The following is a 70416-nucleotide window of genomic DNA, read 5'->3' on the forward strand; positions in this document are numbered from 1 at the left end:
GAGCGGTGTCAGTGGATGGAGGAGCAAAAAACACCCAAAGAGTTTGACACCAGCTAACAAAGCCAGGGAGAGTGAGAGTGGAGCTCCAGCACAGGGGTCTGTGTCAGTGTCAAGCTCCCAGGCCAGGCAGAGCCTGAGGTGGGAGGGAGAACTGCGGGACCCCCGGGCTGAGGAGGAGAGGCTGGAGGTGTACAGGGCTGACAGACGGCAGCGATACATCACACACAGAGCGGCTCAGTTTAAAGACAGACATGATGCACTGATACAGACTGAGCGTAAAGAGCAAAGAATATGACTGTATTTGTTAAAGGTCCAGTGTGTGAGATCACCCACTTTTTTAAATAGCTGTGGATGTTTTATCACTGAATGGATACGTTTTATAGTTCACGTTTTATTATTCTGTGTTTTATGTTACTTCTGGATATTCTATGAATGTTCTATGTTATGTTTTATTTTTAATCTGATAGTATCTACTAGATACTAGATACCTCAGTATTTTGACTAAGTATCTCAATATATTGACTTAGTATCTCAAAATAATGACTTAGTATCTCAATATAATGACTTAGTATCTCAATATAATTAGATGGGATCATTATTTTGAGATACTAAGTCAATATATTGAGATACTATCTCATTATTTTGAGATAGTGGGATCTTTTTCTTATTATTATTATTTACACTGGCGGAAATGGTCTTCGTATCGCTTTTTTTTAGAATAGTAAAAGAGACTTAAATCATTAAATGAAGCTCATAAACAAATGAATACACAATAAACCTGGTTGTGCTTTGATTCGAGCTGCTGAACAAGAGGGCTGATGTTTCCAGGTTGTTCTCAAACAATTTCCATGACTTGAAATCTTTAATACAACAAAAATATATTTTTTTTTCTACCGGCGTTATTATCAGGGCAATGTTTCCTTCTGGAAAATGTTCCACAAGTTTCACCCCATAATCTTAGCCTCTGTGTTTCACAACATTGATTTTACACTACTACAACTACTACACAACATTCTAAAAATAATTACTTTGTGCATCTATTTGAGACTGGTGTATATGATAATTGTGATGAAATTATGAAATATACTGATTATTATTATCTAAGAATTTTCAAATTTACTGTTTTACAAAAAAAACCCAGAAAAAAATAGTAAAGCATGTCAAATTATAGTTTTTTACTATTGGTTGAATGTTATGCTTGATTAATTTCTGTCTTTTCTGTATGCTTTTATCACAGGTGGTCAAATACATTTGTTAAGCGTCGTATAATATGACACCAAATGTGCCCCTTGCAAAGAATAACAGAAGAAAACAGCAACGTTTCACCATGACCTAGCATTTAATTAAAAAAGAAAAACCAAATAATTTACATAAAACAATACAAAATATAAGCCAATGGCACTTTAAGCCCTAAACCTGCTCCAGTTGTTAAAAAAGTCTTCATGAGTTGAACTGTGAACCTGAGATTTTCACCCGAGAGTGAGGATCAGCGTAAAAACACTGATTTAGACCAGGAAGTAAAGAAATAAAGTGTGTGTGAGTCTTTTTTTGTTCCCTGCCGGTGTGTTTTGTCGCTGTTTGCCTTTACAGTCGTGAACGAGGCATCATAAATGTGACTGTGAAGTGAAAGACCTGTGAAGACATGTGAGATGTGGAAACAGAATTAAGATAAAAATCAGATTAAATAATACAAAATAGTAAAAGCCCCCCCAAAAAGCTGCATCCATCTGAGGTATATGTGGTGTTTGTGTGATTCAGTCCTGCTTTTCATTCTAACACTGGACAGTTGTGAGGAGGAGAAGAGTAGATCAGGAAAGCTGCATCCAGCTCAGATCATCTGATCTGTCAGAGAGGGGGGGAAAACAGAACAGGTGACACACTGTAGGATATATGATTTCTGGCCACTTGGGGGCAGTAGAAACAAGTTGTTTATCGTGTAATAAAGGAGTTTTTACATACAGTAATGGCTGCTGTGAAAATTATTCTAAGTACCAAAAATCAAAGTATTTATTCTCTAAAGATTCCATAACTTTCTTATGTAATCCAATATTATATGATACATACATGTGTGTAAGTGGTGAGAGGTTCCAAACACAAGGCAATAACAAAAATGGCTCTGACTCTGGTGCTACATTATTCTCTGTCTAACACAACTAAACGTATACCAGGCACGGCGTTATGTGTTGCATCTTAAGATGTCGAGAGGTCAAGTCAGAGAAATAATACAGGTTTCTTTGTTTCCGACCAGATTTTCTTTCATACTCGGCCTCTTTCTTTGTGATGGCTCTTCCTGTCGCCAACCTCTCAGCCACCGTGGACGCCGCTGGGTCGTAGTTCAGACTCGCCACTGCTATGACTTCATCATTCCTGGGTAAGGTAAATAAAAACTTTCAATTAAATGAAAACATACTGGATATATTTTGTCACTTTATCTTACTAAGATGACTTACTTGATGTAGAGCGCTACAAACTTCCTGTCCTCAAACTTTCCTTTCATCACAATCTCAGTGTATCCTTCTCCATAACCTGCACACGTCCAACATACAGACATGACATATGTTAAGCAGTGCTTTGTGTTTGCTCTTTATTTTCTGTTTTTAATGGTATACTTAGGTGTGATAACTTTGTATGCATGTTGTTAAGGTGACTGTGTGGACTTTCTTGCAGTTATTTACAGTTTACTGCATGTTGATATAGCGTATTAACAACTTAAAATGAAGAAAAACACAAGGTTTTATTGAGAAAAACACGGTAGTTGTACATGAACACCAGATTTTGTGTTAAATTTGAAATTTGAACAGTATAATAAATAATAATTTGTTAGAATTTTTGTCTCAATGTGCAAAAACGGGAAAAATAGCATAATTACGGTAATGCAGAGTCCAATTTGTGCATAAGAACTTTGATTTAAGACATCAATGTGTGTGTGTGTGTGTGTGTGTGTGTGTGTGTGTGTGTGTGTGTGTGTGTGTGTGTGTTCTTGTACTTGCGGCAAACTGAGGACCAGTGAGGGTTTTTAACCAACAAAGTGAGGTAATTTTTACAAAGTGAGGACATTTTGTCCGGTCCTCTAATCAATAAAGGTATTGAAATCACTTACTTAGGTTGCTATAACATGCTATACTCTGTTTTTAACAGAGGTCCTCAATTTGGGACAAAAACCCTGCTGTTCCACACACGTTTTGCTCTGGGGTGCCACCTGCAGACATTTTATGGTACCGCACCCAGTAGTTCTTTATAGATGTCATTCATGAAGTAGATGTTTGTAATTGTGTTGATTTATAAAGTAGAAATACTGGTCCTCACTTTGTCAGCACTTTTACCTGGTCCTCAGTATGCAGCAAGTACAAGAATGAATGTGTGTGTGTGTGTGTGTGTGTGTGTGTGTGTGTGTGTGTGTGTGTGTGTGTGTGTGTGTGTGTGTGTGTGTGTGTGTGTGTGTGTGTGTGTGTGTGTGTGTGTGTGTGTGTGTGTGTGTGCACTCACCTGCATATCGGATTGTCATACCCAGTAGGACGGTCCAGTAGAAAGGAACTGTGTTGAGTTCTGTGGGTTTATTCATCATATTCAGGGCTGCTATTCTCCCTACAAAAACAACAACAGAGAGATTAAAGGGTAGAAAAGGTAATATGTGGAAACTGGATTAGGGTTATCTTTATAGAATCCCCATGGACTATAATGTTTGCAGATGACATTGTGATCTGTAGTGAGAGCAGAGACCAAGTGGAGGAAAAGCTAGAGAGGAAGAGAGGAATGACAGAATACATGTGGAGATAAAGAAGGTGGAGGATTTAAAGTACTTCAGGTCAACAGTCCAGAGACAGGAAGCAGGGCTGGAGGTAGCAGAGATGAAGATGTTGAGGTTCTCTTTTGGGAGTGATAGGATCAGGAATGAGTTAATCAGAGGAACGGCACATGTTGGATGTTTTGGAGATAAGGTCAGAGAGGCCAGAATGAGATGGTTTGGTCATGTAGAGAGGAGGGATAGTGAATATATTGGTAGAAGGAGGTCTAGAGGAAGACCAAACAGGATGTAGTGAAAGAGGACATGAAGTTAGTTGGTGTGAGAGAGGAGGATACGGAGAACGGGGTTAGATGGAGGAGGTTGATTCGCTGTGGCGACCCCTGAAGGGAGCAGCCGACAGGAAAAGGGAAACTAGGAAATTGGTGGATTACTTGGAAAACAGGCGTGAATTGACAGAGAAATGACAGTTTTAAAACCTCTTCACACTGTTACCATGTGCTTGTGCCATCTGCCAGTGTCCGATGTTCACCATCCGGTTTTTGGCCATGGCCAGGGGGAAGGTGGCCAGGTCACCGGCACAAAACACGTCAGGGATGTTGGTGCGCATGTACTGCAGGAGGGAGAAGTACAGGAAGGAGACAGGTGACGTGGTTGTTTGCACAAAACATTCAGCAAATGACTGATAATCACAATCTGGATTGGTTAAAAATCTCCAGTCCACGCATCTGATTTGTTGGATGTGTTTTTTGTGTGTTCTTGTGTTCCTGGTGTTCCTTGTTATTATCCTGTTTCCGGCTCTGTGAGAGTGTATGGAGAATCAACTCACTGCAGTCAGGTGTGTGTGGCACTGATTGGCATTGATTCAGCCCAGGTGTGGGGAGTGTTCATATACCCTGAGCCTGCAGTGTTCTGCTGACTCATTGTCTCACCTTCAGAGGCAGTGAGAGGTTCTCCCTGTGAGTTCTTAAGTTGTCGGTGTATCTATAAACACTGACTCAGAACTGTGTGTGGTCTCCCAGGCAGCCTTTGCCTTTGGTTTCGTGCAGGGCCGGCCCAAGCCTCCATGGGGCCCTAAGCAAAATTAGATTTTGGGGCCCTCTGTTACTGCTAATAATAATGATTATTGATCATTCACACACCTAGTATACTAAAGATATTCTACTTATTCTACTCACAAATGCAAATACACTACACTACGCCAGATTTGCAAACTTACAGAAAAATCTTTCAATTAATATTTGGCAAATTCAGCAACTCCCCCTACTGGCGACACAGAGAATCAATGCATAAAACCAAACGGTTTATAAATAACAACCATAAGGCCTTAATAAGATATTAAGGTCTAAAAATCTAAAAATGTGCACAATCTTTGGGGGGATTCAAAATGCACTCCTGTAATACTAAGATTTGACTTTTATATGTAAAAACCACAGCATTAAACGTGAAGTAAGTAGTTTATAGTGACATCGAGAGGAGAGGCTGAAATTTACAATCTACCGCGGCCGTAGCAGACGAAGCAGAGAGTGGAGGCGGGACTTCCACTACAAGTAAAGCGACGCTTGATTTGTTCTCTTGCGTTTGTCCTTACAGGCTCCCGTAGAAACATGGCGTCTCGCTGCTAACAGCGGCCCGTGAACATTTTATTTTACATGACTTTTTGAAACACTACGAAAATGAAACAAAGAATATTATACAGCGACTAGACAATGCAGGAGCACATAATATGTATAAAAAAGTGGATTTTGGGTTATATAAACCCATAAATACTACACAGTGTCCCTTTAAATAAAATAAACAAACAAATACTTAAATAATAATGTAAATCAACAGAGGCACCCGGAACAAGGTAATAAAAATGGTTTATAAATAAAATATAAAGTTAAATAATCACATCTGACAACTATGTAAAAACTGTGAAAAAGCTTTGGTAAAAAAGGGGGAGAAAAATTCTAAATAAACTACAGCAATCCAAACTTTTATTTATTTTTTGAGTTCATTGCTCTTGGGGGCCCTCTAGTGGTCTAGGGACCCTAAGCAGTGGCTTAGTTCACTTACGCCTTGGGCTGGCCCTGGTTTAGTGTTTTCTGGCTCTTATAGTTTTGAGTCACCTGCAACTGGGGGAATACTACGGCCTGTTACCCCGGGACTATGTAGTCGAAAATTGGCAAAAATGCTTTGTAAAATCACTGTGTAGGATTATTTGTTAGCAAACAAGTGGTTAATTAGTCCACATTCAACATGCTGCCCACACTTGGTTGTATACTGGGTGTTTGAATAAGGAAAGAAGAATTAAAATGTTATTTATTTCATTATTTTTAGCTCACCTTGTCAACCGGTACAAACTTTTTCGCATCCATCTGTATGTTGCTGCCCCTCAGCACTTCTGAGTTTGGAACGATGCCTGGTGGAAGAGGAAAAAATGCAACTGTAATACAACATATGACATTTTACCGAATTCCAAAGTCTGTCATTGTGGGAATTATTTAACTTTTCTGTTTAAGAGTGAAAAGCAAAACTGTCACATTGTTCAAATAAGTGTGAATCTTCAGGTAGCAGCTACTAAGCTTAGCACAAAGACTAAAAGGAACAAAGGGGGTCGACAGTGTTATCTTGAATTTACGACAAAAGTTAAAAATGTGAAAGTTTCATTATTAAACTGACAAATGAGATGGAGCAAGCAGCAATACTCACCGATGCCAACGATCAGAACATCAGCAGGAATAATTCTCCCGCTTCTAAGCACAATCTCCTTCACCTTGATGAAGATGAGGACAACAAAACCAACTTTCACTCACTGTGTCGACGAACACATTGTGTTGACCATGTTTGCTTTTCCCACTTTACCTTGCCGTTCACCCCTTTGACCTCAGTCACAAAATCGTTCATGTAGAATTTTACGTTGTTCTCTGAGAGCATCTGCAGGAACAAACCATCATCAGTACACACACAGCTTAATCTGTGGAATTTAAGGGGTTAAAAATCTGAAAATACATTATGTCATGTATGGTAATGGTAATTCATTTTTTTTTAAAAAGGAAAAATCTATTCATACGGAATAGTAATGTTTCTATGGTAGTCTTTAATCCTAAGTGCTCACACGGCACAGATCTGTGCCACACCCTTTGGTAAACTCCTTATATGGATATCCTGGGGGTTTGTGTTTATATTTCACATATTCAGGCTTTAAAAATGTGTTTTTTTTGTCTTCTTATGTTGTTGAGTCAAAGTTATGATTAATTTTTATAAGACACTCTATATTGCACATTCTTATAGCCTCTGTCTATACTGTATATACTCTTTAAGGGACCCCAATTGGTTAAAATACATCACTCTCACTTCCTCTCTTACCATCATAGTGAATTTGCCGATCTCATGACCCAGTGTGTTCTGGTACGGCAGCTCGCTGCTACCAATCACTGTGACACTGGAGGCTTTGTCTACCAAATAAGATGCAACTTCCATGCCTGGAAGAAAATGTGAAAATTCACATTGAAACTGCTGATGAGTATAGTAGTATAGTATAGTATGTATGCGAAAATGTCAATAAGTCATGTGATGTCTGGAGCTTGATAGAGCTACATGCTCAATGCATTATATGCAGTAAAAGATGAAATGTTGCAGGTAAACATTTAACTGTTTTGCTGAGACAAACAAAGGTGTCAGAAATGCCTAAACTCAAGTCATTATTTAAAGTGGGCGTGGGCAGAATTGTCTAACAATAGTAAAAAATAAGATGTAAACAAACTACCAATGAAGGACGTTCCCACGAGGACGACGTTGCTGCCCAGACAAGCTGCGTGGATTTGTCGGGCGTCTTCTGGAGTCTCTAACATCTTGACGTTGTACAGCTTTATGTCGGGCACATCCAGACATTTTGCCCTAAAAGGACAAGGGCATGACTTATGTTATAGTGCAGAGCAGTGACGAAGCAACAATGACTACCTTCCGTAACATTTTAGCAGAGGTAATGTAATGAAGTAATGCATTACATTTACTCATGCCACTGTACTTGACTAGGTTTTTTAGTGTATTTGTACTTTTTAAAGTCAGTTTTAAAATTTGGAAGTACTGTACTTGGCTATGTTTTGAATCCCATCTGTTCCTGAGTAAAGTTTCCTTGCCAGAAACTTTGGCAAGAAACAGGTGGACAGGTGAATGACGAGGACAAGTGAATGACGAGGACAGGTGAATGATGAGAGGACAGGTGAATGATAAGGAAAAGTGAAATATGAGGACAGGTGAATGACGAGGACAGGTGAATGATGAGAGGACAGGTGAATGACGAGGACAAGTGAATGACGAGGACGGGAATGACGAGGACAGGTGAATGACAAGGACAAGTGAATGACGAGGAAAAGTGAAAGATGAGGACAGGTGAATGACGAGGACAGGTGAATGATGAGAGGACAAGTGAATGATGAGAGGACAGGTGTATGATGAGGACAGGTGTATGACGAGGACAGGTGAATGATGAGGACAGGTGAATGACAAGGACAAGTGAATGACGAGGAAAAGTGAATGATGAGGACAGGTGAATGACGAGGACAGGTGAATGACGAGAGGACAAGTGAATGATGAGAGGACAGGTGTATGATGAGGACAGGTGTATGACGAGGACAGGTGAATGATGAGGACAGGTGAATGACGAGGACAAATGAATGATGAGGACAGGTGAATGATGAGAGGACAGGTGAATGATGAGGACAAGTGAATGATGAGAGGACAGGTGAATGACGAGGACAGGTGAATGATGAGAGGACAAGTGAATGATGAGAGGACAGGTGTATGACGAGGACAGGTGAATGACGAGGACAGGTGAATGACGAGGACAGGTGAATGATGAGGACAGGTGAATGATGAGAGGACAGGTGTATGACGAGGACCGGTGAATGAGAAGGACAGGTGAATGATGAGGACAGGTGAATTTGTGCTAATTAAGGTCCATGAGTGAGTCAGAAAGTGAAAGAATTTGTTACCTTTGACCCATTTTGACCTATTTTAATTAAAAACAATTAATGTGAGGTTTGTGTTCCCTTGTCCTTTCTGCACGACACAAGAAAGAACCTCAACCTTGTTCAAAAAGTAACTTTTACTCTGAGTAAAAGCTACTTTTTTACTTTAACTATTAGACCAGTACTTTAACTTGTACTTAAGTAAAATCTTAATAGTCAAAATAAGTGGTACTTTTACTTGAGTAGCATATTTCAGTACTCTTTCCAGCTCTGCATTTTGCTCTAATTAATTGTCCTATATCCCTGTGACCCTCATGTTGGATGAAATGGTAGATGATGAATGAATGAATGTCCTGTTCAGTTATCTGAGGGTGTTTTCGTAGCTGTACCTGCAGCCAGTTGAAACGAGCAGCTGGTCATAGCTCTGGACAGAACCGTCATCAAACCTGACCGTCTTCTTGTCTGTGTCCACTGACAGCGCCTGCAAACACAATGAGAGTCCACTCAGTCCCAGAACATGAAAACTGTGTTAAGATGTCTGTTGACGGGAGACAAACTCACTTGTTTCCTGAGCCACACCTCGATGCCGTACTGCTGGAAAAACTCTGTCCTCCGCAGCAGAATACTGTCGCTCTCCACATTCATCACCTGTAACACACGTAATGATAGTTAAACACAACGTACACACACACTCAGCAGGTACATGTCCGTGTTTGGGTCATGGCTTAAGTCACAGCACCTTGCTGAGGCGGGTTTTGTCGTGAGGTAAAAGGTTGTCTCTGGTGACCATGATTATTCTGCCGCCAAAATGTTCTTGACGGAGAGTCTCAGCACAGATCAGTGATGCAGCACCTGCACACAGTCGATGTGGTGACACTTTGTTTTACAGTGCAGTAACAACATGCTAATATGTTAATTTTCACATTACCAAGATATGTCTTCATGCTATTACTGTGATACAGTCTAACTATCTATTATCTGTCATAATATTTATGCTTATACATTCAGAAATGAAAATATGTTGTTTCTCCTCATTTTTCTTCTTCTACTCTCTTAAGACACACATACATATATATGAAGTATTTCCTTACCTCCTCCCAGCAGCAGTATAGTGTGAGTAACTCCTGGTATTGCAGTTCCCATACTCTTCAGCCTTTTTTCCTGCAAAGGAGTCTGAATCACAGGAAAACAGGACCAAGCCATGTAGTATATGTAATGGTAAATTCAATTTCTCTGACTCAGCGCTCAAACTGCCCATCACCCTATACCTGCCCAGAACAGTATACTTGGTCCTTTGTGTATAGTGTATTGTATATTGTGTATTGTGTCTAGCCTGAACTGACACCTTCCTACAACATCCGCAGGGAGTCAGCTCCCCAATACCTCCAGTAGACAAAGAGGTGTGTAAACACCGCCTTCAATGGCAGACTCTTTGCCTATTGGAGGAATGCAAAAGGGGAGTTGCTCAGGTATAAATGTGGAGGGCTCACTTTGCTCAGGGTCTTTCTCCAGCTACGATCACTCCTGTGAAGATTGACCTTTTCCTTGCAACTTGTCGGCCGGCAGAAGTTCTCTATTATATATATATATATATATATATATATATATATACTTCACCAGCAGCAGATAATTTCCACAACATATACAAATCAACTTTTTCTTCTTGAAGGTTGCAGTGTGGATTCAGTATGTTTATATATAGGTGTATGATTTATTTTGAATTAAAAATTGTCCATTTTTATTGCCTTACAGTAAGCCTTTTGGACAGCAACATTTTTAACTGATCTACAGTTGGGCATTGTTCTGTTTGATTCCTGTGTCGGACGTCGCGTCACATTTAACTTGGTACCAAAAACAGTACCATGTACCAGGTACTATCCCTAATGTAAAAGCAGAGTAAACGAGTAAAGCCGTGCAGAGACGTGTATAGTGGAAAAGCACCATCATTCTAGGTCTATTCAAATGGGCCACATGCGACCCATAATTCCACCAGAAACACCTGAAGAAATAACTCGAGAAACACTTTGTGCCTCAAATATTCCTCCATCAATTCCTACAGTCGTCCGATGGTGGTCTGATAGCAGTGCTAGTTCTTTTGTATATAAGACATATGTTCATATTATTTTAAACAGAAAGCAATTGCTGATGCTTATATTGTGCAGTGTGCACCTTTTTGATTTTACGCACTTTAAGTTGAGTCAAATATGACGAACACTTTGAGGTGTACAAAGGACAGGTGTTATTGTATTACTAATTTATTACTAGAATTGAATAGTCCTGCACTAGACCTTTCTTGTCACACTAAAAAGATGAACGCATACATACACTATGTTGGGGAAAATGTGAGCGAGAAGGGTAGAGTAAGATCTTACCTTTTTGATGACAGACACATACACTTTACTGTTTCGAATTTTGACCTTCAAAGGAGAAAAAGACAAATGTGAATAAATGCACTAAAATGAGCCTGTCTGTCTGTCTGTCTGTCTGTCTGTCTGTCTGGTTTGTACCTTGTGGCAGGGTAAACAGTCCATACCAGGAAACTCCTCCAGATCTCCTGTAAGGACGTTAAAACAGGAGCCGTGCCATGGACAGCGCACTCTGTGGCCTGAAAGAACTCCTACACACACATAAACCCACTGTCACAATCATCATTATCATTATTATTATTATTATTATTATTAATGACAAGAAAAAGACACCACAAACATACAAATAACAACCAGAACCACTTGCTTCTTTTTCATGCTGTGGTCAATCAAAAGCAGAAAACAATAAAACTGTGTGAATAAAACAAACCAGTGGTTGATCGACTTGTGTCTTCTTCCTCGTTTTTTCTGTATTAAACCCATCCTGTGTCTTTACCTTTGCTGAGCGGAGCGCCATAGTGTGTACACTGGTTCCCGATGGCACTGTATTTGCCCTCGGAGCGAGTCAGCAACACGCTGTGATGTCCCACTTCAACCTCCATCATCCTAAGATGATACAAACATTTGACATTTTACTCAGAATACACTGTTGTGCTTGGTAAAAAAAAGCATGTGATCTAAACAGATAGCATCCTAATAACATGTTAAAGAGTTATTATGACCATGGCAAACATTGTCCCTGTTCAGATCACACGAGCATCACATAACACCCAACAGGCTTAGTCTATACCATTTTATAATACTCCATGAGTGTGTGGCTCTGATGTATGGTCTATGTATCAGTCTATATGTGCTGTATAAGTAATAAGGTTGCCAAGTTGTGGGAATCTGTCCTCCCCCTGCTTACTGTCCATCCTGCAGGTCTGACTCCAGACACACGGCTGCTGTCAGCTCCTCTGATGTTTCTTCTGGATCAGAGTCTGTAAAACACACACATTTGCACGGCATTCTTACGGAGGACACTCAAAGACATTATGCATTCCCTATCCCCTTAACCTAATCCTACCCTAAAACCTTGTGTTAACCCTCAAAAAGCCCTTTTAAGGGGTGAGAGAATTTGAGAACCGGTCAAAATGTTCTCAATCTCAGTTTTTTGATCAAACTCCGGCGTTACTTAAATGATAAAAACTCATTGTACTCACGTGGTTTGGTGACCGACATGCCTCTGATTCTCCTCTGATTTACACGAAAAGTCACACAGGTTCACAAAATCTCTGCAGACACGTGCAAAGTTAGTCCGACGCTCCACTGGCAGACGTACGCGGCCGCGGTTTGTTCCCTGCTCATCAGCTGAATGATGATATATGAGCCCGTTTCCATGGTAACCAGTCCATCCCCGACCCTCATCCCCCTTGTTGAAAAGTTGGAAGATTCGGGTTTTTGATAAGGAAAAAGGCGACCAAAAAGTGACTTTTGGGAGCGTGGTGAATGAGGAGTTTGAGTGATGTCGGTGGTGGAGTTCAGCCGTGTCATTGTCCCACAGAAAAAGTCTTTTGTGTTTCACAGCAGCAGCACAGAGGAAAGGGCTGACGAGGCAGCACAGGACACTGAATGGACACACGACAAGGCTCAAATTACCAAACCAGAGGTGGACTGTTGTTGGACATTTTAAGATTTATCTCTGGAAAACTATGGAAAAACACTATGGTCGAAAGGAACGTAGAACATTTACTCAACTGTTGTGATTTCTACAACTTTATTCTTCTACTTACCTACATTTTCCATACATTATACCTAAAACCTGGGCTCATGCTGTCATTTTTCAATGGTTGTACCCTTTAATTTGAGACGCAAAGACCCCAAATTCCTTTAGAATTTTATTTCTGAGAATAACCTGTCCTTTAGGTTTGAAACTACCACATAATACGTCTCCATTTTTGAGTATTTTAGAATTGATATGTTATAATATATACTGCATAAATAGATGTTATGATTTAAAATGTGTCATTGTTGTTGGTGTCAGGCGGGCTGGTCTGAGCGTTTCACAAACTGCAAAGGATTCTGGGATTTTCACGTGCAATCATCTCTTGGGTTTAGAGCTGAATGGTGTGGAAAAAGAGAAAATAGTGCACGGATAGACTCCAGCTCCTGCTCAAGCACCTGTCCTGTTGCCCTCTGTCCAGTTAAGAGGCGTTAAGAGTTAAGAGTTTTTATTCATTTCTATCAAAAGTAATATTTTTTATGTGGTCCACACGCTTAGAAATAAAAGTGCTAAGTAGAACCATATAAGGTTCTTCGGCTTGTCCTCATAGGAGAACCATTTTTGGCTCCAGGTAGAACCTTTTTATAAAGGTTCCACCTGGAACCCTTTTGGAGGGTTCCACCAAGAACCCCTTTTAAAACCCTTTATACAGCAAAGGGGTTTTAAATGGTTCTCTGGATCAAAATGGTTCTTACTGGAACCATTATTGTTACCAAGAACAAAAAACATTTCTTCGGGAAAGGGTTTTTCAGAAAAAAATGGTTCCAGGTAGAACCTCAGCCCTTGTAGAAGGACCCTTTTGGAACCCTTATTTCTAAGAGTATAGTGTAAGTGCCTAACCTTAACCCTTATCCAAACCCTAAAGCCAGGTCTTGACTCTCTCAATCAACTCAATTTGAAGAAAATGCATTTGAGTTGTAATTTAGCAAACACGTCTCATTTGGCAACCTCTTAACTCACCAGGTGCCACTTTACTCAGTGTCCCCGTACCTAATAAAGTGGCCAGTGAATGTACACTGCTGTGCAGGTTATGAGTCTTATCTTGACCCTTCAATGACTCTGACTCGTGGAAGGTGCCAGGACCCTTCAGCTGTTATCAGAGATCGGTTTATCACTCATCACGTGTTGAAGGAATGTGTGTTAGAGGGCGACGATTGCTTCAAAATATATCGCTGCTTGAAGATAATGTTGATATTTTTTTTTTCCTTCCAAACAGAGTTTCAGCCCACACTCTCCCACCGCTGAGGATGCGATGTGACAACAGCAGAGCACGACACATGGTGAGGTGAACTCAGCTCTGCGGTGAAGCCCGGTGATGGATCTGAGGTCAACACTCCTGGTCACAGGAGGATCGGCATTGTCTTTCAAACTGCTGAACACCATTGTCGGGCTCCTGCCAACGCCGGTGGCGGTGCTGGCAACAAAGAAATCCTGGAAGTGGAGGAACATCAGCACTTCTCTGGCTCACAGCTTGCTAACAGGAGCATGGGCTGTTTTATGGTGTGTAAAGATAAATCACATTTCAAATGATTTTACACTCTCGTTGAGATCTCTCTCCTCTCTCTCTTGCCTTGCAGTTTCTCCCGTCAGCCTCAGATGCTGGAGGATCTGATCTCACTTCACTCCGTGTCTTCCCACAGCCTCGTAGCTGCCTCCACAGGTGAAACACTGCACAAACTGAGCATTATACAGTCATATACAAGCAGCATTTTTACTTTACTTTATTTTTGCCCAGTCAATGAGATCTCGATCTCGATGGGTCATCCCATTATTTTTTATTTAAAGGTGCCATATGTAAGAATGTGGACAAAACTACTTACTACACTCAAATTCAAACCAAGGTCTTTTAGGTTTCGTTTTTCTCCGCCGTTGTAGCTCAGACGTAACTGGCAACCCGTGGTTGCTCTGCAGCTGAGACTCTACTGACTGCAAGGATTGGTAGATGGCGGTAGGTGGCGCCACATGCCAAAACAGAATTTCAAAACATTTCGTAAACATGATTTGTAGTCGGCAAAAGTTTTTTTTAATGCAAATATTTTGTCTGTACTGTTGTTGTTGGTGAGTTCAGTTTGTTATATGAACATTATTCCTTAGTCGCTGTGACATATTAGGAGGATTTTATGGCCAGTTGCTTTAGATTTATTACATAATGCACCTTTAAAGGTAAAAATAAAAAATAAAATGTTTTCATTTTGATTTCATTCTTGTCATTTTTAGGTTATTTTATCCATGACTTCTTGGACATGGCCTTGAACCAGTCATTCAAACAGTCCTGGGAGCTGCTCCTCCACCACACTGTGGTAAAACTCCACTCACTGATCAACGTTCTGACTGAATTATCCTGATAAGACTATGTTCGCTAACATGCAGTAAGAGGAACTCACTTCTATTGCGCGCCATAAATTACACACAGTATGTTTTGTAACATAAACTTTGTCTGTTCAGCTTGTAGCTGGACTGATAAGACTCTGTGTAGTTGCTGATTTAACCAGAGCGGTTATAAAACATTTATGTAAAGCTGTTTGACCCTGAACACCTCCATGTCATCACGATTAGAGTTTAGGTTAGAGTTGGCCTAAGAGACTAGAGAATGCATTATGAGTATCTTACTATGATGAGTGTGTGTTCTTGTATACATGGGTGAACCTCATTCCAAACGAACTGGTTACGTTTAAGGCTAACATTTGAATTGTGGTTACATATTATGTCCAAATGTATGGAAAACAGTGAAGGTCTTTGTGAGGTCAAAAAAACTTAAAAACCTATCTCTGTTGGTAAATAGTGACCTTGTGGGGACATTTTACCTGAGACCTGCACATTTAAAGGGCTTTTTCATGGTCAGGACCTGGCTTTAGGGTTCGGATAAGGGTTGAGGTTAGGCACTTACACTCTTAGAAATAAGGGTTCCAAAAGGGGTCTTCTACAAGGGCTGAGGTTCTACCTGGAACCATTTGCTTCTGAAGATCCCTTTCCTGAAGAAAGAGTTTTTCAAGGGTTCTTGGTAACACTAATGGTTCCAGTGAGAACCAGTTTGATCCAGAGAACCCTTTAAAACCCCATTCCTGAATAAAGGGTTTTAAAAGGGTTCTTGGTGGAACCCTCCAAAAGGGTTCTCCTATGAGGACAAGCCGAAGAACCTTATAGGGTTCTACTTAGCACTTTTATTTCTAAGAGTGTAGGGTATGCATTATGTCAATGATGTGTCTTCACTTAGATATAAAAGCAAGTTTGTGTTTGAATGAATGACCTCTCTAGGACCTTGAGGACCTATAGCTTTGTGTGCGTGTTAAACACAGCGTCTTTTCTCAGGTCATCTCCTGCTTCGGTTTGGCTGCCATCAATCGTCTCTACCTGGGCTTTGCTCTGGTGTCTTTGCTGGTGGAGATCAACTCTGTTTTCCTTCATGTCAGACAACTCCTTCTCCTGTCAGGACAGAGGAACAGGCCCGGGACTGAGGTCACAGCCCCCCGCTCCACTGTGACCTACATGGCAAACAGCTGGCTCAACCTGGGAACGTAGGTGCTCACAAAGAGACTTTACTGGTACTGTTATGCTGCAGAATAAGTCAGGGTCACTGATTCCTCTGTCGTTTCCTGTGTTGATTTTCCGGCCGTCAGGTTTCTAGTGTTTCGAGGCTGCACTCTGGGTTGGATGGCTCGATGGCTGGCAGGTAACGGTGAAAATATGCCTCGCTCCATCCTGGTGCTGGGAACAGCAGGCCTCAGTCTCATCTGCATCATGACCACTGTGCTGTTTTACAGACTGCTCAGAGCCGACGTCCTCACGAACACAAAAATCACCAAGGGACAACACTAGAGGGCAGCATTGAGTTTCACACGTCATCATTTTACTGGTGTCGTTTTTGTATTTGCTATTATTGAATGTTAAGTTATCGTTGTCTTCAGTCGGAATCATTGCAGGAGCATGGTTGCCAGATTCTCTCAGAAAATATGGAAATAAGATGCTGCTTTTATACCGGACGCTACACTGTTTTCATGCACAAACACATCTGTCTCACCATCTCTTTTGATTCTATAAACACTTGGTTCATTTTCTCATATTAACAACAGGCAGAGATTTAGAGCACCAGCGAATGATCACATGATCAGAGGAAATGACAAGTTAGTTGTTAAATATCCAACAACAAAGTGTATGAGAAAGAGCTATAGTTTTGACTGAAGTTCCCCATTTTGCTTCCTTTGGACAAAAGTTTCCACACGTCTGTTGTTCAGTGTATATATTGTTACACATCTCCACTGCAGAACTTGTTTGTCTTGTCCTCTGGTCAAGATATTTTTGAAAGGGGTTCTGAGGCGTTTTAGGATTGGAAACATTCAGCATTTTCGACCTATAGCAGCGAGCTGCACTCTGCTGTTAACCTCTGTGCCAAAGTGCTTTACAAAGTGCTTCACTTTAACACACCCCACAAACTTTGTGGAAATACTGATTTCACCACTGTAATCACCGAAGGGAGGATTTCAATTTCAACAATTTCCTTAATTTCCTTAATCTCTGATGATCTGATGGTCAGATTAGGTCTTAAATCCATTTATATCACATTTAAACGAGAAAGGAAACATTTTAACCTCAATAGCCAAATTTACTTTCGGCAAACTCCTTTACGTGAACTGGGATTTATTTTTTCAATTTGTATAATTTTGAAGTGAAATTAGCCTGAAATGCACAGGGAAAGATTGAGAAAAAGTCTATCAAATTAAATCTATGAAATAACTTATGTTACATCCACTTGTAACTGTGATTGTTTTTTGAAATAATACGATATACGATACTGTTTACTTCAGTGATTTTGATTTTGCCCGAATTAATATCCTGAATTAAACTAGATAAGTCTATGTATGCAATGTGTCTGTGCAATAGTAAAACACAACTTCTTCTCTTTTTGTTTCATATATTTATTTGTAGTAACTTCAAATGCTATTTGGATATATTTGTCAATAGAATCAGATTTAGAACTTAATTCACAAAATCGTCCAAGTAAGTCAAAATTAAACACCATTGTCCCAAAATCAATCCCTAGAGGTAATTTTGTTCATGATTATATTTTTAATAGTATTTTCTCCAGTTCTTGAAACCTTGTTATTAGCTGTTATGTTCTCTATTATCACATTAAAGCGGCATGTCGGTCTACATCATGATCCTCTTCTGCTGGAATAAACCCACCAGAGAGTGACCTTTGCAGCTTGTGTTGCTTTGGACGTCTTCTCTGACACGCGGCAGGTGAATCTTCTCTTTTCTGAACTCCCTCTCATAGTGAGGACACACTTTCAGATGCTCCGAAAGGGACGGCACGTCTCGGAAGCGCCAGGTGTCTACAGGAGAGAAACAGGTGCTGAACTGCCAGACCTGAAACCACAGAGAATATTAACAAGAGAGAGACACGCATAGTTTAACCAATCAATAACTGCACTGGGGTTTGTGTATTGTACCCTCTGCTTCACCCTCCACTTGGCTCCTCCATGCGAGTAGGTCTTCCTCTCCCAGCAGAGGGTGACCATGCCTCTGTCCTGCAGCAGTGAGGAGCTCACCTGCCTCATGAGGCGGGACACCAGAGCCAGCTGGGACAGGGACAGACTGTCCAGGAAACTGGCCATGTGGCACAGCACCTCATAGGGCAGCGAGCTCAGGGAGTCCTCTCCTCCTCCTCGACCTCCTCTCCTCCTCTGAGAGGCAGTGGAGCCCACTGAGGTCCTGAACGGCAGGGAGGCATCACCAAGAGAAACAGTGGTGGCAGGATGCAAACTAAAGCAGCCCAGATTCTCACTGAAAGCGAGAAGAAACGTGTGTTTTTTTCACATTTATCTGTCCTTTATTGACCAATTATGACAGTGGCATGCTGGCTAACAGCAGCATTTTCAGCACGTCTTTACCTCTCACCTATAGACTTCTCTACCAGAAGTAAGATTGTGGGAAACAATGCAGCAATAAAAAATATCATGGTAAAATTGCAGATTGTGAGAGATGTGCAGAATCAGTTTAACCTAATAGCAATGACAATTGATGTTAACCCTTTACCGGCCATCGTTTGAAAGGTAGCGTCACCGCAAAGTATGGAAAAATCTTTGTTCCTGTGCTCAGGAGGCGTAGCTTCAGAGAGAAGTCTGAAGAAAGGGGCTTGGAATTTTTGAATTCAAAATGTAGCCTGCTCCAACCCCACACTCTTAGAAATAAAAGTGCAAGTAGAACCATATAAGGTTCTTTGGCTTGTCCTCATAGGAGAACCCTTTTTGGTTCCAGGTAGAACCTTTTATAAAGGTTCCATCTTGAACCCTTAGTGTTACCAAGAACCCTCTTAAAACCCCTTATTCGGGAAAGGGGTTCCAAAGGGTTCTCTGGATCAAAATGGTGCTTATTGGAACCACCAGTGTTACCAAGAACCCTCAAAAAACAAATGGTTCCAGGTCGAACCTCAGAACACTTTTGGAACCCTTATTTCTAAGAGTGTACCTTTAATAGCAATTATGTGTTGCATCGCAAATAAACACACCAATATATATTGAACCTATTTTGTTGTACTGATATATAAGAACACAATATAACAGCATACATAGTGAATTATTAGAAATGTTTTTCTTAATCCAAAAATATGTAGCCTACCATTACCCACAATGCTAAGTATCAGATAATTCATTATCCTTCGAATTGAATCCATACGCTGTATATAAAACGCTGTATAATGTTTTGTCTCACTTGTAGGTGACTGTGGCTTCATGGGTGGACGGTTGGAACCGTTTCTGACTGAAGGTGCAGCCCAGGTACGCAAGCGGACATCTCTGCTCAAACCAGCCATTCACACTCATCTGTATGTCACTGTGGACGTTCCTGTATATTAAAAAAAAAGTGCAACAAAAAGTTTAATTTCTATATAAATTATTTTCTTGCATAAGTGTAAGGTCCACTGCGAGACATTCAGGTTTAATGACAAAAAAAAAATGTGTTTAATGTAGCCTTCAAATGAGCATTTTAAGTGTTTATGGAAAGGGCCTTGCTTTATGGAGGCAGCCATGTTTTGACAGCAGTCTGATTGGATTTGAAGAGGACATTTAAAACATTTATGTACGCAAAGGCTACCATAGATCCCGCAATCATCAGTCTCACCATTAGATGTCACTATTTCCGATACGGGACAGTTTCATAAAGACAAGGAACAAAAGTAAGCTCACTTATAATGTTGCCCATGTTCTCTGCGATGAAACGTGTGTCCACAGAGGAAGGTGAAAGCAGAGCTGGCTTTGTGGTGTCGGCTGGTGACGCTCTCCACCTGCAGCTGAAGGTGCAGCTCCAGCGGTTTGCCGAGCGTCAGATCGGCCAGCGACGTGTTTCTCCGGAAGGGAGCGGACAGGAAGTCAAAGGTCTGCGTGCCTTCGTCCTGTAAGAGACCGTCTGTGCATTTGCTCTCGGCGATGAGGTGACCCCGCTGTTCTTTCTCCAGGGAGCACAGGAGCGAAGCCTGAGGGGCAATTCAAACAGTGTCAGTGTGATTTAATCAGGAAAATACGTTATATAAGTCAAGCAAGCAACAAGCAGTGAACCTTTCTCAGTCTCAGGCTTTGCTCATTTCTATTTTTGACCTCAGCCGGCAGCTGTTTTCACAGAAAGAGCTTATGTTTAATTTGCTGCCTCAAACATGGGAATTGCAGGTGAATAAAATAAGAGATGCCACAAGGAAGTCCGACTAACGAATGCTGGAGGAATTGGGGTATGGTCGGCGACCATAGTCATATTTGTTGGGATTGTCCAAGAATACAGACGTATTTGAAGAGCTGACCATCAGACTTCCGTATGGACTCTAAACTGTTGTTATTGGCTGTGTTTCCCACTCACCTGCTTACTATAGATCAGAGCTGCGTATTGCATGTTTTGCTGATGACAGCAAGGAAAATGATTACTGTCAATTGGATGAAACCTCATCCTCCTACGATCGTCTAGTATTGGCACAAACTAAAACATATTTACATAATGGAATACTTGACTGACAAGTCACAGCTAAATATGCCCATATATGGAGACGATGGTCTCAGTAATTCAGTATCTTGGCCAGGATTCTTGCACCTTATCCATCTACAGTAAAAATCGGTTTTTTTTACATCTTGCCTCTTATTTATCATTTATTTATTTCATTTTATTTATTTATTTCTTATGGCTTTTGGTAGTGGTATATGTGCTCTGTCTTTGTCTTATTTCTATAGGATCAGACCATTGTAGCCCCCCATCTTAAGATTGTTCTCGTTATATGAGGTTAATTACCCTATATTTTGCAATATATATAACTAGAAGGAAAATGTCCTTCCGTGCAGTGGATGGAAACCAGAGAAATAATTATATTGTACAGTAAATATTGGATTTTTCACCAGATTATGTGGCTGCTGGAAGTATAAGCAACAAACAAGTCCGTGATTTTAGTTTACAGCTTGTTTCTGCTACGTACAACAACCTAAAGCTTCTGTTTTCAGAGGTTTACAGGTTTGTTCCATTTCTGCTTTAAAATGCAAAGCACATGCATCTGGGCTGCTGTAGAAACAACATGACTGCCCTGCTGTGAGCAAGGCCCCTCTCTTAAAGGAATATTCTCAGACGATAACATTTTCTCTGACATCTTTATCCAAATTGGTGCAACTGGTTGAAAATAATGACAAAGAGAAATTGCTTCGTCTCACCTGAACTTCCTCCCACACTGGCATCTCATCTGGCATCACCCCGAGGTCACTGGTGTCAACAGCTTGACTCTCTCTCTTGTAGAAACCAGGGTTGCGAATACGAGCCTGTTTGGCAGAGAAGCTGGTTGGGACTTTAAATGTACGCACAGTGATAATCTTCATTGGCTCCAAGTGTCCATAGTGTTTCCCCGTCTGCCGTGTGCTGGTCTGACAAGAAGACGAGGAGGATGTGGAGGGAGCCATGAGTGCTTTGCTCATCTGGATACAGGTGTCTGATGCTGTTGCACCACTGTCTTCTGTGTCTTCCTCTGTCAGTGTGTCCAGGGTTTTTCTTTTCCCTTTAGCCGGTCTCTGGCCTTTGCCTCCCACAGCAGTCTCTCCAGCTTCTCTGCAGCCGCCCATCTCCATACTGAACATGCGCTCATAGGCATTGTAGTTTTCCAAAAGTTCTGCATTCACTCCTGAAGCCCTAGCAAGAGCCTCCCTCTCCTCCTGAGTTAGCTCCTCATCCTCCTCATCTTCCTCCTCACCTTCATCCTCAACGGTATTGATGTTAAAAGTGACAAAAGACTCCCAGGTGTGTGCAGCTGCTTTCTTCGCTGCCAACTCCTTCTCCAAGGTGGCCTTTCTCCGCTTCTCCTTCCTCCTCTCCTCCTCCCTCCTTTCTTCTTCTTTCTCATCCTCCTCCACACTCAGGATGAGCTCTGGGAACAGCTTCTTCATCTTCATGGAGTGAAACAGGTGGTCCTGGTCTGTCAGGGCCATGGCCAGGTCCAGACATCCTCCCTGCTCTCTGTCTCTGAGCAGGTTTTCGTGCAGCTCTGTGTTGGGATAAGAATGGGCATCGTTGGCCGGCCAGCGGTTCCACTCCATGGAGCAGCACACCACACTGGCCGGACACACCTGGAGGTGAGCGGCCTGTGAGGAGCGGGGCAGCTGGACCGGGCAGCCATACTCAGCGTTCAGACATGGAACCCTCACGTTCGGGCAGAGCAGCAGGTGATCCTCCTCCTTGCACAGGTGGAATAGAGCTCCACAGTGCAGGCGGCAGGGTATGAGTGCACAGCACACTGAGACCTCCACCCGAGCTCTGCAGCGGCGGCTGTAGCAGGAGTCACAGTGGACGTGCTGTCGATCCTTGGAGGCTCGAGAACGATGACTCTGATTGAGGGGAAAATGAAAGTTGAAGGAAGAGCTTCACAACACAAACCTCACTCAGCCTCAGAGGGGTCTGTCAGATGTTTCTTCATGATGTACATCTTAGAAATAATGGTACATATGGTACATATGAGTGGACACTAGTGTGTTTCGTCAGTGTAATATTTCCAGTTGCAAAAAGTGATGGGACACCACCTCAAATTGCAAATCTCAAGGCTTCAAACAGGAGTTTGTTTTGCAACCAGAAGATTATGTCGATTTCACAAACATGTTTATGGTCTGTAATCATTTAGGCTTTATTTTAAATCCTGAGGGAGATTCTAAAGTCTCCAAAAGTACCTTATACTTAAATGTGTAGTTCAGTGAAACTGAGTGTAGTGTAGTTAAGTTTTGCATCACATTACTGATGACTTAGAATAAAGGATTGTAAAACAGGCAACAGATATTTACAAAAGATCCACTACATTAAATCTCTAGATAGTGGTTTTAATGTCTCAGCTTGTGTAGGTCTTTTTTGTAGCCTTAGTGTTAATGTGGCTCTGTCTTTTTCAAAAAAGGGAGCCTCATAAAAACTTAGAATCTTTAGAACAATAACAAAAGAAATGTGGTTTTCAAAATAAAATACACCAGGCGCACAGTCAAAAAGTGTGTGAGAATGAACCTTTTGCATGGACTTAAACAAGCGCCTTTCCATATGGAGGTCGCCATCTTGTGCCGCCATGTTTTTACTGCAGCTCAAAGGGGCAAATCAGTCAGACCAATGTGAACAAAGAAGAATTACATATTTTCTGATATGTAAATTCCCTGATGTCCTTGGTAAAGGGAGTGGTGAGCGTCCTCTGTTTTTTTTACAATCTCCTGTCTCACCACTAGATGTCATTATTTCTTACACACTGCACCTTAAAGATTACTCAAGGAGAAACAAAAGGTGAACTCTACGCAAAAACAAAGCCATACCATCATTCAGATCCTCTCGTACCAGGTCTTTAGATGTCCGTCCTGCAAACAGAGACGAAGATATATGAAGATATATGAATCTCAAAATCTCACTGTACAATCATCCTGGAAAGAAAATGTAAACACACAATGGGCAGGAGACGAGCAGAGTCCTGTTGCATTGGAGTCAGTAGCAGGAAAAATGAATTAGCTTACCGCTGTGAGAGTTGGAAAGAAGAAGAACATGCTCCATGCACTCCGACTTGTGCTTTAGATACAGTGACTCTCCTGTGTGTGTGTGTGTGTGTGTGTGTGTGTGTGTGTGTGTGTGTGTGTGTGTGTGTGTGTGTGTGTGTGTGTGTGTGTGTGTGTGTGTGTGTGTGTGTGTGTGTGTGTGTGTGTGTGTGTGTGTGTGTGTGTGTGTGTGTGATAAAAATAGAGCTGAGGACATTGAGAAATGTTACACAGGTGGTCAGAAACTTGGTGTGTGTTACCACTTGGCCTTCAGAATCTGAATATCTCCCTCACCTTTCACCCCCTTGTGAGTGCTGTGGGTGGTGCAGCTCACTGATTTCAACCTGTGCAAAAAAACAACAACAACAACAACAACAACAACAACAATCTGAGTGATATACACCTGATATTGGCACAGTGTCCTCTCGTGGAGATGAGCTCAAGACGGTGTGTGTGTTTTGTTGCAATGATTCAAACACTGAGTCAATGTTCAGTGACAGTGAATCGGCCACAAACTGAAGGAATATCTCAGTGAAGTAGCTGTAACTGAATAATTCCGCTGTGTGAGGCAGAAACTGAAGACGGAGTCACTCTTCTCCCACTGAACCTTCTCTCTGCTGCTCGGCTAATTTTAACCTGTCAGTTCGAAAAGCACAGGGAGCGACAGCAACGTTATAAAACCTAAGAGGAGAAACAACAAGCCTGCAGTTGCACCTTGGTAAGACCTTTATCGCGACAAACTATGGATTGACCTAATTTTGTTCAATTTTATTTTATGCATTTAAGATATTTTAAGTGTCCTTTGGCATATAGGCCTGTAGTTTATTTATTTCACAATAACAAGGTGTAATAGGTTTGTTTGAATGCATTGCTTTGCAACAAAGTTATTTATTTTCATGATCAATGCACAAATGTGCACGTGTCTTCTCTTTTTGTGCTGTTGTGCTGATTAGCTGTGTGACCTTTATCCCTGTTTTTTAGATGAAAATGTGTTGTCCACCTTTTTGGTCCAGACTTAAATAACTGGATGGGCTTGCATGGTCATGTGACTGTTCGTCAGCTGCTGTTGTGAGTGAGATTGTGTGAATGGAATGAAACTGGGCATCAATGAACAAACACCTGTAACGACATTGCGATCAGTGTTTGGGAAATGAGAGCATGAATTTTTGGACAACATACTATGACTTGTTGGTCAAATGTGGGACAACATACTATTGTTTGACTTTTTGGTCAAATTTTTGTTGTTCTTTCTTTGATTACTTAAACTGTTATTACACAGTCATTTTGAATAACTGCCAGATGTTGAAAGTTGAAGTTTCTCATTGAACATTTCTTTTGACAATTCTACAGCCATAAAATCAATGGTCTGTCTGAATATATGAATATAATAACGGTCGTAAGGAGTTCATTTTTGCATAGGAATAGATGCTAACCTCATATTTTTCTGTTGATCTGCATAACAGTATTGATCACATGTGATGTACCCAATATTTGAATGACTGGTGTTGTGTCTTCTTAAACACCATTCAAGTAAAAGTTGACATTAATACACAGGTCAAGTTATTGATCTGACTTTATGTTAAAGAACCTGTCAGTGAGTTTTCTGTGTTTTTCTTGCAGGAAGATTCCTGTAGATATGGTGAGCACAGAAAGTCTTCAATAAAATCTTGATTATCATAATACCCAGTTCCTGTTATTTTGAATCTTAGTTTGGCTCCTCTGTTTTTCAGAGTCATCGTTCTCGAGCCTCCAAGGTGCATGGACAGCATGTCCACTGTGAGTCCTGCTACAGCCGCCGCTGCAGAGCTCGGGTGGAGGTCTCTGTGAGCTGCTCCATCACCTCCTGCCGCCTTCACTGTGGAGCTCTCTTCCACCTGTGCAAAGAGGAGGATCACCTGCTGCTCTGTCCTAACGTGAGGGTGTCATGTCTGAACACTGGCTACGGCTGCCCGGTCCAGATGCCCCGCTCCTCACAGGCCGCTCACCTCCAGGTGTGTCCGGCCAGTGTGGTGTGCTGCAGCATGGACTGGCTCCGCTGGCCGATCGACGAGACACACCCACACAGCAACCTCGCCCTGCAGGAGAAGGTGCTGAAGGAAAGCGACGGGCAGGAGAAGGCTCTGGATTTAGCCATGGCCCTGGTGGATCAGTCTGACCTTTTCAGTCGCCTGAAAATGAGGCCTCTCTATCCAGAGCTGATGGACAAAGAAGAAGAAGAGGAGGAGGAGAGAAAAAGGGAAGAGGAGAAGAAAGAGGAGATAGCAGTGGGAGGTGATGTCAGCAACAATGGTACCAATGAAGGTTGGTGCTGTAATAAATGAAATAACAAACTAGAATCAATGCTAATTTCAAGGTTTCGACAATTAGGGGGGTTTATTTGGAGAAATTAAATATACAAGTTTGTGTTAGTGTATAATAGAAGTTAATGGAAGTGTAAAAGCTGCGAAAATACCTCTCTCTTGATTTATAAAGTCAGTAGACATTACTTTGAATTTATTTGAATTGCTAGTTTCACGTTTTGTTCAATTGAACATGATGTCAGTTTTATAGATTATGTTCCCAATTTGAGGGAAAGGGATGATAAAGTACCAGCTAGTATTGTCTGAGTGGTTGCAGGTGACATCTGTGACTGGTGAAATCGCAAAAATCTCTTAACCCTTTAAGGTACGCACCAAGAAAAAAACAAAGGAAAAACTTTTTTTTTTTTCATTTTTTATTATTTTATTTTATTTTATTTCCTTATGATAACCATAAGGACAATCAATATTATTATTATTTTATTATTATTATTTTTTCTTTTTAATTCGACCCTACAGTATTTCAGATACAGGCCTCTACCAAACGGTTGAGACGTCTGTTCATAATAAACCTGGTTTGCATAATTCATAAAGTACAACATTCACACGTCACATTAAGTGTTAGTGAGTTCAGCTTGATGCATTTTTCAATGAGATATAGTGACTTAAAGTGTGGTCGACCAAATGGTTGAGTAGTACCTTAAAGAGTTAAAGTAGTGTTGGTTGCAATATGTTGTTTCACCATTAGATGTCACTAATCCTTACACAGTGGACCTTTAACTAAATGACAGCGATGAAGCTCAATCCATTATAAGATGTCAGATCTTCCACCTGTTTTTCTTTTCTTTTCCCATAGACCTCGTCACATCGATCTCAGCAGAGAACAGCGTTGAAGAGGCGGTCCAGCCCGACGTCGGCCAAAAGGCCGTCATCGACAAAGACAAATACAACCTGTTCGAGATGATGTTCAGCATGGACCGAAGAGCCTGCGAGATCGCTCAGGAAAAACTAGACAACCCCGAACCGAAAGAAAAAGAGAGCGAACGCTGTCCTCAACCAGACACAGGTAAGACAGGACACGCCCCGTGGCAGGAGGGAGTGCTGGACCGTCTGAGAGAGGACCTCACCCCACAGGAGTACAACATGTATATGGTGCATCACGGCCGTATGCTCATCACCTTTGGACATATTGCGGCCTGTACACCGAGGGAGAAAGATTTCGTCTATGGCAGCCTGGAGCCTATTCCTGTCCAGACCCTACGCTCTTTCAAGGTGATGACACCAAGTTACATTTATGTACTGTTTTAAAAAAGAAGCTTTCTAGATCTCAGCTAGGTCTCGGGCTCAGGCGGAAGCATTTACAGTGGCAGCACAGGTGTGTTTCCTGCTTTATTTTGAAATTCTCACCCTCACATCCACTTCTTTATCTTTTCAGTGATTGTTAGACACGCCCTAATTATTCACACCTGTGTCACGTTCACCTCTGTTGTATTTAACCCCAATTCTGATTCCACTTCCTGTAAGTTCTCTTTACCACTTTGCTGCATGAGTTCTAGTCATTTCCCAGTGTTTATCCCAAATGTTTATGACCATAATCTACTGTTTTTCTACTGGTGGTATTTTGTGGACTGAACTCGACTTGTTTGAGTCCGTCTTGCTTTAGCTCAATGTTGGACAAGGGATTGTTGGGATGGCGCTCTTGGTCAAATCTGTAATAATTTGACAATGCTTTGAATGTAAAGTCTGATTCCCTTCTGCTTCCAAGGTCCCTGACAGCTATCACTACAGGCAGCGGACTAATCTGTACGACACTGCGACGAGGGCTCCGAGTGAACCCCGCGGCGTCGACACATCGGACCTCGGTGCCAGCGAAGAGGACTGGTTCAGCGACGAAGCTACCACTACGCTGCTGGGCTATGCCGAGACGGAGGTCATGGGTCACAAGGTCGGTCAGAGGGTTTTGTTTCCCGTATAAATAATTTAATTCACTTCACCATATGAATTAAACATATGTGTAACATTTGCATATTAAAATATCTAATAATGAAGAGCTGTATAGTACTTCCAACAGTCAAAAACATAGACCTTTTGCATAGTTTTGGTTGGTTATAGCTCCCAGGGTAACACTGAGGCCTTTGTGATTTGCCAGTTTCAGCTGGTCTTTACTGAGTTGTTAGGTTTGTGCTAATGAATGTTAGGGTGAATTCCAATTCCTTGCTTAACCCTCAATCTTAATCCTCAATCTCTAAAATGTGCGCTCCCTCTAGTGCAAGTGCTGTCCTGATTCTCAGAAAAATTAAGTTGAGGGCCAAGTTTAAGGGCTGTATCGCCCTCAATATTGAGATTTTCTGAGACCACCCTTGGGAGCAAGGGCTACCCAGAATGCATTGCGTGTTTTCACATAACAAAGATGGCGTCGAAAGCAGCGAAGCGAGTGCGATACAAATTAAGTATTTTCTTTGTATATAGAGATATAAAAATGATGAAAACCATTGTATTATCTTAGTTTAGGCCCATATTATGGATTACTAACGTCATTGTTGTGTAACATTTATTTTTATTTTATGATCTTTTGTCAATAGCCGGCCGGTGCGGACAAGCGATCGTTTGCTATCGTTTACCCTTCAATAAGTCGTGGTGTGTGGTAACTGTCAGCTGAATATGTCCGTGGTTGTGGTATTTGTATGAGTATCATCTTATAACTAACTGACAACCTAATAACTTGACTGAAATAAAATAATAAATAAATGATCGTGACGTAAATGTGTTCTTCTTCTTCTTTTTTGGAGTTGACAGACAGGACGCAGCTTTCGCGTTATTCTGCCCCCTACAGTCTGAAGACGTATCTGCATTTAAGGGGTGTCCCATTTCTAAGTGACAAAATAACCCTCAACACTTGGTTTTGAGGGCCAGTTAAGATAAGAGTTGAGCTTGAGGGTTAAGATTGAGGGTTAAGATAGGAATTGGAATTGGCCCTAAGTTGCTACTTATGTGTTTTTTCCCTTACCGAAACAATGGCATCTTAGTTTAAGAAAAAGAAAAAAAAATACTATGGCCCCTTTAAAGCACTGATCAAGTCTGCCGATTGTTTTGTCTCCAAACAGATCAGTGAATCGAAAGGAGCCGACGGCCTCTACGTTGACATCGGGACGCAGACGCACTCGTTCCACTCGGCGCCGTTCAAAAGGAAGACGACCCTGGCGGAGGTGACGGTGGACAAACCCGTGAAGCTGCACCTGCAGCTGCAGGCAGAGAATCTGAACAGCAGACACAGCAGAGCCACCTGTGCCTTCACCTTCCTCTGTGGGCACACCTTCCACCGCAGGGAGTTTGCCACGCACTTCAGGTGCATCACAGTCACAGCTGTCATTTTCAGCAGTTTGTCTCTATTATCTCACAGAGCCAAACTCTGAAGTAATACATGGTGAATTCTTACTGTGACTTCAGCAGTTGGAGAAAACCAGAATGGACCAATTAGAAATGTTGCCTATAGGATTAACCCTTAGTGCTCACATGGCACACATCTGTGCCACAAGTGCTTGGTAAATTTTCTTCGAACTGAGCTTGCTGTAGTCGTTACTTATTGTATATGTTTTGGTTTTACATAAGCTATACAGACACATACTCTAGGGATCTTATACCCAAGCATGTTATACTTGTACCCAATAATTTATTATTTTCATAAATAATTTTCTAAAATTGTGTTATTTAATCACATTTCCCAAAAATATGTGAGTGACCTGCATTCTTGCAGGCTTTTTTTCCCCCATCTGCAGTGCTTAATATTATAAATAAATTGAAATGCAAAATGGGTTCATAGCACTAATATCAATAATAATAATGATGATGATGATGATAAATAATAATGGCTTTCTTCATAAATCACTGTTTCCCTACCAGGAACGTCCACAGTGAAATCCAGACGTGTCTGAGTGGATGGTTCGAGCAGAGATGCCCACTAGCATATCTGGGTTGCACCTATAGCCGGAGGAGGTTCCAGCCGTCCACACATAAAGCCACCGTCACCTACGAGTGAGATCTCACATTTCATATTCATATTCGTCCAGACATTTCAGTCTGGAACTCATGATTCTTTTCACTCCAGTCAGCAGCTGAGGAGTTTCAACTTGCGTCCGACCCTTGTCGCCTCCTCAGGGGTTGGAGGAGGAAAGGACAACCTGAGCTCGCTGCCCTATGAGGTGCTGTGCCACATGGCCAGTTTCCTGGACAGTCTGTCCCTGTCCCAGCTGGCTCTGGTGTCCCGCCTCATGAGGCAGGTGAGCTCCTCGCTGCTGCAGGACAGAGGCATGGTCACCCTCCGCTGGGAGAGGAAGACCTACTCGCATGGAGGAGCCAAGTGGAGGGCCAAACCTGTGAGATCCATGTTACACTGACCTCCCACATGTTTGTATAATATTACTGAAGTAAAAGTGACTGTACTTGAACTCTTCTCCTCTTTTCTCCACAGGTATGGGAGTTCAGTCGACTCTTCTCCTCAGTGGATTCGTGGCAAGTGTCAGACGCTCCACCCATATCTGCTCACCTCAAAGTATGTCCTTATTATGAGACCTGGGTGCACAGCGAGCGCGTTCCTCTCCCCAGCATGAGTGACAAACAGAAGGGCAGCCAAGAGAGAATGAGTCTCGTCAACCTCTTTAGAGGAAACCGATAACGACGGCGAAGCCTTTAATTTAACTTTAAGGGCCAATTCCAATTCCTATCTTAACCCTCAAGCTCAACCCTTAATCTTAACTGGCCCTCAAAACCAAGTGTTGAGGGTTATTTTGTCACTTAGAAATGGGACACCCCTTAAATGCAGATACGTCTTCAGACTGTAGGGGGCAGAATAACGTGAAAGCTGCGTCCAGTCTGTCAACTCCAAAAAAGAAGAAGAAGAACACATTTCCGTCACGACTATTTATTTATTATTTTATTTCAGTCAAGTTAGTAGGTTGTCAGTTAGTTATAAGATGATACTCATACAAATACCACAACCACAGACATATTCAGCTGACAGTTACCACACACCACTGCTTATTGAAAAGTAAACCATAGCAAACGATCACTTGTCTGCACCGGCCGGCTATTGACAAAAGATCGTAAAATAAAAATAAATGTTACGCAACAATGACGTCAGTAATCCATAATATGGGCCTAAACTAAGATAATACAATGGTTTTCATCATTTTTATATCTCTATTAACAAAGAAAATACTTAATTTGTATCGCACTCGCTTCGCTGCTTTCGACGCCATCTTTCTCATGTGAAAACACGCAATGCATTCTGGGTAGCCCTTGCTCCCAAGGGTGGTCTCGGAAAATCTCAATATTGAGGGCGATACAGCCCTTAAACTCGCCCCTCAACTTAATTTTTCTGAGAATCGGGACAGCACTTGCACTAGAGGGAGCGCGTTTTTGAGATTAAGGGTTAAGATTGAGGGTTAAGCAAGGAATTGGAATTCACCCTAAATGATGTATGTATTATTAGTGCTGTGTGTAACATTGTAGAGATTACACTGGACAATATGGAGATGTTGCAAAACCACAAATGGAATCATTGCATGAACTTGTACAGGTTTACATGGTAATAAAAGATAATTATTGATTTAATTTGTGAGTCAATTGGAGTGTCTTTTATCCTTTTTAAAATTTCACCAGCTATATAAACACACCTGAGCATAAAGTACTACTAGTCTATTTTTGTGAGTTCTGCACAATTATTACAATTTCACGTCGCTACTAAAAATGTTATTCCCACGGCAGTTTACCAAGGGTGCACCTGCGGCACAGATTAAGCCAATAAGGACTAAAAAGTGGAAGTAGAACCTTTTTAAAAGGGTTCCACCAAGAATCAAATCACCAAAAATCCTTTATTCAGCAAAGGGGTTTTAAAGGGTTCTCTGGATCAAAATGGTTCTTTCTGGAACCATTAGTGTTTCCAAGAACCCTTGAAAAACATTTCTTCGGGAAAGGGTTTTGCAGAAGCAAATGGTTCCAGGTAGAACCTCAGCCCTTGTAGAAGGACCCTTTTGGAACCCTTATTTCTAAGGGTGTACATTGGAGTTGAGTCATCCTTGTGTTTAAAGGAGGCCTCCGTTGACTACCCGCCAACATGGCAGGGAGATTGACGGCTTCGCCCACCAATCGTAAAATTTACTAGCATTTGGCATGTGGTCGGGTGTTAATTTCATGCCCTGCTCGGTTCTCTTGTATTTGTGTGCAGTACAGTACTAATAAAAAATACTGCAACGTGCATTGACATTTTGGTCACAACAAGCCCAAAAACAGCCTGCGAAATTCTGAAAAGACCCATATAGCTGCTTTAATTGCCACAGAGCTCTTCTTCCTCCTCCTTCTGCTGCTGCTCCTCCTCCTCGGTGGCACTAATCACCCCTCATACCGCGCTGCTTTGTTGCGTGTGTGTGTGTGTGTGTGTGTGTGTGGTTGGTAGTACGGTAGCAGCGGCTGCTGTACGCACAACCAGAAGGTTACAAGGAGGTTATTTCGCCTGCAGGATCCATTCATGCATGTCTATAAATACCGTAGAGCTGCAACAGAGCATCACTAAAACCCGAGACCTTCGTTGGAAAAGCAGCGTTTGCACGGTTTGCACGCTGCGCCTTTGTGTTTTCTCCATCTCTGCAGCATCAAGGACAGAGATCTCAGGGCGAAACACGGATCCATGAGAGACGCTTTGATCAGGACACAGTTTCTTCACTATCACGGTAGGCCACAGTGTCACTGATGCATCTGCACTTACAGGTAAATGTAGTGATGCAGAATGAGACTGAATGAGAGAGACAGGTGTAGATATAGGATTTCATTCAATTAACCAATTATAACATAGCAGATTTTTAAAAGCATTCATTTTTTTTCTCCCTAAAGTTTATTTGAGGAAGTTGAATGTGTTGAATTTCCCCTTTACAATGTATTTATTATAGAGTTTATATGTTTTTTGTCCTGCACTGCAGTGCACACAGAATGCAAGTGTTATTCAATTAATGTTAATTTATCATGATGTAGTAGTCACTGGTCAGGATTAACACAAATATATAAGCATGATAGTGAAAACCCACTTTACACTGTTTTATTAATGAGAAAAACAACTTGTTTGTCTTGTCTCTTCCTCCGATTCACTCAAATCATCACCGAAATCCAAGTTAAAGCAATTTTGTGTCGGTTACATTAAGATAAGAAAAGATAGTTCTTTAATTGTCTGACATAGGGGACATTTGGGGTTACTGTTCAAAAATCACAACAATGTAGAGAATAGAAGAACTAGAAATACAGTAGGGAAATAAGGGTGTTGAATACTGTATGTACGCCACTATAATCACATGGTAAATCCTCTAAATGCTTTAAAGTAAAGCTACCAATGTGTGTGTGTGTGTGTGTGTTCAGTCATGCACGCTGACAGGCTGGAGCAGCAGGTGGCCACTGTGGAGCGAGGCATTGCCTTCCTGAAGCAGGAGCACCTGGCCATGCTGACCGGTCTGCAGCTGGAGATCACCCACCTGAAAAGGCGCTGTCACGGTCAGTCTCCGCGTCTCTTTATGCATCTGTGCACCACCTGACAAACCTGTCTGTGTCATGTCTCGCACCCTGACTTCCTGTCTGTGCCGCTCTTGTGTGCAGAGCTGAGCTGTGAGCTGGACTCCAGGTTTCCTGACAGAAACACAGCAGGTATGATATTAGAGCGCTTTTGCTGACGGGGCATGAAAACGATATGTGGAGCGATGCTGATATTTAATGCTCTACAGTCGGAAGTGCATTCTGACCAAAACAAAAAATTTATTTCAGTTCTTCCCGACAGAGTGTTAGATTTCAGCATTCTTGTAGGATCATAATGAAGCAAACTGCAACATGGATCTCATAAACGTGGATAAGACATCAAGTAATCATGAGTTGTGTCTGGGAAGGTTCTCAGTCATCCAGGTTTATAAACCCGTGGTGGCACCAGTGGTCATTTACATAACCATCATTTGAGTTGTTGTGGTGGGAATTGTGGTAAAACTCTTTGAGGAGGCTGTCACAGCTGGCTCTAGGCCATGACAAACAAATGGAGACGCACTGTTCAAAGAATAACAAATCATATTTATTTAGATCAATAATGAAGATAAATCAGGAAATACAATAACGTGAGGTGTGAGAGTCAGTCAGATCAGTCATGTAGGGTGTGCATGCATGGTAAATATGGTGTGTGTGGATGTTGTATGATGCATAAAAATAAATCAAAAGAACTAAGGCTTAAGGCTGCCGCGTCACCCGGGGAGACAGGCGTCTGTCTGCAAGGGAAAAAAGAGAGAGTGACACAATGAATGAGAACCTGCTTATATGGCAAACCCGAATATGGCCCAGGTGTCCGCAGTTACCAAATTGCCAAACTGGCCCAGCCCCCTGCCATCCAGCAACCTACTCCAAACTACCCTGTCAGACACCAGCGGGAGTCGCCACAAGGCCTTGAAGGCCTCATACCTTCATGAGTTGCAAGGCAAGTACATAAAGTTGCAGTAAGAGGTCAGAGGTCAGATGGAGGGTTGATCAGAGCCGCTGCAACAGAGTGCACCACCAGGGGAACACCTGACTGAATGTTACAGTGTTTGACAGTGTTATAATACGATATTTCAACGTTGCATCCTCATTGAATGTGTTCATGTTTGTTTCTCAGAGGAGGAAGCAGAGCTGGCAGCACGCTGTGAGGCAGCAGCACGCCTCCTGGAGGACCAGAAGTGCATGATGGTTGCTGTGCGCGGTGAGCTGCGGGCAGGCCGCGCGCGGACGTCGGCGCTTGGCAGGAGCCTCAGGGAAGAGGAGCGGCGCTTCCTGGAGGAGCTGAAGCGCCGCAGCCACAAGATCACGCTGCTGACCCGAGAGCTGCAGCGGCAGAACGACACCACCTCGAGCCTTTATCACCAGCTCCACGCCGCACGCTTGAAACTCTTCAATCAGCAGCAGAGCGGAGACTCTGCTGCGGCGAGGGGCGAGGAGGAAGCCAGAGGGAATGATGAGGAAGATGATGATGAGGAAGAGGATGAGGAAGGGGAGAGCACAGACTGGCTTCTGTCTCCTCCTCCACCTGCCACTCCCTCCCAACCAGAGGAGAGACACAGGAGGCGTGTCGCCATGAGGGAGGACAGGGTCCGAGCTTGTGTCCCACAGGAGAGAGTGACATCACCGCAGAGGCCACACCCCATGCCCGACCCCGCCCTGTTCTTGATGCCACTGAGATATCGCCTCCTTCGCTTGAATCAGCCACTCAGAATGCAGGACAGAGAGGAGATGGATGACGAGTGGGAGGACATTGAGGACATCAGGACGCCCCGGAGGGTGGACATGGGGGCAGGAGAGGGAGAAACTGCTCTGTGATGATGTAACATTTGGGAGGATTTATGATCAAAAATTCTATATGTTGCCCATAAGTATGTTCATATAAGTGTGTAAGCGCTTTGCAATAAAGAGCGTTTGGTTTTCGTAGCCTTAGAATAAGAGTTTTATATGTACTTTAGTTAAGGGCCTTGCTTTAGGCTGCCATCTTGTGCCGCCATGTTTCTACAGAACCCACAAACACACTGTTCATGCATTTTGAAGTGGAAGCTTACTATGCAAATCCGGTATGTGAAGGCCACCGTAGTTCCCTGATCCGCTTGGTAAAAGGGAGACGCGAGAGGAGGAATCCTCCTTTTGTTGCATTCTGCAGTCTCACCATTAGATGTCGCTAATTCTCACACTGTGGACGTGTAAGCTTATGGAGAGTTTGATTACCTGCAGATTGAAGGGCATGGTATAGATATTTGGAGTTGGGTGCGCAAGATTGACCTATATGTAGATGCATTTAAGGGATGAATAAAAGGGTTCAGTTTTTTGGGGGTGTGGTCATATGAGGTATTGACACACTGTACAGCACTGTCTGGAATACATGCAGCCCCTGCTTGGCGCTCTGTATGGAGAAGCAGCATAAGACAGGAATGCTTGCCCTCACTTTTACCACTTGACATGTGCACCTGTGTGTGATATCTTCAGAATATGTTCACCCCTTTATCTCACAGAAAAAGACAGCCCTTTTCGAACAGGAAATTGAACCATGGAGGCAGCAGTAGACCAGCATCTCCACAACTAATAACACAGATTTTTTTACTATGAAAGTTAGTGTGAAATGATGGTAAACAGTGAGATCACGTGGTGAATGTATTTGTAAGATATCCCAACTGGCAGCCATGTTTTTATGGTGCCAGCAGTGAGTCATAGGTGAATTATTTTAGTACTTGATATGGATGCCATTTGATTTTAACACTGTTAATCACAGCTTTTGCCTGTTATTTATGGCATTTACTGGCAACCTGCTCCTGCAGTTACACAGTGTCACTGTAGAAGGCGTCGAGGACATTTTGTATGATTTGCACTTTATTAAATTAATGCAATGTGCCGAATGACGGCAGAACAATTATTTCTACTGTCTAAGTTTTTAAAAGGTATTTTTTACTCGACAGTAAGGCTGTTACAGATTAGATTAACAGTGGCTATTGTTGAAGTGGCTTTAAAGCAATGTTAAGAATATGGATTCAGAAATAGATTTTTATTATTGGTGGTTATTCGAAATGTCTTTGTCTTAAAGGCATGTGGTCCTCATAACCTCATTACCCCGTATTTATTTCTGAAATGTTTTTCAGATTTGTTGTTCAGTCGATCAACAGAAACCCTGAAAAACCATTGATTGCACACTCGCTTTTTGAATTTTATCATGATCGGTCTTTAGGTAGCACACCACTTAAAGTCCAACTCCTCTGTTAACACAGCCACATCCACTTAAGATTTCCTGCAAGAAGTATTATCGTGGTTAATAATTAAAATATGTATCTTCTTACAACAGCAATGTACTTGAATAATAAATATATGTGTTTTGCCGTCCATGCACTGGGTGGCAGCACAACCACACCTTGAGTCAGGTCTGCTGACACAGCCAGAGAAGTGAAAAGCACTACTCGTCGAAGAGAAAGTGTAATTTTATTAAATTATTATAATAATAATAATAACATAATGCTGCCCTGCTCAGTGCATCCTCTGTTTACATCCCATAAAAACATGCAGCCACAGACATCAACACAACATTCTGTCATCGACCAAAGAAGTATTGTACATTTAATAGATTATTTCACAGAATAGCAAACATCTCGTGCCACAATTGCACATCTTTATATAGACGCAGCCCATTAACTAAAAGAGAAAAACAAATTATATTGTAAATTTTCGCGAATCGAAAGTAAATGAAACTGCATGAAATTAAAGGTGCCATATGTAAGAATGTGGTCAAAAACAGTTACTACATTCAAATTCAAAATACAGAGGTCTTTTAGGTTTCATTTTCTGACGTGACTGGCAACCCGTGGTTGCTCGGCAGCTGAGACTCTACTGACTGCAATGATTGGTAGACGGCGGTAGGTGGCGCCACATGCCAACACATGATTTCAAAACATAAACATGATTTGCAGTCTGCTAAATATTTTTTTTAATGCAAATAGTTTATGGCCAGTTGCTTTAGATTTATTACATAATGCACCTTTAAGGGAAATGTAAATGGCATGTTTTTAAATGAAGAGGAAAATACCAAAGCGACAACTCTCACATGTTTGTGCGTCACAACAAAAGCAATGCAACTTGGTCTCCTAGCAATCGTCCCGTTCTAGAACGTTCCCACAGTTGTCTTGGAGACTGTGCTCAGAATGTTAATATCACTCTGCTGCAGTGCTGCCATGGCAACCACGAAGCTGTGCCCCCCACCCGGCTGATGCCTGAAAGTGTCCAAGGAGAGCGGAGGCTGAAAAACTGCAGGTTGATGTTCAGGATTCAGCATTTGTCACACAACTTGTGTTAAAAAGGATGACAGTGTCTCCTGCTGCTGTTATTTATACACTGTGCATGAGCTCACGTTCAAGGTTGATTGAGAGCACATGACATCGGCCGGTCTGCACACAGGAAGTTACATCATCATAGTAGAGAGGTTGCCCTCTTCTGGACTTGAATGGGAAGTGTGTGAGTGTGCATGAGTGGCCTACAAGCTCTGTCACACAGCTACTCCCCAGCTTTGCAGCACACACACACACATGCACAGAAACAGAGTTTGTGTGAAGGAGTTTTGCTCCGGGAGAACGGAGCTTTGTGTTCTGCAGCAAATCCTGGGGAAGCCGGAGCTCTGATTTCAGCAGCATGCACAGCAGACAAGTCTGGAGAAGATGACACAGAGGGACAGAGTCTCCCCATCTCTGCACTGGCTGGTCGGTAGGACCCTTCTTATTTTGTATGACATGCATGTGCATAGTTCCTGCTGCCACTGTGCTGCTCATGAGCCTCCGTATAAACTGTAATCGGGGGCTAAGACACTTCAATAGTGTTTTGGGTTTTGCCGTTGAACTCAGTAGTAGTTTTGCATCTGTCTTCCAGGATTCCAACATCATTCCAGCGCTCATCTGGTGACATTCATCTGCTGAGGTATTCCAGTCCTTTACAGAGTAAAGCTGCAGGAGCACTTGTGTAATCCTCCTGTCATCAGCTGTTTTCCAGGCTCTTAGTTGTCTAGTCACACATGCTAAATAAACACAAAGCCTTTATCAGTTTATACCTCACAGAGTAGAGAGTAACACCAGGCACAGTTACTGTCCTCTGGGGTGAACGTTTTGAGTAAGTGTTGGCTCTGATTCAAGGTAACATTGGCGTGTTCTCTCTATTGTACCATGTGTAACCATGGTGACATCACACTGTACTAACCACACCCAGGGGTACACTTCTTCATCACTGCAACAAGAAGAGACATAATTCAAAACCTCTTGAAGATCTGGAGAACATCTGCTTTTGTGGGAACTAATTGGAAATAATATCTGTTCTGATAATGCCTTCAAAAATGCATATTTTCTCTTGCACTTTTCCCATCATACTTTGGTTTTCCGATGACTTTTAGGCACTGATAATTTATGCTCAGTTTGAAAAGCCCGTAGGTGTGAGTGAATGGTTGTCCGTCTCTATATATTGGCCCTGCAATGTGTTGTGACCCCAGTTTCTCTCCGCCTTGGTGAGTGTGGTGTGGGTGTGTCTCTGTGGTCTCTGCAACCAGGTGTGAGTGGCTCATTAGAAGAAGATTGGTTGAAGAGAAGAGGCGAGGACTACAAAAACCCTCCCTAACCTGCACTCTGGGCTTCCTCCTCACCTTTCCAAACAAATCCTGTGTTTAGTGGTAGATTTGGTGTGTACTTGGGTACATTGCTGTATATGGAAACTGTAAAATTAACTAGATTCTTTGCTGTTGAGTTGTTGAAGAGAAATAGTTCATTTTTAAGTTAAAAGGTAGCAGTAATGTTTTACTTTGTTTTGAGTTAAGTAAGTTTTTGCGTCCGTTCTCTTCTTTTTTTGAAAGGTAAGATTAGGGTTTTAAAGAGAAGTGTTTGGTTTGTTATTTTGTCGTGAATTAAACTGCTAAACTTTTGATTTGTGTAGGCTTTCTTTGGAAAGATGAGGTCGAGGACACACACACCAGGCCAGGGCCGCAACAAATGTCAGCTGGGATTTGGCACCAGCAGCCCCCGTTGATATCCCATCTGTGATGAAGCATTTACCATTAAAAATAATATAATGCCTTAACTTTCTGCTCCTGGAAAGAAAGAAAAAAGGGCCACCACATGCTTCAGTTTAAATTACGGAGCCCCAGACATGACATGGCTGGAAAAGAAACTCTAATTCGGCTGCGAAATAGGTCAAATGTGTGCACAAATTAGTATTTTGTGGACACAATTCAGAGATTTTTTTCCCATGTCATATCTGGAGCTCTGTAGTATTTAGATTTTTTTTACAAAGAAAACTATTACAATTATTAACCCTTAGAACACTGCTTTTCCATTTAAATATACAGTATATACAGAGGGTATAAGAATGTGCAATATAAAGTGTCTTAATATCATATTTTTTTTACATGACTCATTTCTACTATTAACACTGTGTTTTTTCATCCTCAGACCACCGTCCTGTACTGCTGTTTTGTGTAGGAAAGGCATCATGGGAAACATCGTGCAATGCTGTCGCACACTGTCGTACTACTTTAAGTGTCGGGACACACCAGTCCAGGGAGATGCAGAGAGATCCCCTCTGCTCTCCAGCGAGGACAGTGAATGTTACTCCCCCAGTCTCCCGGACGACATTGAGGACGATCTGTTAACCATCTCCACCGGTGTGACAAACCCGTCCCTCGAACCGGAGCACTTCCTGTTTCCTGATATCATCCTCAGCAGCAGCCTGGGAGGGGAAGTGACCCTGGTGGAGCCGATGGTGTGTCTGCTGGTGTCTGAGGAGGAAGAGGGACGAGGTGAGTGTTTGAGGCTGGACGAGGCGGGACATGAAGGACAAGAGAGGAGGAGCATGTGGAGAAACAGGACATTTTCTGAGGTGGAGACGCAAACGGAAATGGAGACGCAGATTGGTATGGAGGTGCACACACAAACAGAGATGTCTGTGGCTGTAGATGCTGAGGAAGAACATGAAGCACTGAAACAGGGGAGTGTGTCTGCTGAGATACAAACGGACGCCTCAGAAATCAAACCTGACGGAGAAAAGTCACAGAAGACAATGTCCATCAGTGATATTCATAAGGAGGCCGAACAAGAAGAACTAAGTCACATCCACGAGCCAAATATTCAAACAGAGCTTAAGACAGAGCTAAAAGAGCAGTTATTAACTGATGAAGTCTGGAAGTTACAACAGGACATTCTAGCTGCTCAGGAAGATGCAGACTTTGTAGAAGACAAAGTACAGACGCCACAGAAAAGTGCAGAGACGGAAGAGGCGTCCCGTCAGACTGTGAGCGAGACACACGACGACACCGTCTGCATGAAAACAAGACAAAACCCGCGTGAAGAAAGCGCAGATAAAACAGACGCAGAAGACGATCACAGGCCACAGAGGGCAGAGGATGAGGGCTGCGTTCTGCAGCGTGTGACGCCACTGGAGGACGTTCTGTCACAGGTGGAGGCGGAAGGAGCAGAGGTGAAGCAGATGACCTTGTTTTTAGTGGACAGGCTGTTTCTGGCGGCGCCAAGCGTCAAAGGTGCGTCGATAGATCATCAGCGATGACTGTGATAAAATAATTCAAAGTTCATAATTCAAAGGTTTTTTCTATCCTCATTTCATCTCTCATGCCCTGTTGCCAGCACCTCCTTCTCAAAATGAAGAAAGTCCCGGAGATGATCACCTGCAGCAGTCGGATCCTGATAAAAAAGAACTCAGTGTCCGTGACATCATTGATCTCCAAGAGACAGAGTTCACTGTCAGAATTCACCCTCCTGGAATGGAAAGCTTTGAGCTCCAGGTTCTGACGTTTACACTGTCTTTATTTTCTTATACTTCACTGTCTCCTCCTCACTCTGATCCAACCCTCTGCCTCTCGTCCCGCTCTCAGGTGACAGGTCAGATGTTGGTGGCCGAGCTGCACCAGGTGCTGATGGACCACGAGGTCACCTGCCATCGCACATGCTTCTCGCTGCAGCTGGGAGGCGCCGCGCTCGACAAGCTCGCCGAGCTGTGCTCCGTCCAGGGAATCCAGGACGGGGTGCAGATCAAGTTGGTGGAAGGTAACAACCTCATCCTTTACTTCATGTCGTCTGGTTTTATTTGGTTTTTATTCATGTATACAAATAATATATGAACAGAAACAAAAGAAAGCAGCATTAATATCATATCCAGTTTTATTATAAAGCATAAAGAGTCAATCTATCTAATAGCAAACATATCTGTTATATGGTTAAAAGAAACAAAATATTAACCTATATTAATTCTGACAGGTGGCATAAACCTTTAGAGAACTTAAGCTGCTGTTTATATGTTTAAACAGTATATACAGAGGCTATAGGAATGTGCAATATATTGTGTCTTATATCCTGTTTTTCCCAGCAACTTTATTACCCCACCCGAGCAAAAATACTCCAAATGTTTGAAATCGGATTGAATTTGTGAAATTTGGCAATATTATGTCACAGTTCAAAGCTCACTTTGAACAAACAGAAAAGAAAAATGTTTATTTTGTGACTTCTGCACAATTATTGCTGCTTTATAGCGCTACATATAAAGTTAATCATCGCTTTGACTCAGCAACACATAAGAAGACGCATTTTTTAAAGCCTGAATGTGTGACCTTTAAACACACCCAGGATGTCCATATAAGGAGTTGTGTATTATTCTAATGGCAATTTACCAATAGATTCTGTTAAAAGGTTCATATTTTTCATCTATATATATACAACTAATGTGCAGTACAACTGAATCTCACTGCTGCTGTACTTGTACAATGCATGTGATTTTTTTTTTTTTTCCATTGCTAAAACAAAATGAATTATACTGTATATTATTGTCCATTTCAAAGTGATTTCTATGAGTTTTCATGAGCTGTTTCTGAAAGTTCACATCATTGACACATTCAACACTCACTGATGTCGTTTGCTATCTATTACTAACTGCAGCGATAACGCTACGCAACGATATTTATTGACCTTATAGACTCATCTCTCCTCATCTCTTTGCAGATTGTTATTCGGTGCGCGATGCCCGTCTGCACCTCCAACATGTGTGTGAGCTCCTCAGGAGCCTTGACCCTGCAGACGCCTACAACGGCATGAACGGCCGCTCACTGTCTTACCTCAGCTTTTACACCAGAGGAGACCAAGGTAATAACGGTTTTGGATTTCTCATTAGTTTTAGATTTTATTTAGTTTTGATTTAGTCTGCTTTAATTTGTTTTAGTGTTAGTTTTTTTGTAATATGGATGGATTTGCCAGGTGCAACATTCAAAAAAGTTCTTAAAAACCCAGTTTATTAGGACAGACGAACAACCATCCCTGAATCAAATATAATATAACAATCTACAAGGAAAATGTGCATAACACTGCTAATGTTGGAGGAAAAATCAAATAACTAACACACTAAAGACACACGTGAACATAACACCATAAATATAATAAATAACCCTCATGAGACACATCACATTGCTTATGAGCCTCAAGTCTCAGAGTTCAATCTGAGGAAAAACATGAGTAAAATTAAAAATAAACCAATAAACCCATTAAAAAACTAAATGATTGATTCACTGAGATGAACCAGCTCAACCCAATTAACCACATAACACATGTTGTGTTCCATAAATATATAAAAATAAAATAAATGAAATGAAATTACAATCTTATAGTTGCTTAGTTTAAACTCTAGTTTTTCTTTTTATTTCAGTTAACGGATATGTTTTTTCAATTTGAGTTTTTGTTATTTCTTTAGTTTTTTCGGTCTTTGCCGTGTCGGTGCTCATTTTTGGCTGCCATCAGTTATTAGCATTAAAGGGCCAGTATGTTAGAGGATATATTGGCAGAAATGGAATAAACTACCTCTAAGAATGTCTGTATAAATGCAGCTCCATATTCACCCTGCAGACAGTGACAGTGTGAGGAAGAGGCGACTCTCCGAAAAGGAATCCGTCGACTTCAGGCCTCCAGAAAACATCCTCCCTGGTTGTAAGGACCGACCTCTTAGTCCACTGCAGCCTGTCAGAGAAGACTGGAAGGTGATAGTGCAGCTTTCCAAAAACATCCTTCAGTGCTCACTTAATTCATCGTGAAAGAAAGTGACATATTCTGAAAGTATCATTACAGCCACTGCAGTGCCTGCGGGTTCTGACCATTAGCAGCTGGAACCCTCCGCCAGGGAACCGAAAGATGCACGGGGACTTGCTTTACCTCAACGTCCTGACCATGGAAGACAGAGAGCTCAACATTACGTCCTCTACACGTGGTTTCTACCTCAATCAGTGAGTGTTGAACGCACGTCTTCTTTGTTTTTGAGCGAGTTGTGTTGTGTATTAGCAAAGATGGTGGTACAGTCCAAGATGGCGTTGTTGAGTGAACAATTTTGGCCTGTTTAATTTTGAAATTATATGCATTTATATTCACCACAGGATGAATTTGAACATTTTGTTGATCCTATAACTTTTCATCTGATTGTCACAGATTCATTTATTTGTGATATAAATAATTATATCACAAATAATTATTTGTGATAATTATTAATTTATCACAAATTAATAATTAACCATAAAACATGATTATACATCAACAAAAATAGTTTCAACATATTTATATTAATCCATATAAAGGTGCATTATGTAATAAATCTAAATCAACTGGCCATAAAATCCTCCTAATATGTGACAGAGACTCAGGAATAATGTTCATATAACAAACTGAACTCACCAACAACAACAGTACAGACAAAATATTTGCATTAAAAAAGTATTTTGCAGACTGCAAATCATGTTTATGTTTTGAAATCATGTTTTGGCATGTGGCGCCACCTACCGCCGTCTACCAATCATTGCAGGCAGTAGAGTCTCAGCTGCCGAGCAACAACGGGTTGCCAGTAAGAAAATGAAACCTTAAACCTCGGTATTTAGAATTTGAATGTAGTAACCGTTTTTGGCCACATTCTTACATATGGCACCTTTAAATTGTGATTATTTATAGAGCTGAAATAATTACTTAATTAATAGATTATTTAATTACGATTACGGAATGAATCATCAACTATTTTGACGATCGATTAATCGGTTTGAAGCTTTTTTCATTATTAAAACAAGATTGTTTTAGCTTCAAAAGTGAATATTGTCTTAGTTTCTTTGCTCCACATGACACAATCATTAAAAATGAATCATTTTGGTTTGTGGACAAAACAAGACAATTTATTTTATTCTTTTTTTAATGACGTTTTATGGACCAAACGATTACTCGATTGATCGAGAAAATAATGGACAGATTAATCCATTATGGAAATAATGGTTAGTTGCAGCTCTAATTATTTAATGTAAGGTTAAATCATACTGTTTTTGAGCCTCTTCAATGTTTTCATGTTTTCAGAACACAAAAATAACCATGTCATATCTTTGGTTTGCCCAAAGATGCTTCACTTCTACTTTGACTTTAGCCTTTCTACAGACTATATTTTTTTTTTTATTTTATACATTGCCTCAAAATGTAATTTTATTCCTGTCAAAGTCACACAAGTAACCCAACAACAGTTGTGTATGATGAACATTGCAGAAACTCACCTGTATACTTGCTCTCTTTGCTCTCTTTGCTCCAGGTCGACTGCCTTCAACTTTAACCCTAAACCTGCAGTTCCCAGAATCCTTTGCCACTCTCTCGTTGAGCTGCTGAGCCATGTCAGCCCTGCTTTCAGGAAAAACTTCAGTGTCCTCCAGAAGAGAAGGTGAGTAATTAAGCAATTTCAACTCCAGTTAAAGTGTATTTTCACACTCAAATGTTCCTAATAAAAGACAATACGTGTTTTCTTTTAACCAGAGTCCAGCAACACCCTTATGAGCGCTTCGCAGCGCCTTTTCAGGTGTTCACCTGGACTGCACCTCATGCAGAACACACCCTCGACCGCGTGCGAGTGGACGAGACACACGCCAGTCACATGGGCCAGGACAAGCACACAGCTGGGCAGGTTGCAGACACAAATGGATGAAATGATGAAATGCTGGCTGAGATGATGAAGCTGATATTTCGATTTTGTTCTGACCACAGAATCGGGACTGGAACGAGGAGCTGCAGGGATCCAGGGAACTTCCCAGGAAGTCCCTTCAGGAGCGGCTGCACAGAGAGAGGAACATATTTAAGGTGAGACCAAAGGTCTTTAATGAGAGAAGCAGACGGATGACTGTATGATCATAATTATACATCATAAAGTTTTGCTTTGCAGTCCAAACAACAATTAATCTAGATAAACAAATTAATCCAAGTTAATCTCCAAGTTAACCTAGTTCCCTGGTGTCCTAATGAACACGTCTGTGACATGCTTTGGTCAAAATACCATAAGGATGAAGCACCACAGCAGTTCAATAACCCTGCCAAAACAGCCCTGTTCAGAACGCTCTGTTTAATAGTATCTCTTTAGGTCCACCTTAAAGTTCCACCTTAAAAAAGTAAAACGAAACAGGAAATGGCATCAGCCACAGAGGCTACTGGGAGCTAACAGCTGTTAGCATTTGGAAAAGTGATCATTTGCAGGCTCTAGCAGGCACATTGCCGTCATATATAACATGTATCTTCTGGACAGATAAATCCTCTGAGGCTGGAAGTTTGTGTAGAACTCTGTGCTGCACTGTGGAGACAATAATAGAGCTTTTCGCGGACTTCCGGTTTTCGGAGACCGTTGCCCTCACCAGCACTCACTCGTGTTTTACGGACAAAGCGGAGCTCCACGAGACAACAATTCCAGGAATTTAGCGCATTGTGACGTCCCAGTGAGTGCGGAAGTCAACATCAAGTGTTGTATCTCCTGTACTTAGACTGAAAAACATGAGTATGTCATCTTTTTTTCACATTTTGCCGACTGATAGGGCCTCCAGAGTCACAAAAATAAGGATTTAAATGATTACAAAGTTGATTTAGCACAATATGTCCCCTTTAAAGCACCAGTATGTAATGAATAAAAGCGGTAACACTTTATATTACACTACAATAGTAACAATATGCCATTCATTTACTAATAATTAAATAAATGTGTGGTATTACTGTGGTAGTACCACATTATTTGTAGTGCAATTTTTATGATGTAATAACAATAGTAATATTGAGATAATATACAGTAATATTTAGTTAATAGCTTTTTAATCACACTTACTATAGGCTATCACATTTACTATCATAAATCTCTTTCAATCACATTACAGCAACATTTCATCCAGCAAAATAAAACAGTTTAATATATCAAGTGTCTCTAATGTTCTGTCCGTCAACAGACCAACAGTGACTTTGTTGCCGCCGCAGCACAAGGCGCAGTGGCTGTTATCGACGGCAACGCCGTGCCGTTAAACCCGAGCGAGGCACCTCAAATGCAGATGTTCATCTGGAAGAACATCTTCTTCAGCTTGGGCTTTGACATATCTGAGCACTACCAGCAGCTGGGAGGCAACACCGCCGCTCACGCTGCCGCCATCTGTGACCTGAGAGGAATACAGGTATGCAGATTATGAGAAGTGAAGCGTTTACATGTCTGTTCCATACATTCAATCCTGTGATATTATCATGATATGTATTACAGTTCCATAGGCTATTTTATGTGGTTTTCACTTTCATATCCTCTCTCATACGCTGTAAGATTATTTTCAGAGCTAATTTCATGTTCTGGTCATCAACACAAAGATTATTAAAATGCTATAATAATTCTCTCTATGTTGGCTTAGATCAGTTATCTACAGAAGAGTATTAAGACCACATTTTTTTCAAAATTGAAAGAAAGAAAAAAAGAAAACAGCATGAATTTCTCAGAATTCTTCCTTTAAAGTTGCCATATGTAAGAATGTGGCCAAAAACAGTTACTACATTCAAATTCAAAACACTGAGGTCTTTAAGGTTTTGTTTTCTGACGTAACTGGCAACCCGTGGTTGCTCGGCAGCTGAGACTCTACTGACTGCAATGATTGGTAGACAGCGGTAGGTGGCGCCACATGCCAAAACATGATTTCAAAACATAAACATGATTTGCAGTCTGCAAAATGTTTTTTTAATGCAAATATTTTGGCTGCACTGTTGTTGTTGTTGGTGAGTTCACTTTTAATGACCCACTTTTTCTACTTGTTTTATTGATTTGATGTTTAATATCTGTTGTGTTTATGTAAAGCACTTTGGTCAACCTTGGTTCCACCACAGGCATATGCATCTGTGGATATGGAGGGGCTTCACACACTTGGGACAGCTGTGGTGGATTATCGTGGCGTCCGTATCGTCGCTCAGACGATTGTTCCTGGAATACTAGAGAGGACTCAGGAGCAGAGTGTCGTCTATGGATCTAATGACAACGGAGCCACTGTTTTTACAAACCCCAGGTAAAACAAACAATATCAAAAAAATATATTATTTCAGGTAATTAGATTCAAACAGGGAATTGTGACTCACAGTTTCTCTCCATATGATGTGTGTGTTTTTTTCCTGCAGGTTTCTGGAGCTTTTGGATAAAACCAGTAAACCTCTGAGAATCCAGCATCACCACGTCCTCGACCACAACAACGTCCCAGTGGAGCTTTGCTCTGGCATTGGGACCAAAGGCATCCTGGGTAACGATGGGCGACCGTACATCTTGGATCTTCTTCGCACCTTTCCTCCTGACCTCAACTTCCAGTTCTCAAAGACAGATGAGACACAGGAGGAGGCGCCAAAGGAGTGCCAGAGCTTCGGTTACCCACGGCAACATCGTCACAGCCTGGCGGCCCTGAGACCGGAGCTGCTGGACGCCTTTGTCCAGCACAGGTGAGTCAGGTTTTTAGACACAAAAATCAGCCACCAAGATTAAACGATTAATCCTTAAAAACCTCTTTTGCAGGTATGACATTTATGTCAAGATGGTGACTGAGGGGCTCAAACAACTGGAAGAACAAGATGAAGCGACAGAGCTGAATGAAGAAAGACGAGGTACAATGAAACCCGGTGATGCATGAGCGAATAACGACAGCGAAATGGCGTGAAATGATAAATCAGGACAGGCTGGGTCACTGCAGAGAGAAATGAGGTTACGTAACAATATAAGATTTTTTTTTTTTAAATGCATGACATGCACATTTATTATGATATATAAGTTTAGCATGACAGGTTTTATTGAACATTTGAGTGAAACACACAGGTGGCATAACAAATGTATAAGGTCAATGGATCACATCACATTGTCCAGTGTGTAAAACTTTAAAGAATTAAAGATAACATACAGTAATTATCCTTACTGTTTGAGTTTATATAGTTTATATAAAGCAGGGACAATACATATTAATGAACATATATATATATGTAAATATGCAAGATTATAGCCAAACGGCTCATTTCCATCTTTACTGTTGTACCTTTTAAATGTAAATCAGGAGCTGGATCAGTTTTATTGAGACCATGAGCCCACAATGGACAAACTAAACGTGTTTTTACTACATATTTTCTCCAACACACAGAGAAAGGGAAGCTGCAAAATGTTACATGCGTTGTACCTTTATATCCAAAAGTACAGTCCTAGAGTCGTAAAGTACACGGTCATGGTATTGGGTTAGGGTTTGCTTTGCGATGGTCAGAAAATGAAAGATATCATTATTGCTTTTGTAGAATGTCGGAGAAGAGATGCCATCGTGAAAGCTTGTAAAGCTGTCGGATCACTGAGTGACTCCTGCTTTGACATACGCTTCAATCCTGATGTTTGCTCTCCAGGTACTAAACACACACACAGAAACACTGATGTATGTGCAGCTCAATTTATTATGTACTAAACGTCCACGATGTCCACATTATTCATTTTCCCTGATGACGATACGAAGTTTCGGCCCAATATTCATTTGCTTCCAAATAAATTGCAACTAAAGCTGCTGCAGTACAATCAGCAAGTACAATCTGTAGTTGTGTGGGGTTTTTATGGGTGGGTAAATCACTCACAGGAAGGAACCTGCATCTCACCGTCTGCTGCAGGTGTTCGTGTCTCATCTGAGTTTGAAGTTCAGAGGCAGAGGAAGATGTTGTGGGATGCAGCTGCTTTTCTTCTGTCTGATCAGATTCCATCAGTGGTGAGTGCGGAACATTCATTTGTTCATAGTAGTCTATGCTTTGAAATAATGAATGTGTGTGTGTGTGTGTGTGTTAGCTGAGAGAATGTCTCGACCACACAGCGGTGCTGATGGACGGCGCGACCCTGACCTCGGTGCTACATCAGCAGGGTGTGAACCTGCGATATCTGGGTACACTACTGAGGGAACTGCACCGGGTGGAGGAGAGTGGGAGACTCAGCCACTTAAAGGTGCTTCCCACGACTTTTATTATCTGTACCATGTGTACAGTAAGTGCAGTCATTAAAGCTGCCACCTTTTTTCGATTTATTTGTTCAGGAACACATGTATATAAACCAATAAAGCACATTGAGGTGCTTACACTCATGTGTCTCTTTTATTAGGTGCAGAGTAAACTGTATCTATCTATCTGTTATACTTGGGGCGTAACAAGTGGTTGGTTATTTGAGCTACTGCTGCTTTCCTGTCATTTGAAACCAACCGGGACCTCTCTCCTCTAGCATCAGTTATCCAGAGAACAGCCGCACCTTTTTTGGACCATTCTGTGTCAATTTAAATGAGATTGTTATGAGTAAATAAGCCCAGATCACCAGTTTCTGAAATACTCACACCAGCCCATCTGGCAATAACATCCATGCCATTTTAACATCACTTAAAGGGATACTTCACCGATTTGAATGTGGCTTTGTATTGCTAGAATAGCAGTAGTATTTTTTAGAAAATGTGCTTCCCTCCCTCAGTTTTTCCCTGACTTGTAAAAAAATCTGTTTTCCCTTATCCAAATGTGCACTACTGTGAGTCAAATGACGCGTTTTGCATCACAGTAGGGCAAATTTTGAAAATGGAAAACAGATTGTTTTTACAACTCAGTGAAAAGGATGGAAGCACATTTTCTAAAAAATACTACTGCTATTCTAGCAATACAAAGCCACATTCAAATCGGTGAAGTATCCCTTTAAATCACCTTTTTTTTTAAGCTCAGTTTGACCTTCAGCAGGTCATCTTGACCTACCTGCCTAAATAAATCGGTTGCTATTATGTACCACATAAAAATGTTTAATTAACAAGTAGTTAAACATGTGTAAGTAATAAAGATGTTCCCTTGCAGAGAATTTCCATCAGTGAAGTCATCATCAGAAGTGCAAAACACATCTTCAGGACCTACCTACAGGTGATGTGCTCAAATATTTTTACTTTGTCATACTTTGTTATCATTTTAACGTGAACTCTTTTGTTCACCCAGGATGTGGAACCGTCAGTTTTCTCCGCTGCCGTCAGTCACTTCCTGAACTGCTTCTTGAGTTCTTCCCCCTGCGTCCCCGACTCGTGCTCAGATGAACTCCACTCTCGCCGCAGGGGCCGGCGCCGCCGCAGCCACGGGAGTCGAGTGACCTTGTTGACCGTGAGTGTGTGGGCCAGACTGACCAGCAGTGAGCTCTGGAGCAGGATCAGGACTGAGGCTGCGGATTATTACAACTACACAATTAACTGGTAAACTGTTATGTTTGTGGTTGTGTGCGACTGTATTTGTGCAGCAGGGTCTTTACGCTTTCGTCCTCTCTGTGTTCAGTGAAAGTATAGATGAAGTCATTGAGAAGCACGGCCTCCAGAGGATCTCACTACTGAGAGAGATCGCCATCAAGATGGGCATCCAGGTTAGACATCTAACATAAATCCACCTGTTAAATTGCATGTTCGCTCCATGTGTGTGGAAGATCTGCGTATTAGGCAAATTGGACTCTCTAAATTGACCATAGGTGTGAGAGTGAATGGTTGTCTGTCTCTACGTGGCCCTAACGTACCCCACCTTTTGCTCTATGCCAGCTGGGATTGGCACCAGCGACCCTCATGTAAAGGATAAAGCGGTAGATGGATATATCTGAATTTAATTGTATCATCAAAAATCCAGTGTTAAGTTTCAGGAACCAGGGTGTTACAGACAGGAATTGCTTCTTGGCTCAAATAAAGTGAGCATCGGAACTGTGGCGCAGTTTTAAATCCAAACAAATGCCCTTTAGACTTAAACCATTGTCATAATTATGAGTTCACACAAAGGTGATTAACCCTAGAACACTATCGCTCAAATTCAAAACACCATCACTAATGGCGGGTGATTTTTACCCGCGATAATAAATACACCCAATAAAAAGTACTTGTCATCAAATATATCAAAACATGACAATACATGACAAATTTGAGTAGTGTTCTTTTATTTTAAAATGTCATGTCTAACAAAATGAAAGAAAAGCATCATGAGCAGACCATATAAAAATGCTCCATAATTACTGGAAAATTCGGAATTTGGGAACAAAAAATTTCTAGAAATAAAAAATAATGAAGATGAAAACTTGGTTTTCATGAAAATCACAAATGTATTAGCTCAGGTGAAAACCACCCGGCAATGATGTTCTAGGGTTAAACCACCTGACGACATTCTCATGCTGGACAAAGTGATCTGATTCATGTAAAAACGAAAGCAAAAGCAACATTACATTAGGGAAGTGAGACGGAAGAAGTGGATTCTACTACTCAAAAACAAGGCCATTAAGCAGTTTAATAGGATGAACATGTCTTGCCCCTGCTTTACCGTTGTATACACATAAATTCTCCCTCAGTCAGGTCTGATAGTTTTGCTTGACATAGCCCATTTATAGATGAAGGACACAGCATGTTCATTAAGAACAACCAGAAAGTTATGCACTGCAGCTTTAAGGACAAGAGGAAAAGGACTTGTTCTTAATCTGGCCAATTCTTTTTTATATACACCTCTGTCTGATCGAGCACAGAGGAAAAAACTGCATATTTACATTTGATTCTTCGTAAACCAGACGTTTGGCTATATAAGATTAATCTTATATCGTAACCCCATCAAAAACTTTAACTCGCTCTCACTCTGTATTTAGGTACAGCTGAGGGAGTACGTGTTCGAGTCTCGACACAGGCCAGTGTTCAGTGAGGAGGACATCGTCAACATGTTCCCGGTTGTCAAACATCTCAAACCCACGTCCACAGACGCCACGCGGCTGGTGCACCACGCGCAGGTGTCAGTGCAGCAGGGTGAGAGATTCGCACGCGAGTACAAACATTCACATCTGCATGAAATTGATCACACAGTACATCTCCATATCCTTAATTTGTGTGCTTTGCGTATTCCTTTAGGTCTCCTTAAAGAAGGTTATGAATCGATTAGTCAGGCCCTGACCCTGTTCAGCAGTGTCTACGGGGTCCTACATGAGGACGTGGGCATGTGTCTGCGGCTCATGGGGCGGCTCAGCTACATCATGGGGGAATATGCAGATGTAAATATGCATGACAAATAATAATATCTATGACTGCTCATCCTCAACCACATAGACAGGATCTGTAATACAGAAAGGTTGTCATGTATCACAGGCTCTCAGCCACCAGGAAAAAGCTGCTATGAGTAGCGAGAGAGTCCAAGGTATAGACCATCCACAGACCATACAAGACTATGTGAGTTCTTTTACCGTCTATTCATTCACAAACATACTCTGAAAGAATTGAATTCTGTTTTTTTTCCGATTTACAAACAAACATAACTGCACGTATCCTCCTGTCTGTGATTTCAGACTTTCCTGGCTCTGTACTGCTTTGCTGCAGGCCAACATTCAACATCCTTACAGCTGCTGTATCGCGCGCGGTACCTCACGTTGCTCGTGAGCGGAGAAGATCATCCGCAGGTCCCGCTGCTGGATGTGAGCAACACCTCCTCACCTGCAAAATGCTGCAGACTTTATATTTCGCAAAAAGATTTTATCTATTCCAGTTAGTTCATGTGCATGTCTTACATGTTTTAAATCTTTACAGTAAAATATACAACAAAAGAGAAATAAAACTTGTTTAATATAAAGTAAACCATGGCAAATGGTTCTCAGGAATAAACCTTCAGACAGGGCTTTTCCTAAATGTAGTCACTGTATGTGTAATTACCTATTGCCTGTGTGTTGAAAATTGTCCCTGATGTGCTCCTTTGAATCAGAGTATGCTGGGTTTAGTACTTCATGGACTGATGCAGTATGAGCACTCCCTGAAGTTCCTGCAGAATGCCCTAAATTTAACCTCCAAGTACCGTGGTGCCAGATCGCTGAGGCATGCACATAGGTAACATTACATCTACAAGTTTTTTTAATGTTTTTATGGTGAAAGGCAAACAGAAATACACTCTTAGAAATAAAAGTGCTAAGTAGACCCATATAAGGTTATTCGGCTTGTCCTCATAGGAGAACCCTTTTTGGCTCCAGGGAGAACCTTTTTTACCTGGAACCCTTTTAAAACCCTTTATTCCTGAAAGGGGTTTTAAAGAGTTCTCTGGATCAAAATGGTTCTTACTGGAGCCATTAGTGTTACCAAGAACCCTTGAAGCAAATGGTTCCAGGTAGAACCTCAGCCCTTGTAGAAGGACCCTTTTGGAACCCTTATTTCTAAGAGTGTACAAACATATTGATGTCATACAGAAGATGCATGAACTTCTTTGAATTAGAGGTTGCTCTGATCATCTTATTCATTCACTGCTCTCTTCGCTCCCCTGATTTCTTATATATTACATGTATCTGCTTATCTATGTCCATCTTCTTTGCAGTCATCACCTGCTCGCCACTGTTTACGAGACCAAAGGAGATTTTCGATCAGCTCTGCAACATGAGAAAGAAGCTTATTCAATATACAAGAGTCAGGTGTGGTCAAAATTCTGGACCGCAATGACACTAGCCATTCATAATTATAACTAAGGTGTTTCCTTGTTGCACATATTAAGGTTGGTGAGGACCATGACAGTACACGGGAAAGCTCAGAATACCTGAAGAGCCTCACTCAGCAGGCTGTGGTCCTTCAGAAAGCCATCAACATCATCTACAGTAACACAGCGAGTGCCTGTGTTCCTCCTCCAAAGGTCTGCACTGTTTGTTCAGCGTAGTCCATATGTATTACATACGTGTCAGATTATGTGACGCTTCATTTCACCTGTGTTTCCCTGCAGTTTTCCACTCCGAGCCTTTCGACAATCCTGCAGCAGCTCAACCTGACATGTGGAGTCATTCTCATCCCCCTCAGGTACACATAGAAACAAACGCAGATAAGTTAAATGGCATTAATGGTATATTGTCCACTGAAATACAGTCAATGTTTATGTCTTTTTCAATAGTGCAAAGGAGGTTGCAGACCTGAGGACGGAGATGAAAGGGAAGGACAAGGTTCTGGTGGCAGAACTGGAAAAGCAGTTATTAAAGCAGAATAACTGAAGGACTGTGGACAGAGGACAACAAAGCTGAACCACACACACACACAAAAGAGGACATTATAATAGACTATAGTCATGAACAATTAGCAACAATGACAAATGAAAGCCAGGCACATTCCTGCTTAGATACAGTTTGAAAGGTATTGCTCCTTTTGGAATATATTGTTTCCATGAACGCACACTGAAAGCTGTAGATTTATTCTCAAGTATGCGTTATTATTTTTTCTTTATCAGAAAGTGTAAATGTAGGCTTCAACCACTTTGTCATTATGCTGCTAGATTACGTGATATGACTGATAGATTATTGGGAAAGCACAGTATTATGATTAAAAATACTCCAACAATGAATAAAATAGTGCTTCAATGTGCTTCAAGGGAAAGTTCTGTCTTCTTCAGTCCCCCGTGTGTCCACTGGGCTGTGCTATAAACCCTTCTTAGAACATGGGAGGGGATTTGGAGGCCTGTAAAAGCTGCTAAACTCACATTCAGTATAACTTATTTAATCTCAGTTAAGCATTTGATAAAAATGGTACCTTAATATTAGAATGTGCCAATGTTGAATGGAATTGAAACATTCATTTTACTTATTGCTAAAATATGTACACTCGTCCCTGTACTGTTTATTCGAACTTGCTCACTAATAAAATTGTACTTAATTCAAATTTGTCTACATAGTAATACGCCTGGAACATATTTAGTGAACTCTTACACTGTGAAATCATGTGTGAAGTGTACGTGGAGAGAGCTCTGAGCAAGTATTTTCATCCTGTCTGGTATGCCAAGTCCACCATACTTCCCTCATGTGCTCAATAAAGGCAGGGTTGAGCAGGGGAGTCCTCGTTGTTTGTTGCAATATGCAGTCTCACCATCAAATGCTCTTAACTCAGATATGCATGACCAAAAAAGAAGTCAGGTCTTAAAACGGTTTTGTTTGCTTGAGCTTTTAATGTTGAGCAACTCCAATCTCAGTCATTTCTTATTTCTACTCTGTTTTATAACTGTTTTTCTTTAATAATCTAATTATCAACAATCCCTGCTGCTGTTTTTTATAAATGACATTGTAGTTCTCTGCTCTCCTCTGTCCCCCAATTTTTCATTTCACCACAACCGGTCGAGGCAGATGGGGTACATATTTGAGGCTGGGTCAGTCAGAGATTTATTCCTGGTAAAAGGGAGGGGTTTTTTTGTTTGATCAAAGTCCTTAATTTATTTATTTCCCTTTAACATTCACATAGATGAATTAGAATTTGTCCACTTCAATTTAAATTTTGGTTGAATTTTGGAAATACTATACTCATCATATATCATAGATCAAAGTTCAACGGTGCCCTTTATCAGATTATATCAACCAAATAGCTTTGCCTAATAATCATAATAATAACAGCAGGAGGACAGAAATGACCGAATTCCCCTTTAATTAGAAGATGACGAGCAGTGCACGCTGCGCGCCCCCGGTTACCTCTGCGTGCGCGCAACCGCTACCCAATCGCGACCGTTAGATGTGGCCGGGGCGAGTGCGGTGGTACCAAAGAGGAGAGAAATCTGAGCGGCTGTACCGGGTGATGTGAAAAGTCATAATATCACACCCGAACCTGGCGGATCCGTCGCATGCTTCGACCTGTCACGGGGAAATGAGAGTCACAATTTACCAGAGGGTGAGTCTGCGATATGTTCACGAACGTGCGTTTTTGTTTTTGCACTCTCAAAGACTTGTTTTTCTGACGACGAATTGCCTGCAGTGTCTGCGCTCTCCCGTTCCCATCTCAAAATGGCGGAGAGGCCGGAGGCTAAGCTAAGCTACGCTAAGTGGCAAAGTTGGCGTTCGCAAGAGCATCGACTTCGAGACTAAGTGTGAAGATAACTTGGCGGTGTAATAGTTGGCTTTGCTCAGTCTTGTTGGCAACCTTCACACTGACCCTGCGAGTCGTGGTCAACGCGTGACCTGTTTGGAGACACTTGTTGTGAAAGCCTAGCTGAATATTTGGCTAACGTTAGCTTCGGTAGTTCTGTGGGAACAAGCTAGCGCGGTGCGTTAGCCGACACTGCTAACTTGGGTGCTGTCAGCCGGCTGCCATATTTCCTAAAGCCGGGTGCTAATATTATGATATCACAAGAAATCTTACAAGGTAAATGCTACCAATGTATATAGGAAGTGTTTGTTGTGGGAGTATTGTGATTAACATTGTATTGCTTTAGTGTACGTAGCGCTGTATGTTCTTGTTTAAAAAAAATCAGCTGATAGCCGTGGAATCAAACTTGTGTTACATATCGTATACTCATTTGAATTATTACTAGCTATGTGTTGTTATAACGTAATAATTCAAGTTGCGCCGCTCATTTTTGCCATAGACCAACGCCCCGTGTGTGTTTCGATTTGGTGACTGTGTATCTGACAGCTCCAGTTTACGCGTACGTTTTTGTGCTAAGCTAATGTTAGCTGGGAAGGGCGTTGCTGAGCCACTGCTGCAACTTTGCCCTTGTGGCCATCAAACCTTGGAAATGCATCACCCAGGCCAGATTTTGAATCTAGACGATTCTGCTATTAATAAAGCGGTCTCAAGCATGTTCGGTGTGTTTTTATTCATCATGTTAGCTCCCTATATGGAACTAAATCAGGTTTAAGGGTCAACAATCAGGGTGGAGACTGAAACGGATCATTACGGCATCATGATAACTACCCAAGCAAAGCCCTCAGGTTTTCTTTATGTATAAACATGTCAGATGAGCTGAATATCATTCGCTAAGTGAATGCCTCCTATTTGCCTCGTAGCTGCTATTGCGTAGGACAAAATGTGAAGGCCAGTCCTTTCAGAAAGGGTTATGAATCAGCCATTCAGGATGTGAAAATGTACATGCACTATTTCTCTCCATCATCCCGAGGGTTTCCCTTTTGTGTGTTCCAGATACAATTTGACGTTTATTCTGCAATTCTTCAGCTTGAATTGTCAGTCTTCCATCTTTCTCTGCTTGGGATGAGCACTGCTATATAACTGCAGTCTTTTTCACATCTTTTTGTCACATCTCAGCCCCTAGTGGTTTTTTAAAAGACATTCAGTAAAGGATTAGGAACTCCTCGACTGTTTTGTTATTGTGTGGCAATACATTATTTACTGTATAATCAAAATTCACCAGAATGGATCCAAGAGTGGATTGAGACCTCATCATTGCCGTTCTTAAAAAGGAAATTGCTGCGTAGGCTGCCAGTCATGGGGTGAAAGTAATTTGCTATGCCTTTCAATGTGTTATCAAACATTGACTTGTCAGTTTGTACCAGGATGGTTTTGTTTGGCCTGAAGGTCACCCACTGAGAGGGGCATTGCTCAGCATTTAGACACAAACAGAGCATGATAACTGAACGCTTGATCAGCAGCCAAAATTAATACCTGTAACTGGTGTCATTGCCCTTTGATTTGTTTGATTTTTCTCATCTTCTATATCGAATGCTTTTTCCTGCATCATTATTATTTTCAAACCTGATAACAAATTTGACTGAATGTCATTCATTCGATAATACTGATTCAGGTCATAAGGAATCCTGCTTTTCTTAAAATTAAAAATGATGAACATAGTTTGAATAGTTGCATTTCTGTGACACATGACCATCGAAGAGTGTGTTCGTTGATTGATTAGTTAAATTAATCAGCAACAATTTTGATACATTTATTAAATCATAAATCAACTGTTGGACAAGATTAAACATTCTCACTCTCCACATTCTCCAGCAAGCTATCTGAACATCGACTGGTGCTTTAAGAGACACAATGACATTTTTTGCATATTTGTCTTCAGGCTATAAGGAGTGCTTTATATTACATAGAGAATGTTGCGTTAATGTACGTAAGATTCATGCTGTATCACCAAGTCTGTATCACATCCATGCTGTACACGCTGCTTGTTGGACTGACCAAGGCTCCGTGCTCTGAAAAATACAGATGAGGCATACTTGACGTCACAGCTTGTCTTTGTAGATAATTGAAGCTTAGTCAGATAAACCATTCACCTTTTCATACTTAGCTGTATAAATAGGGGATGTGGGGTTATGTGGGAACATTGTATTTCTTGAGCTTGCAGAGAATTACTACAGTGGTTCTTTGAGCAAAGGCTTGTTTACTATTGATGTCTTTTACTCGAACAGATCTGCCAGGACATTTTGTGTTCCAACTGGTTATTTGTATCTATCTAATTAAAAGCTTCAACTTTCAGTAGTGGTCCGTGAGACTGGTGCCAATCCGAGACCATTGCAATCTACAAAATGTCTAAGGAATAAGCATCATCACAATTCAACAAAGGCCTAGGTCATGTCATCAAATGTTTGTTTGATAGTCTTAAGATCAACAGAAACCAAATCCTCTCATATTTTTTTCATAAGTTTAATGGTTGCTAAGTAATCAAATTGATTATTTTGTTAATTTTTCAAGCTGAAATCTAGGTTTGAGTGTGTCAAAGTGTAACTGTATGTTGTTTTGGCAAAAGTCAATGCTGTGGAGGATAACTGACAACAAACATTGTTCTCACTCCATCAGCCTGAGATTCCACAAGTGTTGGACTCGCAGTTGGACGATCAGACAGGTCTTTGAACCGAAAACCCATGACATAATTTCCTCTTAATGAAACGTGATACACTGGACTTTGATCCCCTCTTGATTTATGGCACTCTGACTGTTGATATTCAAGAGCACCAAGCATAGATAACAGCACATTTACCAATGCAACCACTGCTGTTTGAAAACTGAATAATGAGATACTTCAATTATCTTTAACCCCTGATGCCAGTTTTTCTTTTAGTTCCTTCAGAACACTCTGTAATACTGATTAAATTCAGGTGTTTTAAGCAGGTGCAGAAGCTGCTGAGATTGTCTTAGTTATGTAATCCTTTGGACTGTTGTTCTGTTTGGTTTAATGGCTATTTTTGAATCACACTGAGAGTGCCTTTGTGTTAGAACCACTCTCTCTGTTCTCTTAGCTCAGTGCACTCATTGGCAGGAAAGAAGAGTTCTATTTGGGGGCACTTCAGGTGCATCACTGGCTAAATAATTGACAAAGATTTACCACCAAAAAATCAGTTTCCTGTCCAATATTTATTTTGTTGAAGGAGTCTTTTGAGTTGTGCAGCAGCAACTGTCAACAGACAAGAACGATGCTCCAGACAAAGGTACAGACAAGGGCAGCTTGCTGTTCCAGTCCTCTCTTAATGTCTACAGTTAATCCTGTTAGCTATCGTCCGGTCCCTTGACATTGCACTGTCAGCCGTAAAGAGGACTAGTGGTCTCTCTTTCTATCTCATGCACACACACACACACACACACACACATGCTGTAGGATGTCTGGCCTTCCCGCTAAGCAGCTTAGTGTTATTGTGGCCCCAGGTGCCAGCAGTGTACAAGCTCAGGAAGTAATTCTTTATTAGTATTTCAATCGCTGAGTGGTGAGTTTTGATTTTTCATCATGTGCTACTGATCTCTTGTTGTAGGATAGTTGGCTAATTTCAGACAAAATTAATTTAAAAAAAGTGAAACTCATACTGTTGTTTATAACTGTGAAACTTTTTGATTAAATGCAATTGTATTTACTGTTTTTGTTTGCCATTTACTCCAACATCGCATGGTGCTGTAAGATTTTGTATGCATGTAGAGCAAGCAGGTTGGAACCTAAATGGTTTAGCAACCTACGATTCATGTACCTTTTATATGTGATAGACTTAATTTATCCATGAGACGTGGCAGTTTTTTTTTGTTTTGTTTTTTTTGTAACTCAGTCTCTGTTACTTTTCTCTTCTTCAGGTGATGGGCTCGTCTGATCAGTGAGTAAGATCTGGGCCATTGTGACTACTTGTGGAGCCTTGTCGCGACATTTGATTGACAGCTGAACCTGCAGTTTACCTCCTTCTGTGTGGCACTGTTATCGCCACCTCCGGAGTCCCTGAAGGAAGACCATCACTGAGGGATCCAAAGCCTGCCCACCACACACTTCCTTGCCAGACTCCCCCAGTACATCGCCTCACCCTCACCTCCCCGAGAGGGAGAGAACAGCAGCCACCATGGTGCTGTCACAGAGACAGAGAGACGAACTGTGAGTGCCTGAATGCAAATATGTGCAGGCTCATTACACATACAGACAAGAACAGACATGTTGACCAACACACAATTAAGGATCGTGGCGGGGTAGATTAAAGTGCATGCACATACATGTTCTATTTATTTTTGTCCAGCTAACATGCATCCCCATGTTTTACACTTTTTTTTTTTTAGAAAGCTGTGGAATTTAGTCATCCAGAATAGGTTGCTGCTGTGAGAATGTGCATTAATTGAGAAGAAAGTGTTATCACTGAGGAAATGTGATGAGATGTCTTGCTACAAGGTGCTTCATTTGATAGCTACTTAGTGAATATTTCATAACCTACATGACAGGAGCAAAGAAGTGAGGGGGATGGGACGGAGGTGGAATTTAAAAAGAAAAAGATGGTTGCATTATGTGAGCAGTTCTGTGCAGTGGTATCTGCCTGGCTGATAGTGTGATATGAAAATAAGTCACCTTTGTCTTACACTGAACTGATTGTTATGTGTTAAAACGTATGTATGATTGGGGCGATGTAGTAGAAATCCTTTTGCCTGTGGTCTGTTGTTCACACTCTCTAACACAGTTGTATCGGGGATGCTATTATAAGCTGCCCAAAACCAACAGCAGCCTAAATCTAACCCCTCTTGCTCATGAAATGTTCATCTTTTTATTCATATAAAGGAGCTGTTGTGTGTAATTTGCATATATATACATATATATATGTGTATACATATATATATATATACACACACACACACACGAGAGAGAAAGAGAAAGTAGGGTTGCTTCCATGTGCATGTGGTCGCCCTGTCCTTGTGTTGTCCATGCGCAGTTTTCCATCCTTGTGGCGAGCCTCTAGTTTCCAAGCAGCAGCACAAAACAGTTTCCCCATGATTCAGTCCTTATGTTGGTTTTTTTTCTTCCCTGAAGATTTGTAATTTGTTTTAGCTCAAGCTCAAAAATCAAAATGAAGGGTTCATCTTAAATCCTGTTGCTCCCGTTTGTCAGACAGGGTGTGTCTGTTGAGCTGAAGTTGATATTTAATAGCTGATGAACTCAGTCTGACTTTATTGAAGTGTAATTCATTTATTGCCCTGATAATGACAACTTACGGCAGTGTATTTATGCTGGTACCTTTTGAAATGCTAATCATTGGTGAAACATTAACACCTGAAGCATTAAAAAAGCAGCTTTGCTTCTTCTTCTTTGTTTTTTTTTGTTTTTTTTAGAAATCGAGCCATAGCAGACTATCTCCGTTCCAATGGATATGAGGAGGCCTATTCCACCTTCAAGAAAGAAGCAGAGATAGATATGGTAAGCAGCAATACATATACTACAATGTGTTAAATAGTAGATTTTCTATGAGAAATAAAGTGAATACCTTTCTTTTTGTCTTTCCTCTGTTCATAGAATGAAGAGGTAGATAAAAAGTATGCAGGGCTTTTGGAAAAAAAATGGACCTCAGTCATCAGATTACAGAAAAAGGTAAGGGATATTTTGTGCTTTTGCTTGCAACATTTGACACATGCTTTACAGTCGCATGAAAGAACAACTATTCTTGTGGGTTTAACACTGTTGGTATCAAGCGTCACCTGTCTAAACCAAATACATTTCTTTTTGGGACAAGTATTTCTTCGAATGTCTGTGAAGACTCCTTGTCTCACTGCTGTACTCGCAGGTGATGGAGCTGGAGTCCAAGTTAAATGAAGCAAAGGAGGAGATGACACATGGTGGACCTGTGGGTCAGAAGAGAGACCCCAAAGAGTGGATACCCCGTCCCCCAGAGAAATACGCCCTGAGCGGGCACCGCGCTCCAGTCACACGTGTCATATTCCACCCAGTCTTCTCTGTCATGGTCACTGCCTCGGAGGATGCAACCATCAAGGTGTGTGAGTGTGCAGATGAAATGGGTTGTACACAGTGTGGTGCCAAGCTCCATCTTGAAACAACACAATACAAGAGCTTGGATTATAAATTGTAATATTATACAAACTGCCATAGTTAAAATTCATGACCCGCTTTATGACCATGCGAGAGGAACTCCTTTTGGATATTATTAAATGCAACACTGCAGTGTCTTTGAGAAGTGCTGTGTGTACAGTCAATGCTTTATATTCACACCTACTTTATTATTTAAGGATTAGGGTTAGAGCTTCAGTTTTTTTGGGAAAGTATTTTACAAAGACTTATGGGTCATGACCTACTTCATACACTCACTGATTATGCATTTGTGACGTCTCATCTCTGGGAATGCCAAAATCTATTTTGTTATTGGGTTTTGTTCACGTATCATACTGGCTGAGTGCAGCAGCCATTGGTGTTTCAGCTCACCACAACATGGCATTTGCAGCTCTGACCCTTTACATCAAAGCTTGACTGCAGGTCTGAGGTTCCATTTTCATCCTCACTGCTTTCTGCTTCACCAGGCGCACCACCCACCTCCCTTTCTCATTCCCCTCCTTCCTCTGTCAACTCACTTTTTTTCTGCTTTGTCACTGCTCATCTGTGTGGAGACGTGCTGATGCACTTGTTGTCAGAGGCAATGCTCCCGAAGCACAGCACCTCGAGAAACATGCATGTTTGCCGTTTCTTTCTCCAGTAAATTCTACTCCGTTGTGTTTTAAGACTTTATTATACAAGGAAATGGCACCAGCTGTTTTGTGACAATTTTGTGTTGAGTTTAACCAGATGTCTGTAATCCAATTTTAGTTCAAAACAAAATGTCTAATCTGCAGCCCAACATGCCGAATATTGAATATTTCCTGTATGAAATATGATTTGTATAGCTGTTTTTTTACAGGCAGGAAGGGTGTCTCACTTAAATACTGACTTGTTATTTTAGGTGTGGGACTATGAGGCAGGCGACTTTGAGCGAACTCTGAAGGGACACACAGACTCAGTGCAGGACATCTCCTTTGACCAGACAGGGAAGCTGTTGGCTTCATGTTCAGCTGACATGAGCATCAAACTCTGGGACTTCCAGGGTTTTGAGTGTATCCGAACAATGCATGGTAAGTGATATTTATAAAAGTAACAGTGGTCAATGTACATTGTATAGTCAGATTTATACATTCAGTAATAAATCATCTGCTTTTTTAAATTAGAGGTTATTATGCAAGGTTGGCAGTACTGATGATTTAAAACAATCCAAGCTAAGTTAGCAGCCTTATCAGAAACAACTGGCATAAGAATGTAGTTAAAATTCAGAAAAATGGGTATCACTACAGTTCACTTGAAATGATCCCAAAAAATGTAGTGGTTATTTTCTACAATACTAATGTCCTTATTTTTATTATGGGTTAGTTTGACTTTATGAATATAAAAGTACATTTTTAAATGTAAGTTGAGGCTTTGGACATTAACTATTACAATGCTGATATTACCAGTTACACAACTAAACAATTGACTGTGTTGTCCAGGCCACGATCACAACGTGTCATCCGTAGCCATCATGCCAAATGGTGACCACATAGTGTCTGCCTCCAGGGACAAGACCATGAAGATGTGGGAGGTGGCCACTGGGTAAGTGAGGGGGAGCCTTGTTTTCGACCCCACACACTGTCATAGACTGTGATGAATATAGTTTTACATTTTTGAAATTCCATATTTTTATTCTTTCTTTAATTGTTTACCTGATGATACAGCATTAGTTTACGATTTCACTCACCACAATTCTGTGTTCAGGTACTGTGTGAAGACCTTCACAGGCCACAGGGAGTGGGTGAGGATGGTGCGCCCTAATCAGGATGGCTCATTGCTTGCTAGCTGCTCCAATGATCAGACAGTGCGTGTCTGGGTGGTTGCTTCAAAAGAGTGCAAAGCTGAGTTGCGGGAGCACGAACATGTGGTAGAGTGCATCTCCTGGGCTCCTGACAGTGCTCACCCCACCATCCTGGAGGCCACAGGCTCAGAGGTAAAGTCACCTGCTGTAAGACCTAAACCATTTAATAAAATTTTTATTGTAAAATCTGCTCATATTTTTGACAATGTGTTTGCTTGCCATTACGCAGCTGACATTTGTTAACCACTCACTCCCTCGTCAAAGTTCATAAAGAAAATGCTGATCTTCTCTATAGGTGGTTGGTCAGGTTTTCACTGTATATATAACATATATATTATTGTAGCCTGAAAGGATTCAGTCAGCTGTAGTGACTCTGTGAGGCTGTTCTTGGATACAGAGGTTCACTGGGCTGAATCCAAACAAAAGCATGTCAACAATTGGAATGCCAACATGCTGATGTTCAACAGGTGTTGTGCAGAGTCACAAAGTATCTATCAATAAAACCCACACACCAGCATTCCTGAAGCCATGACACTATCAGTGCTGGAATCTTCCACCTAATACGTAGAAACTGTGTGTAGTTTCTTACGCTGTACTTTGCTGTATCTTTGTTTTGCAGAACAAGAAGAGTGGAAAGCCTGGCCCCTTCCTCCTTTCTGGATCCAGAGATAAAACCATTAAAATGTGGGATGTCAGCATTGGCATCTGCCTTATGACTCTGGTGAGTAGTTATCATGGTGGTTTCTTGTGACATGCTCAGTGTTTCTGCTTATGAATCAAGGGGAGTGGTGGATAATCTGTCTCTGTTCTTAAGGTGGGACATGACAACTGGGTGCGTGGTTTGTTGTTTCACCCTGGAGGAAGATTCATAGTGAGCTGTGCTGATGACAAAACCATTAGGATCTGGGACTACAAGAACAAACGCTGCATGAAGACCCTGTTTGCCCATGAACACTTTGTTACCTCTCTGGGTAAGAGTCCTCAAATTCACACTAACAGTTTTCGACGATAATCCAGTCTCCGACAGCCAATTGTGTCGCAGAATGGCACAGAATCGGCATTCGCTAAGAATAAAATGGAACTGCTGGAACTTTTTCCAGAATGCTAGATATTTGGTAATAGTCTGCAACATCTCAAGCAACCAGGCTTGAAAACAGGGTGACGGGGGCAGAAACTCAAAGGAAAGTGAGGAGGAATAGAGAAATGTTGTATTTCTGATCCATTAAAAACTCGCTGGTTGACCTGACCGAGCTAGATTAAGCCAAGGTTAACACATCATTCCCTGTGGTACTTCCCAACTGTGTTTTTTTGTGAAATATTGTGTAGTGTGTGACAAAAGATCATGTAGTGTGACCTCCCGTTGTCGGTCACTCGTGTGTTGTGGTACCTTTGTAAGTTTTCGATCCCTGGCCTTTGCTGCTTTAACAAATTTCCCCATTGTGGGTTCAATAATGGTATAATCAATAAATCAATCAATTGGTTATATGAGGAAACGCTATAATATAATGAATAAATACAAAAGTGAATAATCTAATCTGACAGCAGTGTAGGGGTGTGATACACATCGATCCTCTGACTCTGAATGTCCTGTAGTGTGAATTTAAAGGTGCATTATGTAACAATTTGGCCAAAAACGGTTACTACACTCAAAATCAAAACAGTACGGCGAGTCGTACCTGACAAAAAAGTCCCAGCATCCGTTTTCAAAATCCTCTCTGCTTTCAACACTCTCCACCGTTCGAATGCAGCTCCTATACAAACCCTCGCTTTGCCTCAAACTTTATCTTGAGATTTCTGTGATTCATACCGAGATCTCTTCGGTTTCTTTGCCTCCACCATTGTAACTCAGGCGTAACTGGCAACGCGGGGTTGCTCAGCACCTCAGGCTCTACTGATTTCAATGATTGGTAGACGGCAGTAGGAGGCGCCTCATAACAAAATATAAACAAACTTTCCGGTGCGGAAAATATATTTTTTTAATGCAAATATTTTTTTTTTACTAGTTTTGTTGGTGAGTTCAGTTTGTTATATGAACATTATTCCTGGTCCTCTGTGACATATTAGGAGGATTTTATGGCCAGTTGCTGCAGATTTATTACATAATGCACCTTTAAGGTAAAATGTGAAAACGGAAAACAGATTGTTGTTTCACATTAAACTCATGTTAATACTGTGGTGAATTTGCTGCTGTGTGCCTGATTAAATGTCTCTCCCTCTTGCAGATTTCCATAAGACTGCCCCCTACGTGGTGACGGGCAGCGTTGATCAGACAGTCAAAGTGTGGGAGTGTCGCTGAGACCGCCTCCATCTTCTACGCTTCCTTCTCCTCCGTCTTACCTTAACCCTCCTCCCCTCTGTCCTGACACCCAGCCTCTCACCTCTCGCACTACAGTACAAACCGTAGTTGACCATGGCGCTTTATCTTCCCCCCCACCCCCACACCCCCCCTCCTCGTTCCTTAGCTCCTCCCCTACATCAGTTCCAGTCCTATTAAGATGACTATTGTCCTTTTATGTAAATTATTCTGGATGTAGGGTACGCTTAATAAATGTCACGCAATCTCTGACACATAAACACACTCAGAAGATAAGAAGTATTCCTTGCATGGTGAAACAAAAAAAATTGTATACTGTTAAATTTGCCGAATTTGCATACCGTTGTAATGACTTCCTGTCGGGTAAAAGGGTAAATATCCTTGTGTGCTGGCTCAGGAGTCTTTCGGGTTAACTGACAGTGCACGAAAACCAATGGCGCCCCACATTGAAGGGGTTTAGGTTTATGTTTCTTTTGAGTTGAGTTTTTGTTTTACTCCATGCCTCCATTGTTGTGGTCTGTCACTGCACAGATGCTGATAGAGAAGATGTGTAATAACTGAACGAATGAGTGGAAGCTGTCCAGGAGGAGAAGATGACATGTTGAAGGAAAAAATGAAGCTTGCAGCTTCATAGTTGACTCACATGAGGTTCTGTTTGGTGAGTGTATGTACATGTGTGTATACCTGGTGTGTGTTTGCGCGTTTGTATATTATGACAGGAGAATCTCTCCACTGTCTCTGCTTTGATTGTCAGAGGAAAGACAGAGAGGAGGTAAAGCTTCTCACCCACTGTGTTCATTCATTCATTCATTCTACTTCATCTCTTTTAACAAACTTGCTTTCTAGACACTCACAGGACCTTAACAATCCCTAAGCTGCTGAGAGCACAGACACACACACACCCCATTCGCAAACGTGTGTTTTACAAAGGAAAATGTCTGCTCACCTTTTATGAGATTTGTGTGTGAGTGTGTACTTCGCCGAGAAGAATCACCCGGTGCCCTCTTGTTCGCTATCTCTGCCTTGTTAACCCACCGAGGGCGTCCTCATGGGATTTTCATTCAGCTTTCTGTGGTGTCACTGCTCTCTTTACACACACACACACACATACACACGCACACACACACACACACACTCACAAATGCACATACACGCACAGTAAAAGTTGTGTATCAATATATCTGGATGTCATTGTTTGCAACATAATGAAATAAAATTCTGTAAATATAAGTTCTAATATGTCTTGTGTGATTTCTTTGAGGGATCACGGTGAAATGAGAAGAAGGATGGCATCTGGGAGCTTCATACTGAGGTCAGACACTGCATAACAATCCATACCACATGACATACATTGACTGGCCACTTTATTAGGTACAGAGAACACCTGTTGTGGTCACAGAGCTTTCTCTAAATTCACTTAATATTTATGTTTTATTCTTAACCTTTGTTAAATCCAAACAAGACTAAGATGAGTAAAATGTGTAGTCAATATTTATGTGTAAAATGAATAACATGTTTTATACACCATCCAAATCAATAATCAATAATTATTTAAAGCAATAGTAGTACAAGTCTTGAAATAATAATGGAGAATCACAGACAAAACGCATCTTTATTCAAGCCATTGAAATGTTAGGTATTCATTCAGAATTGTTTGGTCCTGGTCTGATCACTACGGGGGGGCAAGGCTGCTTTAAAAGCAGACATGATTTATGTGTAACTACCTGGCTCAGGGGCTGCATTGTTTCCCTTTCACTGCACCATCATTGGGTAACTTCCATCATAACATAACTCAGACACTGATGCTGTCATTCTGTCTTTGCTGTTACTGATGCAGATGTAACAGAACCAGATCACACAAAGAAGGGTTGTTGGATAGGTAAGGTGTGGCACTAAGCCTTCAAACATTTCAAGTTTGATTTAGAGGAAATGATAACAAAGGTCATGTTACGACCAGGTTACGCGCACTGCAGAGGCAAAACCATCAGGAGGCAGCAGAGTCACTTCTGTGCTCCTTTATCAATTATGTACACTACCTCGGCTCACAGTCACACCTGCTCACCCACACGCGGCACAGCTATTACTCTTCCTCTGTGCTCTGCAGTATCCTGGCAACAGTTGCCAGAACAGCGAGCGTGCAAGCGCCACACCTTTTCTCTGGCCTGCAGGTCGAACTGTGAGGGTGGGGAAGTAGGGAGTGGTGCAGTGAAGCACAATCGGGGTGGGAAAGTGGTTTCAAATGAGGATTTATGGTGTAAAAAAAGGGAACAGTGTTGTGAACTGAAACTGGTGAGCTAGATGCATCTACAGAGTGCAACAAGGAGACAGAGTTGGCTTCATGGAAGTTGATGAAAGGATAATAAACCTGTCTCAGTCTGAAAGTCCCATTTCTCAGCAGAGGAAGTGGAGTAGAAACATTGACCTAGATTTGCAGGCAAGCCACTTGCCATGTTTCATACACACTTTCCTCTCTTATAGACTGGAGACAGGAAAACAGGTTAGAAGAAGCACAGTAATTCATATTAAAAAACACTTTAAAAAGATCACATCAAGCAATTAGGAATAAAATGAAAATGAGTGCTCTTCACGGGGCCAACATATAGACACAAACAACTACCCACTCAGACCTACAGAAAATGTAGTGTCCTAAACCTCTGCACATTATTTGCCTGTGTACGGAAACATGTAAACTCCACGCAGTTCTGAGGTCTTTTTTAAAATGATGGACTGTTCATGCAAATGAATGCTGTTGCTTCATAGCAAAAGAGCAATAGGGCTGGAGCTGCAGCGTTGTTCACGGTTATTTTACACTGATTCAGTTTCACCATGAAGCCTTGTTGAAGAGGTTTCAAGGTCAATGTATGCCACAGAGTTGTCAGGTGCAGGAGTATTGATTCTGCTCATACAGCAGCCAGGCTTTCTCTGTATGAAGACACATTATCATCAGTTCAATTGCTTGTGTGTATATGTATGTATACATACATATATACATATATACATACATACATATGTGTCATCCCAGTACACCTTAGAACATCCCACTATGTGACCAGTGTTTTAATCCCTGCAAAAACCTATGGAGAGACAATGAGGAGAGGTTTGGACTGGAGCAGCACTGAATAACGCATATTATGTCACAGGACAGTGGCGCCCTCTAGTGGTAGCATGTGTGTACCTGTAGAGGCATCCATGTTTTTTGTAAGCATTGGACCGCAAATGAGGTTTAAGTGATACAATTTATAATATATAACAATACAACTAGATAATACAGTGTTTG

General features: G+C 41.5%; 7 protein-coding genes across 7 annotated transcripts; 5 read left to right on the top strand and 2 right to left on the bottom strand.

Annotated features, from left to right (window-relative positions):
- Window positions 1-1808: 1808 nt before the first annotated feature.
- aifm5 (apoptosis inducing factor mitochondria associated 5) lies at window positions 1809-12284 on the bottom strand (the record flags this gene model as incomplete). The annotated part of the gene is made up of 19 exons (XM_083889642.1): window positions 1809-1842; window positions 2263-2367; window positions 2451-2526; window positions 3487-3585; window positions 4238-4355; window positions 6070-6146; window positions 6437-6500; window positions 6590-6661; window positions 7094-7209; window positions 7494-7624; window positions 9087-9178; window positions 9259-9345; window positions 9437-9549; window positions 9789-9870; window positions 11070-11114; window positions 11205-11314; window positions 11560-11669; window positions 11971-12043; window positions 12266-12284. The coding sequence occupies 19 exons, from the start codon at window positions 12282-12284 to the stop codon at window positions 1809-1811; spliced, it is 1623 nt and encodes a 540-aa protein (XP_083745768.1).
- Window positions 12285-14140: 1856 nt separating this feature from the next.
- LOC310927840 (TLC domain-containing protein 2-like) lies at window positions 14141-16641 on the top strand (the record flags this gene model as incomplete). Its single annotated transcript, XM_083890244.1, has 5 exons — window positions 14141-14325; window positions 14403-14485; window positions 15043-15125; window positions 16135-16340; window positions 16443-16641. The coding sequence occupies 5 exons, from the start codon at window positions 14141-14143 to the stop codon at window positions 16639-16641; spliced, it is 756 nt and encodes a 251-aa protein (XP_083746370.1).
- Window positions 16642-17734: 1093 nt separating this feature from the next.
- LOC310927545 (F-box only protein 40-like) lies at window positions 17735-23893 on the bottom strand. The gene is made up of 7 exons (XM_083889858.1): window positions 23811-23893; window positions 23616-23657; window positions 21501-22661; window positions 20007-20293; window positions 19534-19665; window positions 18273-18606; window positions 17735-18189 (listed from the first exon to the last, which is right to left on the bottom strand). The coding sequence occupies exons 2-7, from the start codon at window positions 23619-23621 to the stop codon at window positions 17971-17973; spliced, it is 2139 nt and encodes a 712-aa protein (XP_083745984.1). The 5' UTR covers window positions 23622-23657; window positions 23811-23893; the 3' UTR covers window positions 17735-17970.
- Window positions 23894-24255: 362 nt separating this feature from the next.
- Window positions 24256-31713, top strand: LOC310927548 (F-box only protein 40-like). Its single transcript, XM_083889861.1, has 9 exons — window positions 24256-24546; window positions 25449-25467; window positions 25559-26129; window positions 26982-27397; window positions 27891-28070; window positions 29230-29471; window positions 30026-30157; window positions 30231-30498; window positions 30594-31713. The coding sequence occupies exons 2-9, from the start codon at window positions 25465-25467 to the stop codon at window positions 30795-30797; spliced, it is 2016 nt and encodes a 671-aa protein (XP_083745987.1). The 5' UTR covers window positions 24256-24546; window positions 25449-25464; the 3' UTR covers window positions 30798-31713.
- Window positions 31714-33492: 1779 nt separating this feature from the next.
- LOC310927841 (coiled-coil domain-containing protein 92-like) lies at window positions 33493-35491 on the top strand (the record flags this gene model as incomplete). The annotated part of the gene is made up of 3 exons (XM_083890245.1): window positions 33493-33658; window positions 33761-33808; window positions 34794-35491. Exons 1-3 carry the CDS (start codon window positions 33529-33531, stop codon window positions 35489-35491), a joined length of 876 nt encoding a protein of 291 aa, XP_083746371.1. The 5' UTR covers window positions 33493-33528.
- Window positions 35492-40162: 4671 nt separating this feature from the next.
- LOC310927348 (clustered mitochondria protein homolog) lies at window positions 40163-54988 on the top strand (the record flags this gene model as incomplete). Its single annotated transcript, XM_083889643.1, has 28 exons — window positions 40163-41207; window positions 41311-41468; window positions 41559-41730; window positions 42679-42819; window positions 43573-43703; window positions 43792-43946; window positions 45275-45400; window positions 45493-45640; window positions 45721-45813; window positions 46938-47156; window positions 47848-48023; window positions 48133-48444; window positions 48518-48596; window positions 49227-49380; window positions 49636-49730; window positions 49808-49960; window positions 50839-50901; window positions 50974-51221; window positions 51301-51385; window positions 52634-52787; window positions 52890-53029; window positions 53124-53204; window positions 53321-53446; window positions 53731-53852; window positions 54331-54424; window positions 54505-54639; window positions 54727-54800; window positions 54892-54988. The coding sequence occupies 28 exons, from the start codon at window positions 40163-40165 to the stop codon at window positions 54986-54988; spliced, it is 4776 nt and encodes a 1591-aa protein (XP_083745769.1).
- Window positions 54989-56498: 1510 nt separating this feature from the next.
- Window positions 56499-68335, top strand: LOC310926626 (lissencephaly-1 homolog B-like). Its single transcript, XM_083888798.1, has 11 exons — window positions 56499-56642; window positions 60768-61056; window positions 62274-62358; window positions 62455-62529; window positions 62723-62929; window positions 63887-64055; window positions 64464-64566; window positions 64729-64957; window positions 65445-65546; window positions 65640-65796; window positions 67048-68335. The coding sequence occupies exons 2-11, from the start codon at window positions 61025-61027 to the stop codon at window positions 67119-67121; spliced, it is 1233 nt and encodes a 410-aa protein (XP_083744924.1). The 5' UTR covers window positions 56499-56642; window positions 60768-61024; the 3' UTR covers window positions 67122-68335.
- Window positions 68336-70416: the final 2081 nt, after the last annotated feature.

This window comes from Microchirus variegatus (assembly GCF_963457635.1).
Source record: "Microchirus variegatus genome assembly, chromosome: 5".
In the NCBI taxonomy this organism is placed as follows: domain Eukaryota; kingdom Metazoa; phylum Chordata; class Actinopteri; order Pleuronectiformes; family Soleidae; genus Microchirus; species Microchirus variegatus.

What these genes read in the sequence shown, in the direction of transcription:
- LOC310927545 (XM_083889858.1), bottom strand. An exon ending in CAGTGTGGGAGGAAGTTCAG is followed by an intron (nt 20,294 to 21,500) that starts GTGAGACGAAGC and finishes ATTGCCCCTCAG; the next exon opens with GCTTCGCTCCTGTGCTCCCT. An exon ending in GAAGCCACAGTCACCTACAA is followed by an intron (nt 18,607 to 19,533) that starts GTGAGACAAAAC and finishes TCTCGCTTTCAG; the next exon opens with TGAGAATCTGGGCTGCTTTA.
- LOC310927548 (XM_083889861.1), top strand. An exon ending in GAGTTTGCCACGCACTTCAG is followed by an intron (nt 29,472 to 30,025) that starts GTGCATCACAGT and finishes TTTCCCTACCAG; the next exon opens with GAACGTCCACAGTGAAATCC. An exon ending in CCAAGTGGAGGGCCAAACCT is followed by an intron (nt 30,499 to 30,593) that starts GTGAGATCCATG and finishes TTTTCTCCACAG; the next exon opens with GTATGGGAGTTCAGTCGACT.
- LOC310926626 (XM_083888798.1), top strand. Translation starts at nt 61,025, where the DNA reads ATGGTGCTGTCACAGAGACAGAGAGACGAACT. An exon ending in TGGAGGCCACAGGCTCAGAG is followed by an intron (nt 64,958 to 65,444) that starts GTAAAGTCACCT and finishes TTTGTTTTGCAG; the next exon opens with AACAAGAAGAGTGGAAAGCC. An exon ending in GCATCTGCCTTATGACTCTG is followed by an intron (nt 65,547 to 65,639) that starts GTGAGTAGTTAT and finishes TCTGTTCTTAAG; the next exon opens with GTGGGACATGACAACTGGGT.